Source organism: Nicotiana tabacum, chromosome 8 (assembly GCF_000715075.1).
Source record: "Nicotiana tabacum cultivar K326 chromosome 8, ASM71507v2, whole genome shotgun sequence".
In the NCBI taxonomy this organism is placed as follows: domain Eukaryota; kingdom Viridiplantae; phylum Streptophyta; class Magnoliopsida; order Solanales; family Solanaceae; genus Nicotiana; species Nicotiana tabacum.
Window position 1 is genome coordinate 114244055 of NC_134087.1, and position 72089 is coordinate 114316143.

At 39.3% G+C, this 72089-nt stretch overlaps 4 protein-coding genes across 7 annotated transcripts in view; 2 read left to right on the top strand and 2 right to left on the bottom strand.

The window, feature by feature from the left end:
• Nucleotides 1-2014, bottom strand: part of LOC107781790 (gibberellin 2-beta-dioxygenase 8) — a 15682-nt gene extending 13668 nt beyond the window's left edge. The window contains exon 1 of the mRNA XM_016602560.2: nucleotides 1472-2014. Coding sequence (XP_016458046.1) covers nucleotides 1472-1935 — 464 coding nt within the window. The 5' untranslated portion in view covers nucleotides 1936-2014. The remainder of the gene's footprint in view (nucleotides 1-1471) is intronic.
• Nucleotides 2015-10793: 8779 nt separating this feature from the next.
• LOC142163254 (uncharacterized) lies at nucleotides 10794-37642 on the top strand. Its single transcript, XM_075220523.1, has 10 exons — nucleotides 10794-10884; nucleotides 12050-12213; nucleotides 33826-34223; nucleotides 34352-34529; nucleotides 34631-34834; nucleotides 34923-35054; nucleotides 35761-36140; nucleotides 36238-36364; nucleotides 36772-37310; nucleotides 37396-37642. Exons 1-10 carry the CDS (start codon nucleotides 10794-10796, stop codon nucleotides 37640-37642), a joined length of 2460 nt encoding a protein of 819 aa, XP_075076624.1.
• Nucleotides 37643-43358: 5716 nt separating this feature from the next.
• On the top strand, nucleotides 43359-43778 carry LOC142163255 (uncharacterized). The gene has a single exon (XM_075220524.1). The coding sequence runs from the start codon at nucleotides 43359-43361 to the stop codon at nucleotides 43776-43778; it is 420 nt and encodes a 139-aa protein (XP_075076625.1).
• A 19741-nt stretch (nucleotides 43779-63519) lies between these two features.
• The window catches only part of LOC142162787 (uncharacterized), a 9592-nt gene continuing 1022 nt past the window's right edge, over nucleotides 63520-72089 (bottom strand). Inside the window, exon 2 of one of the 4 annotated variants that reach the window (XR_012694190.1) lies at nucleotides 63520-64141. Coding sequence is in view for 1 of the 4 variants with exons in the window: in XM_075219552.1 (XP_075075653.1) it covers nucleotides 67731-69169 (1439 nt within the window). In the remaining 3 variants the exon portion in view is untranslated. Of the gene's footprint in view, nucleotides 64142-67026; nucleotides 69170-70272; nucleotides 70567-72089 lie in introns of those variants that run through there. The other 3 variants (XM_075219552.1, XR_012694188.1, XR_012694189.1) reach the window with 3 other exon arrangements.

Sequence of the window (72089 nt, forward strand, 5' to 3'; positions counted from 1 at the left end):
ACATTTCAGACTCGGCGAAGAAAAAGATAAAGTGGGCGCGAGCATGAATTTTGGTTGCGTTCACGGTTGTCGTTATCTCTGTCTTTTCCTCTAGTCGAAAATGGACGGTAACTGTGACCAGGGAGTGTCAATGGTTCGATTCGGTCGATTATTTTATAAAATTTGTATCATATCAATTTTTCGGTTATTCTGTTATGTATAACCTAAATTAGACTTTTTAAAACCGTCAGGTTTCTCTTCGGTATCGGTACGGTTCGATAAATTTTTTATAATTTTTTTTAATGTCATGTAAAAGTTACTAATAAAAGTAGAATGCAATAACAACGTACTTTTATAGGACTTGACAAAGCACTTATGACATTTTTACTGATAAAAAGGTGACAGAATTAAAAAAATATGAAAGATGGTTAGAGTATAGATCCACCAATTATTCTACATCAGCATTAAAAAAACTAAGCAAATACAAAACCAATATAAATCACACGCGAGTGGAAAAAATATTAACTAAGCTGGGATTCAAGAATAACGTCTATAGAATATTAAATATTCAAAAAACAATCATACGAAAGGAAACATATTCAATACATTGTAGTTTGTTATTCATAATCACTACAATACCTCATTTCTTGCTAGTGAACATACTGGAAATAATTTAGTTTCAATAGGAGTAGCACAACAGGTTTGAGAATTATGATTTTGAGTTGATTTTCTTGTTGGCTTGTAACTGTTTCATAATTTCAAGGCCCGTGAAAAAATTTAACGCTTTTTTATTTTTAGACTTAATATATAAATATATTGTTCACATCATAAATTTATTCGGTACGGTTCGGTATTTTTTTGGTTTATATTCATAAAATAAAAAACCTACTCTAATTATCGGTACGGTTATAAATTTATATAAAAATCTACGATTTTATTAAAAAAAACCTAAAATTTGGTTCGATACGATTCGATCGGTTTAGTCGACTTTAAACATCCATTGACACGCGTGACCGTGACTAAACGAAGAGTAGTTATTCGCATTGCGGGTACAATTATTTGACACGTGAAAATGAAAAGATGGGAAAAAACATCAACACTACGGTGTGTTTGGTACGTAGGAAAAAATGTTTTCCTAGAAAATTTATTAATTAATCTCCGACCTACTCCTTTGAGTTTTGGTCTTCAGGACAGACTACAAATGGAAGTATTTATAACACATACTGATAGTGATAGGGTAGTAATTAAGCAGTTTTTATACACATTGATGGGAGTAAATCCTTTTTATGTTACTAGTGATCAGGTTATTTTTCCATATTTTTAGATTACTAATTTCAATTGATATGAACTGTTACCTGTTGTAAATTTTTTACATAAACTGGTCTATTCAATGGCGGCTGAACTTTTCCACAAGTCACAATCACATATTTGAAAGACCCAAAAATAACGAGGAAAACTTTGAAGCAAACACGTAAAGAAGAAGAAGAAGAACCTGAAAGTTTCGAGCAATACATCTTGATAATGAAGATGTGATAATTGAGATAAAGAAACATTGAATCCTTCCATCCATTGTAGGCTCTGCTGATTATTTGGTTTTTGTGGTATAGCAGATCCAGAAGGAGTTAGAGCAGGGGTACCCCAAAAGTAGGATATAGGGCTGCTTGAGAAGAAGGCTTTTTTAGTTTCATAGGGCAGAGAGAAGAGCTTTTTAGCATGTTCTTCAATTTGGTTCAACAGCGTAATTGGAATACCATGGTTCGCCAAACGAAATAATCCCCAATTTCTACACGCTTCGCTCATACAGCTTGTTGTGCATTGTAAGTCAATCGATATCACAGGGATATTAGCAGCCTCCACTGCTAACTTTGATAGTGTCTCTGCTTTATCTCTGTCCAACCTTGGGATGTTTGCTGGGCGAAACAATGGAGGGTACGATTCAAAGTTAGATTTGGACATGATGTTTCTTTAATTCAACTAACCTCTCATTTTTAGCTTACCATGAAATAGGTACTAGTAGTATTTTATAGGAAGATACGTTCGAACATGGGAAATGGTGAATTTGTTACGTCGTTTGTGCTTATCTCAGAGTGGTGGGTCGGGTCGGATATGGTTCGAGTCGAAAACGGGTAATGGAAAAATAGATAAATTATCCGACCCGACCCATTTTAATACGGATAAAAAACGGGTTATACCGATAAATTATCCATGACTTCTAGCATATGAGAACCCGTTTGGCCATAGATTTTGCCAAAATAAACTTAGATTTTATTTGGCAAATACATGTTTGACCATAGATTTTGCCTATATTTTGGCAAAATCTCAAATAAAGAGCTGGTTTTGGGCCAAAATCTTTATAAACACTAATAATATACATGTTTTTCCAAAAATAAATTTGGAAAATATGTTTTGAAAATGTATGTCCAAATACATTTTCATCTTCAAACCAAATTTTACCCAAATCAGATTTTTCAAAACAAATTTGGGAATCTATGGCCAAATGCTAGCTTAGTCTCCATAACTTGAGGAACCCTCAATTTGAGACTTTATAAATGTAAAAGTTACCATTAGTTATCCATTTTCTAAATGGATAATATGGTTCTTATCCATATTTAACCCATTTTTAAAAAATTCATTATCTAACCTACTTTTTAGTGGATAATATGGGTGGTTAACTATTTTCTTTTAACTATTTTGTCACCACTAGCTGTGACTGCAATATTTTGTATTGACAATTATGATTGTAATATTTTGTATTGGCAGCTGTGACTGTAATATTTTGAGTTAGCAACTGTGACTGGTGCAATTTGTGTTAAAAAAATTAATATACTCCTATAAAATAAAATAGGCTAAAACCGTTTTAAAATAGGCTAAATTCTAAATATAACTACGGAATACTAGAGGTCAAGCCTTGCACTATTATCTTGGAATGTATTAATACAATAATATTGAGCACTTATGGCACCATGAAAAAATAGGGGCTTTTACCTAGCTATACTATAATAGAAACCTATTCACCATATTTATTTTGGTTCCTTATTAATTACTTTGTATATCTATATTTACTAGTTATATACAAAATCATCAAGAAGAAGAAATTCAAGATCCCTTAAATCTAGTCTATCAGTTACATGACATCCAACCCCCATATCCAATAATTCCCCATACATTTAAGGTTCTTTCCTTTTCCAAAGGATTACAAAAACATCTTCTCTCTTTCTTAACAATTATTCAAAATTAATCTTGCTCGCGGTAAGAAATTTCGTTTACCTATTGTTATCCAAAATCTTGCTTACCCATCTTTATCCCCCCCCCCCCAAAAAAAAAAATTGCAAATTTTTTTGCTCTTCCAAAGCTTTTGAAATTCAATTTCTCTCTTTCTTACTAACCACCCAAAATCTATTTTTTATTGATATTGTGCAGACGAAATTCAAAATATTGCTCTAGAATCAAGTTGTGGGTAAGCGTTGAATCTTGTTTTCTTTCTTTCTAAAATCTTTATTATATGTGACTTATATATGATACATCGATAACCAAAATAATACTCGATACAACACTAATACAATTATAATACGATTATATTAAATTTTAGTGTATAGTTGTGATTGAAACTTGAAGAAGATGAAGATCATAATTCTTTCATAATTTTTCAGAAATGTATCGTGATTGTATTATAACTGTATATGTATCATAATTTTGCAAGAATTATATTACAAATGTATGATAGTTGTATATTCATTGTATATTGTTATGAGCAATTGTGCCTTCGTGACGAATTTCACAGTTTGTATCACAAGTATAATAATTGTATATTAATTTGTTAGTATTGTATCATGTATTATTTTGGTTATTAATATGCCAGATACAAGTTAAATACAATTGTGATACAAGTATGATACATTTATGTTTTAGGCATTGATGTATTTGATGCAATTCCAATATAATTATGATACAATTATCATAAAATTTCAGAATATGCGTTAATAATATAAAGCTATCTATGATGGTGGAAAGAGAGAAGATGGAGATTCGGGGATTAAATTAATGAATTTTGATGTAAAAAAAGGAGAGAGAAGAGGAGAAGGGGAAAAAAAAAGGAAATGATATAATTGAATCCCTTAATTGAAGGCATTAATAATGGGGTAGGATTCTTTTAAGAATCAATGTATACAATTTATAAGAAAAACCTAGATACTTATTAAAAACTTCAAAACATAGAGAATATAGGTAAATAAATTTCTAATATAATATAACTAGGTAAAAATTCCAGAAAATATCGAAACAGAACCATATGATTAGAATTTCATAATGCCGTTGGTTGAAATAAGATATCATTTTTAGTATCCTTTCGGTAATACAAAGGTTAGATCCACTTTTTCAGACGGTGCTTTGGTGACATTCTCCTACTTAACAGTTAATTACCACTATCTATCTCATCTTTATCAAATGAAATGTGTCTAGTCTGAAGTTCCTGATTCAACTCCCTATGAGAGTAAACACAAAATCATACAACCATATTCTGTTTAGTGAAAGAGATGATTTTATTAGGGTTTTATGGCAATTATTAGTTAGAAAAATGAGGTAAGAAATTGTTTCGGGTAAGGGGGCTCCGAGGGGTAGATTCTGGACAAAAGTGGACAGGCTTGTCTGGTCTGTCGACACGTTGGCATGGTCCCTATAATAAGCTTGATGTCCTTCTACAAAGGACTGACTATAATGTTACAGAAGATATCAATAAGCTAAGAGTTTTAATGAGATGAATATAGTTTCTCTATTCATAATATGAAAGTCTCGAAAATGAATCTTGAGAACAAAAAGGTTCTGCGAATTTCAATTAATCGACACACTAAAATGGATACAAATTACGAGATGAGAAATGATGTCGTGAGATAATTTCATATATTTTGACATTATTTACCTTTTTTGCTTGTTGTTTGGATGATAATTTGTGGGACGATTGCACTTAATAGAGCTTATTTCATGTGTAGGAATGCTTGGACATGAATTGAAGAAAAGTTGCATGAAATAGTACCTCAGAGTAACAAAATGGAGCAATAAAAGAAGACGTGCAAGGCTACGAAAATTCAGTACCATAGATAGAGCCTTGCACGGTAACAATAGTGCCATAGACAGTGCCTTGCGCCGAAAAAATAGTGCCACAGACAGTGCCTTGCACCGAAATGACAGTGCTACAGGCAGTGCAAGGCGCCATCAATGCCATTCGAAAAAAAATTAATTCCTCATTAGTATTGGACATGTAAATTCGACCCTTACCCTATAATTACCCCTAAAAGTTAGTTTTTGAAGGGTTAGACACCATTAGAGAGACAAGAGGCTACAAAATACTTTGGAATCACGAGTCGCTCGAGTTTTTCTCTCCACTTTCGTTTTATTTGTAGTTTAATGCTTCTAGATATTAATATGATTATTTACACAATTATGAGTGGCTAAACCCGTCACCTAGTGTTGATGGAACCAATAGTTGGATGAAGTCTTGATTGTGTTTTGATATAATTGAGTCGTTATTACTCTTTAATTGTTCAACTATATGTTTCTTGTGATTAATTGAAGGGTCCTTGATTAATCGTGTCTAGTTATCTTGTGTTGCTTGAGAAAGAACACGTGATTAGATTGTTGTTGACCAACACCACTTTCGAGTAAGTTAAGAGATTAATTACTTGAATTTAAAAGCGGAATTAGAGATAACGAAGCTTTGGCGCAATATTTATGAGTTGTACGAATTGTAAACTAGAGTAGTTTGAGAGAATACTTGTAGTAAATTATCGTAATTGATCGAGAGATAATTGCGGTAAACAAGAATTCATCATCTTTAGAGAGTGTTACGGCGAGATTGTAGCTAACGTGTCAGGAATTAATCCAACAATTGGGGAAATCGTAAACCCTAGATCCTTTTATCCTTGAATTCAACTTCATTCTTGCTCATTGATAGTTTTTATTGTCATTTTTCCTTAGTTAAATAATTTATGTTAATTCTCAAACCAAATTCTGAACTCTGAAAGTTGTCTGAGCTTATCATTAGCGATACTAAAAAGTTATAGCAAATAGGTTAGTTTCTTATGGGATTCGACTCTGGACTCTTGAACCAGATTATTTTTGCAGCGATCGCTTAATTTTTTTTATAAGGCATAATTGGACTTGATCAAGAAAAAAAAAAAGTACCGAAGATTTCTTCGATCACAAAAGAATACGTGCGAGGGAAGTTGGAGGTAAGCTATATTTGTGTGCGAGTGAATTAATAATTGAGACTTGTGACTTGTAATTATCAATCTACTTATTTCCTTTTTTCAGGACTCTTTATTATATATGCTGCTGACACCAGAAATAATGAAGGATTCTGATACTAACACTGAGGTCGACCCGTCCCTTTTGCGTTCCTCCACATGGGCTAAATGGAGTCTATGTTCAATGGATTCAAGTCAATCCAATAATTTGACACAAAACGTGTGCGTGAGAAAAAAAAAATATTAGACTACAATTTTAGTCTATTTTTTTGTCATTATTATTAAAAGGATGAATATCAGTAATTGAATACTATATGAAACTTTTGAATTTCCGTTATTTTAAAAACCAGAAATAATATGCCGCTGACTTAAAATATTGAACATCCAGTATATTCATATGTCTGTGTAACCAAACAAAGACTTCTGGTTTAGTCCCAGATTCTTGGGTTTCATATGTCTAAATGCAATTAACATGGATGCCAATTTGCTTAGTGGTCCAATATCTCCATGGCTTTCCCAACTCTTCATTGAACTTGTCAGGGAATCAGCTTTCTCTAAAAATTCCAACATCTTTCTCCACCTCTAAAGGCAAAAATATCCTTGATTTTTCAAGCAATTGGGGCCTATATATCAGATCTGTGTCCATGCTTACAAAGTGGCATTGCTGGAAATAATAGCATTTGTCATTCGTTGTCCAAAGGGTGTCAATTAACATCACTTTCCTGGAAAAATTTATACTAAATCATTTTAAATGTATATATATTATATATTGATCGATTTGGCTTTATCATGTATTTACTTTTTATACTCCGTATACCTTGATTCTTCTCAATAAAAATCCTGACTTTACAACTATTTGTTATTATACGGTGTTGAGGAATCTATCAAGTCCATTTGGTCTCATTTGGTCTCATTTGGTTTGTGTACAAAAAGTGCTCCTAAATTACATACTTACATTAAAAAAAATTATGTTAATTTTAGTATTTAACAAACAAGGTCATGCCAATGTTTAAATTTGAGGGACGCTTTAGATCATTCTCTTGAAATCTTTAAGTCTAGTGGATGTCAAAGTTGAAGTGCTTATCGGATTTGATACTATTCATGTGTGGCTATAATTCCATAATTTCGTATATTATTTGCCTTGCATTTTATATGCTTTAATAATAAATTATACTTTATGTGCGCGTAATGGAATCTATTTTATGTGTAGGTGAATTGAAGATGAAAGTAGAGCAAAAGGGATAGTTAAACGTTGAAAGCGTGCTTGAGAACAGTGAAAAGGAGAAAGCTGGCAACGCCAGGCCTTAAGCAGGTTTTATACCTGGCGAGGCCATGCAAAGGCCATCTTAACCAGGCGTTAGACCTAGCCAGCTCCACCAGGCGTAATGCCTGGCGACGCCAAGCCCGAGGCGAGATCCATTCCGAGTTTTGAAGATTTATTTCGTCTCTTGGTTTGAATAGGACTTGACCTACACGTTTAGGTCTTTTCCCACACATATAAAGAGACCTAAAAATGCCACTTCGAGAGAGAGATAGAGATCGGACAGAGAGACCGACATTAGACCGGGGATTCGACCTAAGGAGGCAAGAACACACTAGGAGCAAGGCGGAGAATTCTTCTACGAGTTTTTCACTTCCTTTTTCCTATTTTCATTATTGGTTATGAATTCTAGTATTATAGTTATGCATACTATTGTGAATAACTAATTTGTTATCTCGGATTTTGATGGAACCTATTAGAGGATGATTTTCTTGTTACGTTAACATAGATTTGTCATAACTTTTCGTTATTTGTTCAACTACGTTTATATTGTGGTTGGTTGAAGAGCTCTCAATCGACTGTGCCTATTTAGTGTGTACTACTCGGGAGAGAATGCATATTTAGGTAGTTGTTGATAAATTTCATTCCTAACGTATATGAGGGATCAATACCGAGGGTTTAAAGGTGGGATTAGGGATAACGAAATCTTGGTGCGACCCAAGTGAGCCCTACTTAATGCCAGCTAGCATAATTCGAAAGAATATGTCTAGTAAATTGTGGTAGTTACTCGGGAGAGAATTACGACACTCAGAGCGCTTATGATCGGTAGAAAAAACTTAGGTAAATTTATAGAAAACGTAGCGGAAAGGATTCTGACAATAGGGGAAATCATAACTCTAGACTTCCTTATCTTGTCTCCAATTCTTATCCTTGCTAATTGATAGTTTTACTGCTTTCTAATATTTGTAAGTTAATTAGATAAAAATAAACATTATAATCTTTTTTATTAGGAAATTGTTTGGACTTGTGTTTCTTAGCGATATTGAACAACTGTAGCTAAGTCTTAGTTCTCTGTGGGATTCGACTTCCGGACTTGTAAACCGGATTATATTTGCAACGATCGCTTAGTCCTTTTTATAAGGGATAGTTGGGCGTGATCACTCATCAAGTGCTAATTATATGTAATATATTGTTTTAGTAATATACCTGTATTAAATACCATATGTATAGTCACGTCAAAAGGAAATACAAAAGGAAAATTTAGTACGTGACACATAATATAGATTTGTCCTTTGTCCATATTTGAGTTAGTCTTCGAGTTGGCCCACTGATGAAACATTTGTAACTTGGGTTTTTTTCATGCAGACGCAATAATAACAAGTGTATTATCCGATTTAACATTGGTTTTACAGTTTTCAAAAAGTATTTTAATTTTTATTATAAAGTATTATACAATCTGGTCTTGCAGTGTGTTCTTCTTCCTTCTTCGATTTAGGACTGAAAATCTTACTAAACTCACTCGAGGTCTTCACCAAATTGCGCCAAAATTTAGATATAAATTCCTTCAAGTATTTCTAACTATCCGCTACAACATCCAATTAAAATCTAATCCAATTTTGAAAATTCAATTATGGAACTCAAAAGTTTTGTTTAATGGCAGTTGGCTCTTCAAGTTTTTTCACTCCAAATTAATAGGTAAACATGAAAATGACTTGGGAACAGCAGCAAACCAATGTGAATTACTTGATTTTCATTTTTTTTTCCTCAATAGATTTGCAGCTGTTCTAAGTCAAATCAGGAACCGGAGTTCGAAATTTTTCGATCCGACAAGGCTTGATTATGTTTGCAGTCATTGTTCCGTTACCCAAGTAGCTTCAATCTTAAAAGCTTATTTCGAAAATATTAGCAGTTATATGAGACATCAGCTAAAACATACAACTTGCATACAATTTAGATACAAAATTGTTATTGCGTACAACTTGCAAATAATTATATTATTGTATGTACTTTGTATATCTTTTGTATGTCATCTCTATGTTACTGTATGTCCAGCGATATATTGGGCATACATGTCACGCCCCAAATTTAGGGACGCGTGGTCGGCACCCGGTGCCATACTCGGTCCGAGCGTACCACTCTGTAACTGTGAACTCTAGAGAGGTAACTCTCAATATAGGCCGACGAGGCCTACCTGTAAGCTGACAATACCAATCAAGGTCGATGAAATCATATTCTGAGTCATCTAAACATAGCGTCTCTCTCATCCGAGGGGTAAACATACCTAAAAGCTCACATATATTACTGTGCAGGCCGATGAGGTTGCCATGAACGTCTACAACCAGTAATACGAAACTGAAGATGTACACAGGGATGACAAGGTCACAATACAGATATATAAAATATACAGGACTCGTCTACAAGTCTCTAGAGATAACTGAACTGTATCATGATCGGAACAGGGCCTAGACATACCCATCAAACTTGTATATATAAAATGGACTTCAAGGTCTAGACCCGGTAACTCCGGCAAAGTGGAGCTTACCAACCAAGCTAATGTTTGGCTCTGTCTATTGGGAAGGTCTATCCAACTGTCTCTCAGGACCTGCAGGCATGAAATGCAGCATCCCCAGCAGAAGGAACGTCAGTACGAAATAATGTACCGAGTATGTATGACAATAGAATAACTGAAAGGATAATATAATAACTAAAAGTAACTGGGAGTCAAAGATGATCTGAAGATATGCTTACCTGCTGATACCGACTCAACTCTCTCAATATAGTAAGCAAAATAGTTGTCCGATCCTATAAGGCTCGGTACATATAACTGCTCTGCTGTAGTAGGCTCGTTCATGGGCGATCGGCCATACAAGGCTCGATATCTCGGCCATTCTGGACTCACTCATATGCGCTCAGCCATAGTAGGCTCGGTATATGACTTACCATTTGATCGGAGATTTTTCAATAGGGGTCTGCCCACCAATTATAGCTCGATGGTGGTAAAAATACTATAATACTGCCCAATAGGGGCCTGCCCACTGATTATAGCTCGATGGTTGTGAAAAAAATGATAATTTTGCAAAAATCTAATTCTCGAATTCAAAGCTTTTAAGCTTTTTAATGGGTGTTAATGAAGCTTTTAATGAATTTTAATTTGGTTTATTATTTTGCATATAGGTAGTAATTCCACAAAGAAATAGTTGGTGTTAGTGCTATAAACAGTATTTCTGCAATTCAAAGTTTATGTATAATGATGATCATTTAATTTCTTGGTGTTCATCATTTAGGAATGAGATCGTAAGAGGAATTAGCAAGTCATGGAGCATCAGTTTATAGTTTATACATGTTCAAGGAATCAAAAGGAGCGTAATAAGTGCTTGACTCAATGGAAGGATTTTAAAATTGAAGGTTCTGCATGTGATTTATCATAAAAATCTGAACGAGAGGAGTTTATAAAGACTAATTGAGGTGGTTTTGTATATAATTGATAAATATAATTATACTAGGTAATTTCTCTCTAATAGTGGTAATTAACTTTATAATTAGATAGGTAAAATTCCTAGTAACTTTGCCATGTATTCCAGGTTTAAATTGAGCTTGAGATACATTGTGGGTTCATAGAGCAACAATTAAAACTTGTCGGTTTTGTATGGGGTAATCACAAGCACATTAGTCATTATGGTAAATTAAACAAGCACCATATCTATACAAAGGGCCATAGCTGTCTACTACAAGAGCTTTCTTCTCATAAATAACCTCTTCTTTGGCGTGTCGTAAAATCGTGAAGCAAACTTGTTTATTCAGTATATATCAATAAGGGGAAATAAGCAATGGTCATGATTAAGGAAGCTACTCTAGTTTAGTAATTATGATTTGAATGGATCAAATAATAGTTGTTTAATAAGGTTCCAAGGTTCATTTTGCAAAGCTTCAGAGTTTTGGACCTCTTGCTTGTTATTTTTTTTCCAGACATTTTTACATTCCTATGCCATATAGTAAACTATATTACCCTATATGCTTAACTTTTAATATAATTAACTTTTACATACCTAATTACCATTTATGTACCATTTTAGGATTTTAATGATATTAATTAGTCTCCTAATTTTACTCAACTGTATATTCCCACTCCCCCAAGTTTCTCTCTCCAAATCCCACCACCTCACTCACATATGAAACCACACCCCACGATTTCCTATTCAATCACCCACGATTTCCTCTTCTAAAACCAACGAAAATCTGGAAGACCTCCATTAACTCTTATTCTCAAGCTCTTTAATTTCTTCTAAAATCAGTCAAAATTTCAACTATTCTTCAAAGTTTATTCACCCATTAATGACCAGCTTCAAAGATTTTCAATAAAGAAGAACAAAGCTTCCAAAAAAGCCCTAAAAAGTTAAAGAAGCAGATGTTCCTTCTTTCGATTTCGGTGTTTTATCACCACATTCACCGAAAAAGGATGAAAAAACTGCTCATGCAAATGAAGAGAAGAAGCATAGGTTTTCCCCTCGTCAAGCTAACTAAACAAAACATGATTTTGATGCTGGTGAATCTTCGAGGCAAATCATTTCAGCGAAAAGGAAAGGCAAAGTGATAGATTTTGATGATGATTTTGTAGAAGATGAAGCTGTCATTAAACCTGCAAAGAAAGTTAAAGTATCTCCTACAGTAAAAGCTCCAAAAAAAGCTCCTACTGTAAAATCTCCTAAAAATGTTCAACAACATTCATTGGTGAAGGTAAGAATTTAGTAATTTCAACAATAGTTTTTTTGTTTGTTTTAATTCTTAAAAGGCTCCATAATCTGTGTTTTTTGTGGTTTGTAGATTATTTGTCTACATTGTGAAGATTAGTTGTAGTTTTCTAAATCTGTTTAAACTTATAGATATATTGTTAAAAAATTATAGTTATGTTCTTTTTGTTTTTAACTGTATTATGTAGTTGTATATAATATAGATATATTGTATGACAATTGTAGATATGTGTTGATACCCAATATTTTCCCTATATATTTTTTCAATATGCAAAATAACTTCAAAATGGCATATATATGAATATGTGATCATATCCAAGTGTTTTATCATTTTTCATAATTTTTAAAGGTTTTTAAATCAATTTATTTCCCTCTTTTATCCATAAAAATCCAATAATTATTTCCAAAATTATTATTTTGGTAATTCATTTATTGGACTTTCATATTTATGCTAGAATATAGTTAATTTAATTTTTACATATTTTTACAAATTTATTTAGTATTTTTAAACTAAATTGCACGTAATTGCAATATTAGCCTCTTTTAAGATTTAATTGTGTTTGTATTCATAAAATTAAGTCCTATATTTTTAAATTTTTAATTATATGTTATAAATTATTTTAGTGCTTTTAATTTATTTTCATAAATTAATTTACTATTTATTATAAAATAAATAGTGAAAAATGGCTATTTAAAATCTAGCCAGATTGGCTTTCAATTTCAGCCTAAATTGAGCCCCAAATCAGACCCAATTTCCCAGCCCAATTGCAACTCAAACCCGACCCCTAACCCAATTTAAGCGACCAACCCGGATTCCTCACTTAACCCCTTTAATCCTAGCCGTTGATCATTTAAATCAACGGCCACTATATGCCCTTCCATAATTAAACCCAAAAGACCCATTACCTTACCTCATTCTTCACCAAGCGCCGCCCTTGAATACTTCTTCTCTCTCAACTCTCTCTGAAACCTCTCAGGAACCCTAGCCGCCGCCATCTAACCCCACCCTAATCCACCTCAACCGCTGCCTAATCCATGGCCTCTCATGGTCATTCGAGACATGTATCAGCCTCCTATGGCTCCTGGGTGTTTGTTTCTGTGGTTTCATGGCAAGGCCTCTAAGGGATCAGGTCAAGTCCTTGCTTGACTTCAATTTAGGGCTTTTCTCCGGCCATCCATGACCTTTCTTCGGCCATTCATAGCCTTTTAAGGTAGATCCTTGAGTTTCCTGGTTAGATCGAAAACTTTCAAGGTCTTTCTCACCATTTTTGGTTTTTTCGAAACCCTAATATTTAAGATCTTTCAACTTTCTTTCAAATCTACTTAGATCTGTACTTGCTATGAATTTCTTAAGTGTTTTCTCGAAGGTTCTTCAACTTTTCTTTCAAAATGACTCTTCATTTTCTCCGATTAGGGTTTCTCTTAACCTCTCTTTTAAAAATCTTTTCTCTGATTCTTGATGTTGTTTTATTATTTTACTATATGTAAACTACTTTTTATGCTTTCTTTCTACTTGAGTCAGCATGTTAAAACCCTAGTTTCCTTTTTGTCTCATTCGAGTTCTGAAACTGCATGTTTAAATGGGTACTTGTTCAATTAAGTTCTTCGTTCTTTCTTGACTTATTTGATTCTGTGTTTTACCATATTTTAAACTCGATTATTGTGGAAAACCCTAGGTCTTTTGGTCTGAGACTGCTTGTTTGAATGTATACTTGGCTCGATTAAAGGTTCCTTGTTTCAGACTCTCTTTTCTTTTATGTGACTTATCTGATTCTGAGTTTCACTATCTTTTTAACTCGACTATTGTTGAAACCCTAACTTCTCAAAAGTTTTCCTCACTTGTTATTGTGAGACCTTTACTTGTTTTGACTCGCTTCTTCACTTTGGCTATACGTGTGAGCCCTGACTATCTAACTTTGTTCACTACTGAATCCTATGCTTATTTCTGCTACTATTGTATGTTGTTTCTTTTGCCAATGTGCTTGGCCTCGCATGTCTGATGCTTCTGTTCACTCTATTTATATACTGAAGTGCAGAATCATGTTTCTTCCTTGATTATCTTGGTCTTGTGACTGATTGCAAAGGCTTTTCTTTTATGACCCCTAATTTTACTAGCCTGTTTAAAATTAATTGATTCTTTTCCCTTTACTGTGATGTTTTACCTTGCTGAATTCTTTCCCAAAATAAGCATATTTTTGTACTTAGACTTGATTGTTTACTACATACTTTTATTGCCCCTTTTATGGCAATAATCAATCTGTTTCCAAACTGTTTTTCCTTCCTCAATTAGACCTGCTATTACCCGTTAAACAATGATTCCTTAATTAAAAGGAGTCACTTGTGGTAATTGATTCTGACTTGTGATTGTTTCCATGTTTGTGTTAAGAATTTACTTATTACCTTATTCTTCACCTGTTTTCAAAACTATAAATACCCACCCTCTTTTCTTTCAAATACACGAACAATTTGAGTTCAAGAACACACACTTCACTCAAAACTCTCTCTTTTCTCTTGCTACTTGTGCTACTGCTTTGTCTAGTCGGCTGAAAGCCAAGGCTAGGCCGTGGAAATTCTCTTACCTTTTCTTTCTGCACTTTGCCTCTTTACTGGTATGTCCTAGTTAATTTTCAAGCATCAACAACAACATGTTTCTGTAATTGTTCCAACTTCTCTCATGTTTGTCTACTTCTGCTTATGTTTCTGCAATCAAGTTACATTACTAGCATGTTGAAATGTGTTCCCTTTCCCTTTTAAATTAATGCTCTCCTATATGTGTGAATCCCCAAACCCCACATCCCCTCTTTGTGTTTGTGTTCTCTGGCTGGTTTGTGGGCATGCCAGCACAATCTATTGTTGTGCATGTCCAAAGGACTCTTTCTAGGGTCATATGCTTCATGCAATGTATTCCCAAAACCCCTGAACCCTTTGTACAACTGCTGATTCTATGTAGTTTAAGCTTTACTACTACTGTTTTCAAATCACCCTTACCCCTTACCATTCTCAACCTAGTTTTAAATAAATCTCTGTTTCTGCACTTCCACTACACTCTTAGGACCTAGGTTTTGCCCCTCTTGTGTGAGCCTTGCCTTGGGACCCTTGAGCTCCATCTGAACTTGGACACATAAGGGCTGGCCCTTCCACACTGCACTCATCTCTATCTGGTTATGAAAACCTAGGTGTAAGCCCTGCCCGGGGTCCCTTAAGGACCTTAGGGAACTTTGATACACCCAAGTCTGAGAAGGGCTTTGAAACAAGTGGTACTTGATGTGGTTTATTCCATAACTAAGAGAGGAAGTCAAAAATTAGGCTTCCTATGGTTGCAACTTCCTTTTTGCATTTTTCTGATGTAATTTAGTCATTTCGGTCTGTAATAATTTGTAATAAATATTGGGGTTGGTTAGTGAAAAAGGATGGGTAATTATGCATGTTTAGCTATTAGAAGAGTAGAGAACATGCCTATAGGATCTATTTTATTTTAATTCAAGTTCTGCATGCTCCACTTTCACGCAGATAGAGAACATGCCTATAAAATTTGTTTAATGAAGTCTGTATATTTTATTACCACACTTAGACACCATGCCTATAGGATCTAAATGGATATAATCATACGTCATGTCTACAAGGTTAAAATTAGCTTCAAAATTAGTTGTCATGTCTATAAGATTAAAATCAATATTTTTCATAGAAATCATGCCTATAGGAATTTCAAGTAAGTCCTGACTGCTTCATTTCACGTTCAACTAGATATCATGTCTATATGAATTAAAAATTAGCAATAATAGAGATCATGCCTATAAGATCTGAAACCAGTCTAGTTTAAAAATTAGTTTGACTCCTACTGTTCTGAATCGATTTTAAACAACCTACTCCTATTATTAATACGTTTAGATAGCATGCCTATAGGATCCAAATCGCTCGTTTAAAACTGTCACTGCTTTGCTACATTCTGAATCAGTAATAGATATCATGCTTATAGGATGTCACCAATACACACTTAGGCAAGCCTTAGGTGATAACAGCAAAACTGAATCTGCCTTTGTTAATTAGTAACCACTACAACCAGCAGGCAGGCCTGATTCGGAATTCTTATCTAAGTTATGCAATAAACTGGTCTGCTTCAACAACTAAAACTCCCTTGTCTTAGTACTTTAAATTCTTACCCTAAATGTGTTTAAGTCATGCTATTTATGTGCTTTACTTGAGGAGGTATATATGAGCCTCTTAGTTGCTTACATGTTTCCCCTAGTATGCAGTCCTACGTGTTTTGAATGTCGCCTTAGTCTTTTTACCTTTAAAAAACCTAAGAGTCAGCCTAAAATCCTCCCTCTTATAGGAATAACAGTCCTAAATTCCTCCGGGATTGATAGGAATGGGACAGGTAATAGCATGCAATAGAGGTCGAGACCAATCCGCGCTTTAATACCTTAACAGGGTGGGAAGGGTAGATATAGATATGATGACCGGTGCGCTAATACCACGTGTATCCCCTCTTCCGAGGAGTATCATACCGGGTATTGCATTGATGTGATCCATATTATAAATAAACCTAGGACCCCTCCCCCCTTTCCTTTTTATATTCTCAAGTATTTGTAGAACTGTGACTTCTTTTCAAAATTCACCTTTTAATAATTGTTCTTTCAAACTCTTATGTGTTTAAACCCAATTCCCCTACTATTTGAGCCTATACTTGTCTATATGCTAATTGTACAAAATTCACAAAACTATCTGGCCGGGAACCACACTAGTGGATCCTGAGGGGTGCCTAACACCTTCCCCTTAGGATAATTTCAAGCCCTTACCCTATCTCAGGTTATCAAACAAACTTGAATGAACCCTATAGGTGTCCTAATGCACCTTAAATCATTAGGTGGCGACTCTTCAAATGCAAAACCCAATTCCCAGAAGGAATGAGTTGTCCTATACCCAAAATGTCATAAACCCGATTTTTCGATGCAAAGACGGAAAAAGGGGGCGCGATAGCATGACGACTTTGCTGGGGATATTAGGCTTTTACCACTTCAGATTGTTCTTGTGAATTTGTACCCTCCCTTATGTGCAATTACTTGTTTAATTCCTTTAAGCATTTACTTTCTTTTCAAAAAGCAAAACGGACATATCTTCTTCGTTTCTTTCCTTTATTGCCGCTTTAAATTATGAAATTGTTGTATTTTATCGCTTCCTTAACGTGTAAATAAATTCCAACGTGCTTTTAATTGTTGCATAATCATGCTCAACATTATACTCCACTCGTGCCAAACAAATACCATCGCAACGCTTATAATGAGTGGTTGTGCTCTTCCTATATCATTACCCTCTAAATTCGAAAAGGCATATTTGCGGTAAAACCAGTCGATCAGCGGTGCAGTCGACAGTTCCGTGCCTTCCCCCTTGAGTTGTCCGCTCAAGGGTACCAGTCTAAAACCCCATAGAAACCTTACTCTGTTCAAATTGTGCATGCATCATGGTCAAACCTAGCCGGGTCAGTTATGTTGTCCATATAATGATCCTTTAATATAGCCTTGTCTAAAGTCCACTGGGTTTCCCTAAACCCAAACGGACATCACCACGTTCTGTGCACTTATTTGGAGAACTAAATGCTTCATGCTAATTGTTGGTATTAAAATAGTCGAGTCTGGTAGGGGTAAGGGCCTAACCTTATTTGTTTTGCAGAAATATGAGGCACGAAGTCCCCAGATTCGGCATAGTCACCAACATCCACCCAATACTGCTAAGCTGGTGGAAAGATATCTACTTTAGTGATCAAACTCTTGTCCGAAAATATTTGGGAAATCTACCATCTCTTCTGGAGATCCAACCTAACAACAAGATCATAGAAGCTGCCACACTGTTTTAGGATTCTGAAAAGGGCTGTATTCCACTTTGGGGACATTGAAATGACACCCTTGCTAGAGGAGATAGGACGATTGGCCGGTCTAGTGTGGTAAACTCTGGGTCTGCTGATGCCTGAGAACCATAAAGGTAGGGGTTTCCTCAAAATGATGGGTTTGAAGAAAAATCCAGAATTGACATGCCTGAAGGAATCCATACATCCCTTTTGACTATTTGTATGAAAGGTACGGTCACAGCAAATCCTACCGTACCTACCCTGATGAGTTTGCCATCACATCCTTGGGGAACATCCATCGTAGGGTTTTCGTCTTCATGTTTTGTTTCCTGGGCCTGATTACCCAATGAAGAAAGCAAGAATGCATACCAGGCTAGCTATGGTAACTAAGACCCTAATGGAGGGGATTGGTGGGCAACCATTCAGCATCGTGCCCATGATCATTGTAGACTTATATCGAGCCTTGGAAAAGTGTCAACGAGGAGCAAAGCACTTTGAAGGCTGCAATTTATTACTTCAACTCTGGCTCATGGAACATCTCCAAAGGGGCGAATACCAACAAGAGATTCAACGAAGGGACTGGGATGATTACATCGCTTTCCATCATCCAAAGTGAATGAATTACATCCCCAATATATTCGCTCAACTGGTGGATGCCAAAGGATGGGTTGAGCTATTTGATAATCTAACTGAGGAACGGGTCCAATGGATGTTCGAGTGGTTTCCGACCGAGGAATTCATCACCCGATCCAGATATGCACCTTTTCTGATACTAATCAGTCTGAGAGGAACATACCCTTACGTCCCTCTCTGAGTTATGAGGCAAGCAGGTAGGAAGCAGGTTATACCAAGGGTCGACAAGATGAGTCATTTCCGGGCTAACTTCCAGAATGATGATAGTCCTTACAAGTGCCAAGCTCAGCATATGTGGCACTGCAAGATCATAATGGGGAGAGATAACATCGAGCCAGATAGGTATCATGTTGGTTGCACTCCTTTTTACTCAGGTTGGTTGGAAGACAATCATGATGGTCTGGGCCAGCCAGGGTTTGCTCGAGGTTACAGGATTATAGATGAAAGGGCCGAGGCACAGGTCAAATACAACCAACTGCGCAAAAGGATCCGAGAATGAGAAAGCGAACACCGCGAGATACAAAAGTCCAACCAAAAGATGATTGAGGAATGGAAGGACATGGCTGTCAGTGCCAACAAGCGACTAAGATACTTGGAGTGAGGCATAGTGGAATTGGAGAGAAAGTTTCTCAAAAGGGTCGAAGACTGTCAAAATATTGAAGGAAGCGAAGGCGGACACCTAGCCAAAGCATACCAGTTGCTGGGACTTCGCGAGTTGGGGAAGTTGTTCGACGGAGCCAAGGATGCCGAATCTGGGGAAGGTCCTTCTGGGACCAAGTAGATAGGAGTTTATCTTTTCTCTTTATAAATGTAATAAGGCCAATGGCCATTAGTGACTTTTATTTCCTATTTATTTAGTATCAATTTGGGATTCGTCTTATTTTCTATCAATAAAATGAGGCATTTAGCATCCTAAGTTCTCCAAATCAACTTGTCGCTAGGCCTACCTCGGGCACAAAGAGGTCCCCAAATTAGGACATGTTTTACATTCACGCCCTATGTGTTTAAATATTGCAACACTTTTTATGATCCTCACTAACTTTGTTACCTTTTTATTTTTACTTTTTGTTTTATTATTCCCCTCCCCATGATTAGTTCGTGCACTCTGGAAACATCATCCTATTCCATGAGATCTAGGGGCCCTCCACCCACTCCTCATGTTAGTCCCATCAAAAACAAGAACAAAAGCAAGGTGGAAGATTTGAACAACGTCAGAAAGGAGAATCCAATTGAACGGGTAGAGGCCACTAATGGCCATAGTACTCAGGTTCCTAGGGAAAATGTGTCACAACTGGAATAGAAACTGTTGAAATTCCAAGAAGAGCTCGATCAGGTTCGGAATCTAGCAAGCCTGTCATTTTCCCTCAGCACCCCAGATTTCAACTTTTCCAACACTCAAAACCCTACACCTCCTCAAAATATCCCAAAGCAAAAGAATCATCCCGTTCCCCGCCATCATACTGTTCCACCAAAGACCCAATGCAACACCTGCCATACCCTAAACAATACTCCACTACTTATCCTAGAACCCTAAGACTCCACAAACGACCACTTTTACACCCACCATAACACCCCTATCTACGTGGAGACCATGCCACACTCCACCCAACCTATATCAAGCACACCTGAGTCTGATGAAAAGGATCTGCTTATTAGAAACCTGGCTGAGGAACTTAAGAAATTGACTAGTCGGATCTAGGGTGTTGAGGGAAGCAAGGGTATCGAAGGGCTGAACTATGAAGACCTCTGTATACAACCTGATGTCGAACTGCCAGAGGGTTACAAACCTCCTAAGTTCGAGATGTTTGATGGTACAGGTGATCTAAGGGTTCATTTGAGGACGTACTACGACAAGCTGGTTGGAGTAGGGAAAGACAAGAGAATTCACATGAAGCTGTTCATGAGGAGTCTGAAAGGAGATGTGTTGTCCTAGTACATTAGCCAAGATCTAAAGAAGTGGTCAAGCTGGGTAAGCATAGCGTCCGACTTTATGGACAGGTTCAGGTTTAACACAAAGAATGCACCGGATGTGTTCTATATTTAGAATCTAAAGAAAAAGCCTACAGAAACGTTTTGCGAGTATGCTACTCACTGGAGGTCCGAAGCTGCTAAGGTCAGACCTGCCTTAGAGGAGGAACAAATGAACAAATTCTTTGTCCGAGTCCAAGACCCACAATACTATGAACGACTAATGATGATTGGAAGCCACAAAATTTTCGACATTATCAAACTGGGTGAAAGAATTGAAGAGGGTATCAAAAGAGGTATGGTTACAAACTTTGAGGCCTTGCAAGCTACAAATAAGGCCTTACAGTCCGGTGGTGTGTCCAAGAAAAGGGACGTGGGGGCTGTAATGGTTGCACAAAGGACCAAATCCCCTATCAAATACCAAACTTACCCAACACCTCCACTCACATATCAGCCCACTCCGAACTACCAAGCACCCTCACCCTCCTATCAAGCTCCACCACACACTTATCAATCACCTCCACCTCCCACATATCAACCTACTTTACCTAGATATTCCCAACCTGCACTATGTTTACCAAACCTACAATGCTCAACCATCCCACTATCAATCACCTCCTGCATGCCAAAACTTCCCTAGACCCCGGCCTAATTTTGATCGCAGACCTCCAAAACAATATACGGCCATTGCTGAACCCATTGGCAGTTGTACGAGAGACTCAAATTTACTGGTTATGTCACCCACATCCCTACTGCGACCCTTGAGAACCCTTCTTAGTGGGTTAACCCAAACAAATCCTACGCATACCACTCCGGCATGAAAGGGCACACCATCAATGAATGTCGTTCCTTGAAAGACAAGATCCAAACTTTAATTGATAACAAGATTATTGTTGGCAAAGGAACCTACTCCAAATGTCTGCAACAACCCCCTGCCAGACCATAAGGGTGGAGGTATCCACATGATTGAAATAGAGGATGATTGGGATCCCGAGGGATCAATCGGGTTGATCACAGAAGGTGATGACCCAAAGAAGCCAATAGTTACTCTCAATCCAATCATAGTCCAGATTCAACCATCTGAGAATGCTGAGGTGTACTTGTCTGTACCACTTGAATTTGAAGCAACATCATCCGCTAAGACACCAGCACCAATTGAGGTCGAATTCGTGTCTCCGGCAAATGCACCCATACCGTTTGAAGTTGCAGTTTTACCACCCAAGGCACATGCTCCGTTCGGAGTAAGGATAGCCATGCCAATCTCGGTGGCAATGTCGACCATGACACCATTCCATACAAAGGTTGTACCTTGGGATTATACAGCCGAGGCGAGGAGGAAAGGCAAGATCATGTTCGAAGAGACTGTTGCAACACAGGGTATGACAAGAACTGGTAGAGTCTATACCCCTGAACATCTAGCTCAGTCGAGCAAGCAGACCTCCAACCTGCCACCCATCATCAAAATAGGTCCAGACAACCTTTGGAGAAAGATACAGGCCAAAGAATACTCGGTCATCGACCAGTTGAACAAAACACCAGCGCAAATCTCCATTCTTGCTTTGCTAAAAAATTCTGAGGCACACAAGAATGCTTTGCTAAAAGTGCTGAGTGAAGCATACGTACCAAGCAACATCACTGGCGGGGAAATGGATAACATGGTAGGACAAGTGCTGGAGAGCCATACGATCACCTTTCATGAGGACGAGCTGCCACCTGAAGGTTTGGGGAATAACAAGGCACTGCACATCACCGTGCAATACGAGGACTATTTTATTACCAGAATCCTGATCGATAGAGGTTCCAGTCTCAACATTTGTCCACTGGTAACACTCAAGAAGTTGGGTAAAGGACTGCACGAGACAAAGGATGGGGTAATCAATGTGAAAGCCTTCGATGGTTCTCAGAGGTCCACCATTGGCGAGATTGTTCTATGCTTGCAAATGGGACCGACATGGTTCGATATCGATTTCCAGGTGATAGACGTGCCAACATCTTACAACCTGCTGTTAGGATGGCCATGGATTCATGATACTGGGGCCGTAGCATCAACACTACATCAGGCAGTAAAATTCGAATGGAATCACCAATAGGTGATCATTCACAGCGACAATAGCAACCCTATATACAGTCTCTAAACCATTCCGGCAATCGAAGGAAGAAGGAAACTAGGTGGACAGACTTACCATCATATTGAACGGGTAAATGCTGTTGACAAGGACAAATGGTGGGATAACAAGATCGAGAGTATACTGAATTGGAGTGGGTACGAACCTGGCAAGGGGCTCGGCAAGAACCTCCAAGGAATCTCTAAGCCCATAAAACTCAAGAAGCATGGCTACTTTCGGTCTGGGATATGATTACACCTGGGAGGAGTTCAACAACTGGTCACCACCATGGCGTGGTCCTTACTATCCATTGGAGCAACCAATACCGCATTTGGAGCAGAGTTTCCAACAGGCCGACATTGTTTATGGGTCAGACGAAGAAGAAGCACTAGCAACGGTAAAGAACTTGTTCCTAGAAAATAATGACATGGACTGTTGTGTTGTTCTCGAGGAGGAGGGGAAGGAAGCCCTTCCATATAGGCTGTGAGTAGAGGGGCACGCCACAATAACTGGACTATCAGGACAACCAGAGCCCATCGAGCCTCGGGGTAGCACGGCTAAAACAAGCATCATGCACCGTTTTATTTACTAAATGATTTTCTTTTCGCATTTTTCAATTCCTGCAATAAGATCTCCAATGTTCAAAACAGTTATGCAATTTATCAAAGCATTATGACTTTTCTTATGAATCAACACTCATTGTTATTTTTCTCTCATTACTTTACTTATACAACATTACTATTACTTATCTTGATTAACCAACGTGCAATGAGACAACGCAACAAATGGACATTGATTAAGAGGAAGATGACATACCAGATGAGATTGTCAAAGAAGTTGAGAACTTTGAGAACAGACCTAAGTCCAACTTGGACGAGACATAAATTATTAACTTGGGAGATGCGAAAAATGTCAAGGAAACACGAATCAGCATTCACTTATCGTCATCAGAAAAGAAGGAATACACAAAATTTCTAAAGGAATATGAGGACATATTCGCCTGGTTGTATGATGACATGAATGGTCTAAGTACGTCTACTGTGGCTCATAAACTGCTAACCAGTCCAACGTGCCCATCGGTAAAGCAAAAGCTCAGAAAGTTCAAGCTTGATATGAGTTTGAAAATCAAGGAAGAAGTCACCAAGCAGGTCAAAGCTAAGGTTCTCAGGGTAGTAGAATACCCGGCATGGTTAGCCAATATTGTGCCAATACCAAAGAAGGATGGGAAGGTTAGAGTCTGCGTCAACTACCGGGACCTCAACGGGCCAGTCCGAAAGACGACTTCCCTTTGTCGAACATACACATCCTAATTGACAATTGTGCCAAGCATGAGCTACAGTAAGTTGTAGATTGTTTTGCGGGTTATCATCAGATCTGGATGGATGAAGAAGATGCTGAGAAAACGGCTTTCATTACACTGTGGGGAATGTATTGTTACAAGATGATGTTGTTCGGCCTGAAGAATGCAGGGGCCACCTACATGAAGGCCATGACTACCATTTTCCATGATATGATACACAAGGAGATTGAAGTATATGTAGATGATGTCATCATCAAGTCCAAGAAAGTCACTGATCACATGGAAGATTTGAGGAAGTTCTTCAATAGATTGCGAAGGTACAACCTGAAACTAAATCCCGCGAAATGCGCATTTGGGGTTCCTACTGGAAAATTGCTTGGGTTTATTGTGAGTCGCCGAGGAATAGAACTGGATCCATCAAAAGTCAAAGCTATTCAAGAATTGCCACCGCCAAAGAATAAGAAGGATGTGATGAGTTTCTTGGGAAGACTTAACTACATCAACCGGTTCATAGCACAGTCTACAGTTATCTGTGAACCAATCTTTAAGATGTTAAAGAGGGACGCTACTACCAAATGGACTGATGACTGCCAAAAAGCCTTCGACAGAATGAAGGAGTACTTGTCAGCACCACCAGTCTTGGTCCCGTCTGAGCCAGGTAGACCCTTATTACTCTACCTTGCAGTATTGGATGGAGCTTTTGGTTGCATTCCGGGGCAGCATGATGAAACAGGGAGGAAGGGGCAGGCCATCTATTATCTCAGTAAGAAGTTTACCCCGTACGAGGCCCGGTATTCTCTATTAGAGCGCACCTGATGTGCTTTAACTTGGGTATCTCAGAAGCTGAGGCACTACTTCTGTGCCTATACTACATATCTCATATAAAGGATAGATCCTTTTAAGTACATCTTTCAGAAGCCCATGCCCACTAGCAAGCTAGCCAAGTGGCAAATCCTGTTGAGTGAGTTCGACATTGTTTATGTAACTCAGAAAGCAGTCAAGGGACAAGCACTGGCAGACCACCTTGCTGATAATCTCGTGGATGGAGAATACGAACCCCTAAAAACGTACTTTCCTGATGAAAATGTATCATTCATAGGAGAAGACATTGCAGAACCCTATGACGGTTGGAGAATGTGTTTCGATGGAGCAACAAATTTCAAAGGAGTTGGCATAGGAGCAGTCCTAGTGTCAGAAACCGGTCAGCATTATCCGATGTCCGCCAAACTCAGGTTCCCATGCACCAACAACATGGCCGAGTATGAAACTTGCATCCTAGGGCTCAAAATGGCCATTGACATGAATGTTCAAGAGCTACTAGTAATTAGAGATTCAGATTTGCTTATACATCAGGTGCGAGAAGAATGGGCAACCAAAAACTCCAAGATACTCATGTATCTGCATCAGGTACAGGAATTGAGAAAGAGGTTCACGAAGACAGAGTTCCAACATGTTCCCAAAGTCTAGAATGAGTTCGCCGATGCATTGGCTACCCTATCATCTATGACAACATCCAGACAAAAATTTCATCGATCTCATTCCAATAAATATTCATGATCAGCCAGCTTACTGTGCCCATGTCAAAGAGGAAGCAGATGGAAAGCCTTGGTTTCATGATATCAAGGAATATTTGGCAAAAGAAGAGTACCCAGAGCCTGCAAATCCTACTAAAAAATGCACACTTCGGAGATTGTCTAACAATTTCTTTCACAGCGGAGGAATCCTGTATAGGAGGACTCCATATTTGGGATTACTAAGGTGTGTCGACGCAAAGGAAGCATCCAAGTTACTAGAGGAAATTCATGCTGGGACATGCGGTCCACATATAAACTGTTTTGTCTTAGCAAAGAAGATACTCCGGGCTGGTTACTTTTGGATGGCCATAGAAATGGACTGCATCCAGTATGTCCGGAAATGCCACCGTTGTCAGGTACATGCATACATGATAAAGGTACCTCCAAATGAGCTTAATGCAACAAGCTCACCATGGTCGTTCGCCTCCTGAGGAATGGATGTTATTGGACCGATCGAGCCTGTCGCTTCCAACGGGCACCAGTTTATCCTAGTAGCAATCGATTATTTCACCAAATGGGTCGAAGTAACATCTTATAGAGCAGTAACTAAGAAAGTCGTGGCAGAATTTGTCCGCGACCACATTGTTTGTCGATTCGGGATTCCAGAGTCGATCATTACTGATAATGGCTCCAACCTCAATAGTGACTTGATGAAAGCTATGTGTGAAACCTTCAAGATCAAACACAAGAATTCCACAGCCTACAAGCCTCAAATGAATGGGGCTATAGAAACCCCAAATAAGAATATTAAGAAGATATTGAGGAAAATGATAGAAAAACATAAACAGTGGCACGAGAAATTATCATTTGCTCTATTGGGGTATCGCACCATAGTCCGCACATCAACCGGGGCAACCCCTATATGCTGGTTTATGGTACAGAGGTTGTCATTCCCGCTGAAGTAGAAATTCTTTCCCTAAGGATCACACAAGAAGCTAAGCTCGATGACGCAGAGCGGGTAAAAAGTCGTTATGAGCAACTAGCCCTTATAGACGGAATGAGAATGAATGCAGTCTGCCATGGTCAACTCTACTAGAATAGAATGTCCAGAGCCTTAAACAAAAGAGTCAAGTCGAGACAGTTCACACCAGGGCAGCTGGTGTTACAGAAAATTTTTCCGCATCAAGAGGAAGTAAAAGGGAATTTCTTTCCCAACTGGTAGGGTCCATACATGGTTCACCAGGTTCTGACAGGAGGAGCCCTCATACTTGCAGAAATGAACGGAGAAGTCTGACCAAAGCTGATCAATTCAGATGCAGTCAAGCATTACTCTGTGTAATCTTTATTCTTTCATTATATGATGTAAATTGAACTACTCCTGACCTGATTACCGTTTAAGAGGGGATACGTAGGCAGCCCTATAGGTTCGGTCACAATTCAATAAAAATTTCATCTCCCCCCGCAATTGGAAACTGGGGCAGAATTTTGAGGAGGACCCTCAAAATTTCAAAGTAATTTCAGCCGATCGTCTCAAGCAACAGTCAGAAGCGTCAACCCATCAAACTGGGGTAGAATTTTGAGGAGGACCCTCAAAATTCCGTAGCAAGAAAGGTTGCAATGTCCCGAACCACGTCACAGTCGTCGGTTCATGAACTATTATGTCGTATTTTTACAAAATCATGCATATTACTGAAATTGCTTTGTTTAGAAACGCTACCCAAATGATACATACAGTATCACCAGATCAAAGTCGAACAGGTCAAGCAAAGCCAGCGGGGATACGAACTAACCTCCCCTTTTACAAAACTCACGATTTTTCTTTGGATGCAGGCACTTGGACTACGAAATCATCAAACATACCATACGCCCATGGGACAAACATTATTCCGGAATACAACTCTCAGAACCGTTGCACTTATCAACATTTGCTATCCGTACACACCAGTGATATTCCGTATGTCACAATGTCCCCAACAATCACAATGTTGCAATCTGCTATCAACTAAGAAAGCTCTACTACCATTTGCCATTTTATTTCTTGCATAAGGCTACCATTCTGCCTTCCGAGACTAAACGCTGTCTCCATATGCATTTTTTGCATTGCATAAGGCTACCATCTGCCTTCCGAGACTAAATGATGTCTCCATCTGCATTTTGCATTGCATAAGGCTACCATTCTAAGAAAGCATATTACCATTTTCCATTTTATTTCTTGCATAAGGCTACTATTCTACCTTCCAAGACTAAACGTTGTCTCCATCTGCATTTTCGCATTGCATAAGGCTACTATTCTGCCTTCCGAGACTAAACGATATCTCCATCTGCATTTCCGCATTGCATAAGGCTACTATTCCGCCTTTCGAGACTAAACGCTATCTCCATCTGCATTTTCGCATTACATAAGGCTACTATTCTGCCTTCCAAGATTAAGCTCTACCTCCACATGCATCTATATGGCTGAAAGATCGCCTCATACTGCATCTGCATGGGCTAAAAGATAGCCACATACTGCATCTGCATGGCTGAAAGATCGCCTCATACTACATCTGCATGGCTAAAATATCGCCTCATACTGCATCTCATGGGCTGAAAAATTGCCACATACTGCATCTCATGGGCTGAAAGGTCGCCAAATTATCCAAAGGCGTCATCGTTCGGAGGCATCATCTTCATAGCCCGAGAACACCATGTCATGGCCTGAGGACCCCTTTTAATCTTTTGCATATCATTATTCAAAGGCAACATGGTTCGGAGGCAACATCCTCATAGCCCGAGAGCATCATTTTATGGCTTGCGAATCCTTTATTGTACGCCTCATGGCCCAGGACGTTATGGTCTAAGGACGTCATCCTAACCGTCCGAAGACAACATCCATGGTCCGACAAGAATTTGCATCATGTTTAAATTTACGCGCGATATACGCTTGTATTGTTTCTAATTGCATGTAAACTGGCGAGCAACGGCCATCTCGGCAGGAGCGATCCCGCTACAGTTCCCACAGCCATGTCGAACCTAACCATTCCCACAAACCTGTCAATCACTCGGCCCTAGATATTGCGTTCGTTCTTGAAGAGTCTCTATCGGCATACTCCGCCGACGGATCCTGAACTACATGTGGCCTGATTCCTGTAAAACCAGGGACATGTAGGTAGCTTAGAAGCTAGGGTACAACCTGTCTTCTTCAAACCAGTTCGCTCGGTCAAAATTGGCCATCATATCTTTACTCCGACAACTCTTTCATCCTTGCCGGGTAAAGAGGAGCAGCTGTTGATACCCAATTTTTCTCTATATATTTTTTCAAAATGAAAAATAAATTCAAAATGGCATATATATATATATATATATATATATATATATATATATATATATGCATATGTGAGCATATCCAAGTGTTTTATCATTTTTCCATAATTTTTAAGGTTTTTAAATCAATTTATTTCCCTCTTTTATCCATAAAACCCCAATAATTATTTTCAAAATTATTATTTTGGTAATTCATTTATTAGACTTTCATATTTATGCTAGAATATAGTAAAGGTAATTTTTTCATATTTTTACAAATTTAGTTAGTATTTTTAAACTAAATTGTACATAATTGCAATATTAGCCTCTTTTAAGATTTAATTGCGTTTATATTCATAAAATCAAGTCCTATATTTTTAAATTTTTAATTATATGTTATGAATCATTTTATAGCTTTAAATTTATTTTCAGAAATTAATTTACTATTTTTTATAAAATGAATAGGGAAAATGGCTATTTAAAATCTAGCCAGATTGGCTTTCAATTTCAGCCTAAATTGAGCCCCAAATCAGACCCAATTTCCCAGACCAATTGCAACTCAAACCCGACCCCTAACCCAATTTAAACGACCCAACCCAGATTCCCCCCTTAATCCCTTTAATCCTAGCCGTTGATCATTTAGATTAACGGCCACTATTCGCCCTTCCATAATTAAACCCAAAAAACCCCTTACCCTACCTCATTCTTCACCAAACACCGCCCTTGAATACTTCTTCTCTCTCAACTCTCTCTGAAACCTCTCATGAACCCTAGCCACCGCCATCTAACCCCACCCTAATCCACCTCAACCCCTACTTAATCCATGGCCTCTCATGGTCATTCGAGACATGTATCAGCCTCCTATGGCTCCTGGGTGTTTGTTTCTGTGGTTTCATGGCCAGGCCTTGAAGGGATCAGGTCCAGTCCTTGCTTGACTTAAGTTCAGTGCCTTTCTCCAGCCATCCATGACCTTTCTCCGGCCATTCATGGCCTTTCAAGGCAGATCCTTGACTTTCCTGGTTAGATCGGAAACTTTCAAGGTCTTTCTCAACTTTTCTGTGTTTTTTGAAACCCTAATATTTAATATATTTCAACTTTCTTTCAGATCTACTTTAGATCTGTATTTGCTATGAATTTCTTAAGTGTTTTCTCGAAGGTTCTTCAACTTTTCTTTCAAAATGACTCTTCATTTTCTTCGATTAGGGTTTTTCTTAACCTCTCTTTTAAAAATCTCTTCTCTAATTCTTGATATTGTTTTATGATTTTACTATATGCAAACTACTTGTTATGCTTTCTTTCTACTTGAGTTGGCATGTTAAAACCCTAGTTCCCTTTTTGTCTCATCCGAGTCCTGAAACTGCATGTTTAAATGGGTACTTGTTCGATTAAGTTCTTCGTTCTTGCTTGACTTATTTGATTATGAGTTTTACCATCTTTTAAACTCGATTATTGTGGAAAATCCTAGGTCTTTTGGTCTGAGACTGCTAGTTTGAATATATACATGACTCGATTAAAGGTTCCTTGTTTCAGACTCTCTTTTCTTTTATGTGACTTATCTGATTCTGAGTTTCACTATCTTTTTAACTCGACTATTGTTGAAACCCTAACTTCTCAAAAGGTTTCCTCACTTGTTATTGTGAGACCTTTACTTGTTTTGACTCTCTTCTTCACTTTGGCTATACATGTGAGCCCTGACTATCTAACTTTGTTCACTACTGAATCCTATGCTTATTTCTGCTACTATTGTATGTTGTTTCTTCTGCCAATGTGCTTGGCCTCGCATGTCTGATGCTTCTGTTCACTCTATTTATATACTAAAGTGCAGAATCATATTTCTTCCTTGATTGATCTTGGTCTTGTGACTGATTTGAAAGGCTTTTCTTTTATGACCCCTAATTTCACTCGCCTGTTTAAAATTAATTGATTCCTTTCCCTTTACTGTGATGTTTTACCTTGCTGAATCCTTTCCCAAAATAAGCATATTTTTGTACTTAGACTTAATTGTTTACTGCATGCTTTTACTGCCCCTTTTATGGCAATAATCAATCTGTTTCCAATATGATTTTCCTTTCTTAATTAGACCTATTGTTACCCGTTAAATAGTGATTCCTTAATTAAAGGAAGTCACTTGTGGTAATTGATTCTGACTTGTGATTGTTTCCATGTTTGTGTTAAGACTTTACTTATTACCTTATTCTTCTTCTGTTTTTCAAAACTATAAACACCCACCCTCTTTTCTTTCAAAGGCACGCACAATTTGAGTTCAAGAACACACACTTCACTCAAAACTCTCTCTTTTCTCTTGCTACTTGTGCTACTGCTTTGTCTAGCCGATTGAAAGCCAAGGCTAGGCCGTGAAAATTCTCTTACCTTTTCTTTCTGCACTTTGCCTCTTTACTGGTATGTTCTAGTTAATTTTCAAGCATCAACAACAACATGTTTTTGTAATTGTTCCAACTTCTCTCATGTTTGTCTACTTCTGCTTATGTTTCTGCAATCAAGTTACATTACTAGCGTGTTGAAATGTGTTCCCTTTCCCTTTTAAATTAATGCTCTCTTATGTGTATGAATCCCCAAACCCCACATCCCCTCTTTGTGTTTGTGTTCTCTGGCTAGTTTGTGGGCATACCAGCATCATCTATTGTTGTGCATGTCCAAACCTGACTCTTCCTGGGGTCATATGCTTCATGCAATGTATTCCCAAAACCCCTGACCCCTTTATGCAACTGCTGATTCTGTGTAGTTTAAGCTTTACTACTATTGTTTTCAAATCACCATTACCCCTTACCATTCTCAACCCAGTTTTAAATAAATCTATATTTTTTCACTTCCACTATACTCTTAGGAACTAGGTTCTGCCCCTCTTGTGTGAGCCTTGCCTTAGGACCCTTGAGCTCCATCTGAACTTGGACACATAAGGGCTGGCCCTTCCATACTGCACTCATCTCTATCTGGTTATGCAAACCTGGGTGTAAGCACTGCCCGGGGTCTCTTGAGACCCTTAGGGAACTTTGATACACCCAGGTCTGAGAAACGCTTTGAAACAAGTGGTACTTGAGTTGGTTTATTCCATAACTCAGAGAGGAAGTCAGGAATCAGGCTTCCTATGGTTGTAACTTCTTTTTTGCATTTTTCTAATGTAATTCAGTCATTTCGGTCTGTAATAATTTGTAATAAATATTGGGGTTGGTTAGTGAAAAGGGATGGGTAATTATGCATGTTTAGCTATTAGAAGGGTAGAGAACATGCATATAGGATCTGTTATGTTTTAATTCAAGTTCTACATGCTCCACTTTCACGCAGATTGAGAACATGCCTATAGGATTTGTTTAATGAACTCTGCATGTTTTATTGCCACACTTAGACACCATTCCTATAGGATCTAAATGGCTATAATCAGACGTCATGTCTACAAGGTTAAAATCAGCTTCGAAATTAGTTGTCATGTCTATAAGATTAAAATCAGTATTTTTCATGGAAATCATGCCTATAGGAAGTTCAAGTAAGTCCTGACTGCTTCATTTCACGTTTAACTAGATATCATGTCTATATGAATTAAAAATTAGCAATAATAGAGATCATGCCTATAGAATCTGAAACCAGTCTAGTTTAAAAATCACTTTGACTCCTACTGTTCTGAATCAGTTTTAAACAACCTACTCCTTTTATTAATACGGTTTAGATAGCATGCCTATAGGATCCAAATCGCTCGTTTAAAACTGTCACTGCTTTGCTACATTCTGAATCAGTAATAGATATCATGCTTATAGGATGTCATCAATACACACTTAGGCAAGCCTTAGGTGATAACAACAAAACTGAATCTGCCTTTGTTAATTAGTAACCACTACAACCAGCAGGCAGGCCTGATTCGGAATTCTTATCTAAGTTATGTAATAAACTGGTCTGCTTCAACAACTAAAACTCCCATGTCTTAGTACTTTAAATTCTGACCCTAAATGTGTTTAAGTCATGCTATTTATGTGCTTTACTTGAGGAGGTATATATGAGCCTCTTAGTTGCTTACATGTTTCCCCTAGTATGCAGTCCTACGTGTTTTGAATGTCGTCTTAGTCTTTTTACCTTTAAAAAACCTAAGAGTCAGCCTAAAATCTTCCCTTTTATAGGAATAACAGTCCTAAATTCCTCCGGGACTGATAGGAATGAGACAGGTAATAGCATGCAATAGAGGTCGAGACCAATCCGCGCTTTAATACCTTAACAGGGTGGGAAGGGTAGATATAGATATGATGACCGGTGCGCTAATACCACGTGTATCCCCTCTTCTGAGGAGTATCATACTGGGTATTGCATTGATGTGATCCATATTATAAATAAACCTAGGACCCCTCCCCTCCTTTCCTTTTTATATTCTCAAGTATTTGTAGAACTGTGACTTCTTTTCAAAATTCACCTTTTAATAATTGTTCTTTCAAACTCTTATGTGTTTAAACCTAAATCCCCTACTATTTGAGCATGTACTTGTCTATATGCTAATTGTGCAAAATTCACAAAACTCTCTGGCCGAGAACTACACTAGTGGATCCTGAGGGGTGCCTAACACCTTCCCCTTAGGATAATTTCAAGTCCTTACCTTATCTCTAGTTATCAAACAAACTTAGAAATGAATCCTATAGGTGTCCTAATGCACCTTAAATCATTAGGCGGCGACTCTTCAAATGCAAAATCCAGTTCCCATAAGGAATGAGTTGTCCTATACCCAAAATTTCATAAACCTGATTTTTCGATGCAAAGAGGGAAAAAAGGGGCGCGACAATATGGTGTATTTTAGATTAGAGCAGTGTATTAATAAGACATTAATTATTTTTCTGGATAATCGACATTTTTTGCACCTCATAATGTTGATTATGGGGTCCTTAAGTTTCAGACATTATCCGACCCCAGTTTTCCTAGCTAAATTAAAGAGTTATTGTCTCCAAATGGTTTACAGCTTTTCAAGAAGACATGTTTTGGTTATTTGCTGTCAATTCCCAAAATATGTATGCAAAACCAAGCTATTCATCTTCTAATGAAGTATGGATTGAATGCATCTGGTTCTTCCTATTTTTCAACTGAGTTAAAGGGTCAGAGATTGAATTTTGGCTTGAGAGAGTTTGCGTTAATAACTGGTCTTAGATGTTTTACCCAAGTGACAGACTTTGGTTACACTCCGGATTATGACAGTAAGATAATGAGGAGTTATTTTCCAAACAAGGAAAAAGTGGAGAAGTCATACCTAAAACAGATTGTAACCAACAAAAGCTGGGTGAATGATGAGGACGCAGTCAAGTTATATATTCTATATCTCATAGAATTCTTCATCTGTCCTTCAGACAAAGACAATGTTGGGTTGGTAGACCATTTTAGGTTTTATTTGGTGGACTCCAGACAATATGCGACATACCCATGGGGTATTGAGTCTTACAGAAAGTTGATTGAATCAGTTAGGCATAGGCTCAATCCTTTTGTTCATTCAGTCGAGGATTCGCACTAGCTATGCAAGTATGGTTATATGAGTGTTTCTCTACCGTCAACACTGATATAGCTATAAGAGTTGCTAATTCAATCCCTCGCATACTTAACTGGTCAACTAGTAAGGACAAGATATGGTTAGCTGCAATTGAAGATAGAATGATCAAACCTGAATGGATTAAGGTAAATGGTTTTTATTTATGAATATACAATTTAATACAAATTATCTACAATTTGTATACACATTCTGTTTAGTCAAGCTAATTTATTTTTTTTGCATTCAGTTCACCAACATAACTGAAGCAACTGAAGAACTTTCTATGATATCTTTGCCTGATAAAGTTGAGTACATACTTGAAAAAGTTGAACACATTTCTGAGGATCCGAAAGTTGATGCTCCTCCATTGGAACCCAAAGAGTCAATTGGAAAAGAGGACAAGAAGTTTATTCTTAAACAAATTAGAAAATTAAAAGAAGGTCTTGAGAAGGTAACATGTATACATAAAATTGCATCTGTTTTTTAATGTATGTTAAAGCCATATTTTGAAGCTAACTCTCTATATTTTTAATATGTAGGTTGATTCAGATCTTGCATCTTTCAGGAAAGATGTCTTTGAAGAACTAGGTAGCCTTCGAGCGCTACTAAATGACTCTATCAAGTCTGTTTTGCAGGTGATAAACAGTCGAAATGATAACATTGATGCCAAGGTAATATTTTTCAGTTTATTCATTTAACAAAACTATTTCTGTCACCTCTAAGTTATATTGTTATTCATAAAATAGATATCCTAACTAATATAAAACTTTTAATTTGCTGGGAGTTCTACAAAAAATGCTTACCACCCAAAAGAAAAGAACAATCAATAATTTCAGTGCACTAGTGGAGAACCATTGCATGCCAGCAGCAACAAAACAGGTATATACAAAAATACATACATTTTATCTACAAATTAACTACAAGTTATCTACATCATACATACAACATATCTTCAAAATATCTTCAAATTATTTAGAATATATTTACAACATATCTACAATATACATACAATTAAATACAGTATATTTACACAGATCTACAGATTTATGTAGATCTCTATAATATACGTACATATCTCCTAAAAATGTCAAGCAACTACTATCCATTATAATTCAAATACTTTAATGAATAAATAGGGTATGTGAATGACATGGAAAATAATGAGAATCTTCCAGCACATGTTGATTTATATTCCCATTTTGAAGGTGCAGTTGATGAAAAAAATGCAGGCATGAAATTGTATTCAGAAATTTTTGCTTTCTGTTTCAATTTTTTTACTATTCTATTAAGCTAGATATACTAAATGTAACAGTGAGGGAATATATGCACGCACAATCTCCAATTCACGGAGTCACAATAACAATTCAAGGAGAATAGAAGAATGAGGAAGATGCGAATGTAGGTGAAGAAGCCGAGTATGTAAATGTAGGTGATTCGGACGATTCCAGAGGTGAGAAGAAGGAGGTTACACTTGATGATTTTGAGCTGCCAGATAACTTCTCCCAGTTGGTTAAGTTCGACGAGCCTAACCAAGATGAAACAACACCTGTGCATCAAGGTAGAACAAGGCAGCCTGGAAAGCATGCCCGATCACCATTTCTCCTTTTATACAGTTCTGGTGGCAGCACTTCGGTTGGACCTCTAATTTTTCATCTGAAGCACCCATTTACTACTGTTATTGGTCAAGATGCTAATCCTGAGTTGTTGGAAGAATTCAGCAAGTGGTTATACTTTGGTACCGACAAAGCTTTAAAGAGGTTTGTTTTCACAATTTGACCCTTTGATTCCAGTATTCATCTTTTAGATATCTACTTTATTCAACAAATTTATTTTAATTTCTATTTGTTTAAATAGGAGGAAGGCTCTATATTCTATAAAGGATAACCAAATTAAGCCATGGTTTGATCTTGGAGTGGAAAAGCTTGATAAGAAGGAGTGGTTATATAATATAGCACACCCCGACCAAGTCCTCAATCACACGGTAAACTCATACTCAAAATATGTAGTTATTTTGTTGAATTGTTTCTTTATTTGTAACTATAACACTGTTATAGTGCCATCTCCAGTATATGTAGTTATTGTGTAGATATATTGGAGATATTCTGTATAAATGCTTAACATCAAACTGAATTGTAGGTATATTGTAGATGTTTTGTAGATATTTTGTATTAATACCTAATATCAAATGGAATTGTACTTAGTTTGTATATATATTGTAGAAACTTTGTAATAATGATTAAAATAAATAAAATTGTAGTTTTTCTGTGGATATTCTGTAGATAATTTATAATACCGATTTAAAACAAAACGTGATTGCAGTTATTTTGTAGATTTTTTATAGATAATTACCAAAAGTAATAAATTAAATGCAATCTGTTTTTGTTGCAGCACATTGATGTTATAATGTACTACTTGAGGAAAAGAGGAAAGTATGGACCCCACAACAAGATAAGGTTTACCACCACTGATTGTATGTTCAAGACTAGAATTGAACAAATTTATAATAAGTTAATCAATTCTCCTCAAGAAAAGAAGTTTGTTGTTGTCAAACCCCAGGACGTCGTAGCAGAATACATATTGGGGTACAGATTACTCGCAAATATTGCATGGGATCAAGTTGATTATGTGATCATGCCCGTCAACATTGTAGAAAAATTGCACTGGGTGTTGGTTGTTTTTGACATTGCTGATAGGGTTCTTTATGTGTATGATTCTATGGTCTCTTCACATAATCACTCTATTGTTGAATCTGTAGTCACCAAGTTTTATGTTATGATCCCCCTTTACTTGTCATGCACCGGTTTTTATGGCAAGCGTTCAGACATCAACTTCAAGAACACAAAGGCATACATTGAAAAATCTGTTACCGACCCTATAGACATTCAATGGATAGTCGGAGAGATACCACAGCAAAAAGAAGGATCACTGTATGAAAAATCTTATTTCTTTCTATTTATTTAACATTTTTTTGTTCATTGTTTGCTAAATATTGACACTTTTTTATTTTTGCAGCGACTATGGTGTATATGTTGCTGCCTTTGCAGAGTATGTCAGCATTGGATACCTAGCAGTTCCTGCGGATGACCTTTCTGATATTGATCAACATCGTAGATGCTATGGCGTGCTACTGTGGGACTACGCTATGAAGAAACAAGAGAATGGTGTAATTAGTGAAAGTAAGGTGACTGGCAGATTAGAAAGGAAAAAAGGCGCACCAGTTGTGAACGAAAAAACACAAGTCTTGAGGAAGAAGAATTAGTTGCAATTTTTTGTATGGAACTTGTAGTTAAATTGTGTAGTTGCAACTAGATTTGTAGAAAAATAGTAGACAAGTTTATGAACAAGATTGTTGAAGTTTAATTGTAGCATATTTGTGCTACAATTATTTTGCCCTTTGTTTTTCTTATTTTATCTAGTATACTAGTTCAATCAATGGTGAAACATTCTGTTATTTTAATATTCACTTGTTGAAAGTAAACAGTACTTGATCTAATTATTGTTACTGGTTAACTCCTTTTCAACTTAATTATTATGTAGTTACTCTGTCAACTCCAGATTATGTAATTATTTTGTAGTTTTTTTATAGATAACTTGTAGAAGGACAAGAACAACTATCGATGGGCGCTGGAGATAATAAAACAACAGTGTACTACATATATACAAATCATTCACAAACCAATCAAGCTATGAAAGTATTAAATCAATACAAAATACTAATTAAACAAAACAATTTCAAACTAACTACATTAAGAGTCGAAGATGCCTCAACAATTACACATCAAATATAATTCTCCTTAACTCATCAACAATTTTTATGGAAAATTCAGTTTACTACATAAAATTTTATTTCTTTTTGGGAGCATTCTTGCAAGATCTTTTGTTATGCCCTTCTACTCCACAGTTGCCACATGAAACCTTGTACTTCTTTGAATTTACTTCATCATATGTTTTGTATCTTTGTTTTTTGAGGTCTTCCTGGCTGTGTTTTCCCACCTGAAGGAGGATTTACAACTTCTTCAGTTATATGTTGTGGCACATTCCATTTGGTTTCATCAGGTTGGGGATTTACTGGTATTTTATAAGTACGCAAGAGGTTCTCCCTTGTGTAATAAGAAGAACAATATTGTTCAAAAGACTCATCCCTGTGTCTTAAAGCAGCCAAAGCATGTGGACAAGGAAATTCATCAAGCTGAAATTGCCCAAAACTACATCTCTTGTTTTCAAGACAAACAATATAGGCCCAGGTCCCAGCAGTAAAGCAACAGGCCATAGGGAACCAGTCTGAGGTTCCCGAGCACAGTGAGGACCCAGGGACCACTCAGGAGCCCATCCAAGAAGACGGGCCATAGGGATCTCTATATCCTTTTCCCTTTTTCTTTTTGGTGCATATTTAGTTTAGTTGGCATTGGGGACAATGCCAGCTTTCATTTGAGGGGGTAGGCCCTACTTTTATGGATTTGGATTATTGTACATATTTGATAGTTTTTAGGCTTTCTTTAATTTTCATCTTTGGTTTGTATATAATTTTAACATTTTGTTACATTTTGCATACTTTTATTTTACTTTGGGTTTGTATATAAAGTTATGTTACATTGTACATATTCATCCCTTCTATTGTATATTCGACAAATCCCCTCTTGTATATATTCATTTTACTTTCCGCAATTTTTCGTTCTTAGCTTCTTATTTATATTCATAGCTTCTTGTTTTGAAAGTTTGCAATAAGCCTTTGGTTTTCTTAATGCCACGGTTCTTTCCAAAGGTGGATTTGGTGTGAACCGGGTGGCTCTTCCCAATGATGGATGGCGTAACAAGTTGGTGTGAACCGGGTGACTCTTCCCAATGATGGATGGCGTGACAACCTTCTTAAGGGTTTGAGTCCGTTTTTCTTTTTGTTTTTAGTAGTTAGTGGTTAAGGGTGCCTCAAGCAAAGCTTCACTTGGGCCTAGCACATTTGCCTTTGATCTTATGGTAAAAACAAATTGTTGTGTTTAGGATGGTGAAAGTCGTGACTTTGAGACTCTTGTGTTGACCGATAATCATCAAGTAGTTTTTCGGGACCATTATATCCTCAAATCTTATCTAAGGTCATTGTGGGCCCCCGACTCTTTGTCTTTAGCAATCCCATAGCTTGTGTGGTGAGAAATTGCATTGCAAGTCCAAGTCCCGAGCCATTGGTCTAGAACTTGCCCTGAATGTTTGTTGAGGCGAATCCTAAGTGAATTTTGACTTGAGACATGATTATAGGCTCTCCTTGGTCCAAATTATAGCTTGACCACTTCCATAACCTACCAATAATAAGATCCCTAGTCAACCCTTTTGAGCCTTAGACCTTCTTTTCTTCAACGAACCATGATACAAGCCTTTACCCGTTCTAAAAGATACCCCCTCTTGGCACCTGATCTTTCCTTTAGCACATGGCAAAAGTATAAGTTTGGGGGGAGAGACGAGGATGGCAAAAAAGTGGTAAAAAGGTACAAAATGAAGAAAAAGAAAGGCAATGAAAAAGAAAGAAAAGCAAAAAGACAAAAAGAATGCTCAAAGTAGAATTGAATAAAAAGGGATTCAAGAAAAGCAAAGAATGAAAGGTGTGGAAAGTTGAGAAAGGAGAAAAGATTTGAAATGTATAAGAAAGAGTGACAGTGTGTCTCTCTATCCCCTTAGAAAGAAGTGAAAAGACTCAAAAAGTCAAATGAATTTGAGCCAAAATGAAACAAAAGAAGTGCTTAAGGGAATATGGAACCTACTTAGACCAAACATTACCTACCCTAAACCAAAAGCCTTCACCATGTCTCCATAAAAGCCCTATATGATCTTGAGTTGAATGAAACTTACATTAGTGGTGACTCACATAAGGGGCAAGCATATGGTACTTAGAGCCAGACTTGTGACTTTTCCTTGAGAGAGATGAGTGATTTTCCATTAATCTCGTTCTGAGTGCCACTATTCTAAAGGTGAGGTTTGCTTAAGGAGAGTTGAGGATGTATGAGTTTGGGTTCCACAATGACCAAAGTAATAGAAAGAGTTCTTTGATGTGTTGAGTCAACTCTTGATGCTTTTGTGTCGCACTTAATCCATAGTGTTTCAAAGAGTAAATGTTGTTAATGATTTATTTGTATTGAAGGAAATTGTTAGTCCCAATTGATACTAGATGAGGTTACTTTAGGACATCTGCATTTTCTGGGATTTTCACTTGAGGGGTGAGTCTTATTTTGTTTGCTTGAGAATAAGCAAAAGCTTAAGTTTGGGGGAGTTGATAACTAGGGATTTTGCTACATTTTATACTCCTTCTTGCTTATGTTTTGATTACAAATGTATACAAAATAGTCCCAAAGGCTCACAAGTTGTGCTTGATTGCAGGTTTGATCAACAAGGTGACAAGATGTCAAAGATCAGCTCAAAAGGAGTGAAACTTGCACAAGTATCAAGACAAGACATAGCTCAGACAAAACAAGGCCAGTGCGGCCGCACACCATTCTGTGCGGTCCGCACAAGTGAGGTTCAGAGAGTATGATATTCCGGAAAAAAGGGCAATGTGGCCGCACTAGCACTGGGATCAATGTGGCCACACTCGATTTAGTGCGGTCTGCAGTAAGAAGGATCAGAGAGTTGCTAGTTTCGAGTTTCAAGCCAATGCGGTCCGCGCTCCATTTCATGCGGACTGCACTAGAAGCCTCTGCGGTCTCACTCCATTCTGTGTGATCCGCATTGCCTGAGTTCAGAGAGATGGATTTTTATGTCAAGAGCTTTAGTGCGGCCGCACGTGATTTTGTGCGGTCCGCACTAGCCCCTCAGGGGTATTTTTGTCCAGATTTTTCAACTTAGTATAAATAGTTTTTTCCCCCATTTTTAGGTTATCAAATAGTTTTAGTTAGGAGCTGCGCTCGTGGGTTTGAATATTTTGGTCAATTTTATCTACATTTCAACATTGAATCTTCTTGTTTATCTTAGTAATTAATTAATATGAGTTGTTCTTCATCTATTTCTTGCTTTTCTTCTTTAATTATGAGTAGCTAAACCCATAAGCTAGGGTTGTGGCTCAACCCTAGTGTGGGTAATTGATGGGTCTTGTGTTTTAGGGCTAGATTGACTATGGGTGTTTGATATTTGGGCTAATTTCATGTTTAATTGCTGAATTAGTAGTAGCAAGCGCTAGTTTGTGTTTAGTTGACTTGATCTCTTCTTGAGAAAGAGAACTTGAGTCTCTGAAATTGGTCCAACAAGGAATTGGGCGTACTCAAGAGATTGATAGCCCCAATTAAAGGGTTAAACCTCGAGAGAGTAATACCCGACTTGAACCTTGATTGTTTGTGCAAATTTGCATACCCAATTGGTCTTGAGAAAGTCAATTCGGGCAAAATCACTTGAACCACCGAGAGGTATAGAGTGGGTAAAATCGTGCAACGGTTATATCTTACTCCCCAAATATGTCTATCATGCCTTAGACTCAAGTATCTGTCAATTGACCACCTAGGCGAAAGTCACTACTCTAGTACCTTTTAAACCATTTGAACAACCCACAACATTTTACTCTTAGCTTATTCTAGTTTAATTTACCATTGTAGTTTGGTAAAAGTAGAAGTAAAACAAAAACCCAAAAATGTTTAGAAGTGTAATTTGGAACACATACCCAACTCTAAATTAGATAGATACCCGACTCCAACATCTATCTCTCTGTGAAAATCGATCCTGAACCTAAATCGGGTAAAAGCTGCTTCGACCCTCTCTCGCTACTCAATAGTAGTGCAGGGTAGGCTTCTATCAACGACCAACAATGGAAGAAAAAACCCCAAAATTGCGGACAAGATGAGTATTTAAACATTCTGCCCAGGCTTTAGATCCTTCTTCGTGAATGCTGTCAACGCCTTGCATTCGCGAAGCACAAAATGAATTTGACCAAAAATCCTCTTACGAGAACGCGACATGCCCATCGCGAATGCAATGGTTCCTCAGACTTACTCTTTGCGAACGCACTCCCTCTCTCGCGAACGCGATGAACAACTCAACTTCAAACCCAGCTGACCAATTTCTTCTACGCGAACACATAGCCTTCCTCATGAATGCGAAGGCTTAAATTCCACCTTCCTCAACTGACCCTTCACGAACACGATGGTCCACTCGTGAATGCGAAGAGTAAAATACCTGCAACAGCTGAAACTAAAAGCTGCAATTTTCTTCAACTTAAACTGATCTGTTCAACCCTCCGAAACTCACCCGAGGCCCTCAGGACCTCAATCAAAGGCACCAACATATCCCAAACCTTATTCAAACTTGTACCAATATTCAAAACACCTCAAACAACATCAAATCAACCAAAATACATCAGATTCAAACCTAAGTTTCCAAAATCTTATAAATTCCGCTTTGATAAAAAACCCAACCAAACCACGTCTGAATGACCTAAAATTTTGTACACACATCCCAAATGACACAACGGAGCTACTGCAACTCTCGAAATTCCATTCCAACCCCTATATCAAAATCTCTCCTACCAACCAGAAATCGCCAAAATATCAACTTCGTCAATTCAAGCCTAAATCTACTTTGAACCTCCAAAATTCATTCTGATTGCGCTCCAAAGTCCCAAATCACCTCCCGAAGCTATCCGAACCATCGGAACTCATATTCGAGCCCTCTAACACATAAGTCAACATCCGATTGACTTTTCCAACTTAAGCTTCCTCAAAAGAGAGTAAGTGTCTCAAACCTTACCAAAATCATTCCGGATTCGATCCGGCCAACCCGATACAACATAATACGGATAAACAAAGTATAAAGAAGCAAAAGTAGGGAAAACGGAGTGATAACTCATGGGAGGACTGACCGGGTCATCACAATGTGTTGGTGAAAATTGTACATGGCACTTCAAGGCAACTAGCATAAATGATTTTGCAATATTCAGGGTTAGAAAATTCAACAACTTGCACACATACTCTTTGATGGATAGTACATTCATACAACGCAAACCTACTGCCATGGTAGTTGGTAGCATGGTTATTCCAAAATATGCTGATCCTAAGACAATTTACACACCAAAAGACATACAAACTGATATGTTGTCTGAACACGGCGTGAACTTAACATACATACAAGCTTGGAGAGCAAAGGAAAATGCTTTGGAGTTTTTGAGAGGTCATCCTGCTGAATCCTACAGCAAATTGCCTAGTTATTTGTATATTCTGGAGAAGACTTATTCGAGGCCTGTAGTTAAATTGAAGAAGACGGATGATGACTGCTTCTTGTATGCATTTGTTGCGATTTGTACATCAATCAGTGGTTGGGAATATTGTAGGCCAGTTGTAGTAGTTGATGGGACCTTCTTAAAGTCAGCATACAGGGGAATAATGCTTACAGCTAGTACAATGGATGCATTAGATATTATAGTTTTATTGTAGAAATATTATAGCTTGTCTGTTTTTTAGAGTACTTCTAGATTTATTGTAGATATATTGTTGAAAAGTTGTAGTTTGTATGTATATGTCTTCCTCTGCATTTTTCATGCAACCAATTAATTGCTTTTTACCACATAATGTAGGTACCATATTACCATTGGCATATGCTATTGTTGATTCAGAGAATGATGCATCATGGAAGTGGTTTTTTAGCAATTCAAACATGCATATGGTGAAAGACCAAATATGTGTGTTGTTTTGGATCGGAATGAGAGTATCTTGAAGGCAACATCTATTGTTTATCCCGGCATGCCACATTATTCTTGCATGTGGTATATTTGGACAAATATAAGGGCAAAGTTCAAGAAGGGTAATCTAAAGTTAAGCGAATTGTACTTTGCCGTGGCACGATCATACACGCTTGATGAATTTAATGAAAGGATGTCAAAGATTAAAGAGATTGACCCGCGTGTTAAAGCATACTTATACGATATTGGCTATCATAGATGGTCTCGAGTACATGCTACGGTAAATAGAACTTGGACTATGACATCAAATATTGCTGAGTCGTTGAATGCTGTAACAAAAGATGCAAGAGAGCTGCCGATAGTAGAACTATTAGAGTATATGCAGACTCTTCTTGAACGTTGGACTAATGAAAAGTTATTTAAAGCAAATGGTACATTCACATACCTTGGGTTTAAATTCAACAAAGAGTTGGACAACAGAATATTGTCGCACAAGCTTAGAGTAAGATCTGATCATTTATTGCATCCTAGACAAGCTCCTGAGGTGCATCTTGTGACTGACTAGAGGAGGCCTCCAGTAGGTCTGCCAACTGGATGACTACATCATCCGCTCTGGGAATCATCCTCTTCCTCTTGGGAGGCCTCTGGGACTGCTCGGGATAGGGACGAGCTGATGGTACTGGGTCCTATAGCAATAAGTCCAAAGGCAGATGATCTGCCTTCATCCTGTCAACATCAACCCTCAGCGTCTTTACGGACTCCTTGGAAGCCCGCGTCTTCCTCAACTTCTTGTGCTCCTTAGCAAGCTCCTTGAGAGCCTTGCTGTGTGAATCAACTACATATGTGAGCACCTTCTGAGTGTCGAAGATTTTCTTTTGGTTGGGTAGAATCTCTTTGAGGGCATCCTCTATGGACTGTGGGACCTGTGGAGGCGGAGGTGCCGACTGAGCCTCAACTGTAGTAGTGAGGATAGACAACTTGGATGACGTTGTCTGCATCCAGTTGTTGAAACTGAGAAGAGCCTAGCTCAGTCGATGTGCAGTCACTAAATAAGCTCGGGAAGAGGGTATCTCTGGGTCAGCTGAAGTGGATGGGCCAAGAGGAATGTCTGTATAGGTGGAGGCAGGCTGAGCAGGAGCCACTACCACAACTGGCTCTTCAGACTGGGCAGTTGGAGCAGTAGCTGTTCCCTTAAAGTTCTTGCTCTTTGGGTTGTCATCCTCCTACATGTTGTACCAAGAGAATGGGGCCCTCGTTTTGACCTTGATATCAAATGGCCTCTTTTCAACTTTGAGGTCTCTGAAGTACATAGTCAAGAAGCTGGGGAAAGGGTAGTTTCTGTCATGCTCATTGCCTACAAGTGTGATTACCCTAGACATTACATTTCCCACATTGATCGGGTACCCCGCCATGATTGAAGCCACCAAAACAGCCTGGTGAAGAGGGAGGGAGTTGTCATGAGTAGTGGGGTCCAGTCTTCTACACACAAAAGTTTCCCACCCCTTTGCCTCGAAGTTCAAACTTCTTCTCAGAATCTTGATGCATGCATTCAACCAATCGGGGGTGGTACCTGGGATTGCCAAATACTGTGCCAACCATGGGTGGACCTCCTCGCCCATTTCCATCTTCGCCATAAATAGTGCATCCTCCTCCTCATCAAAGCCAAGGTAGTCATTTATTGTTTTCCCATCAAACATCACCTTCAGATTTCGCACCTTGGTCACTTTTGTGCCCTTTTTGATGTGGGAAACGTTGGTGCGGAATTCATTGACCAAGTGCTCATTAGCATCTATACATTCACCTAAAAAGTACTCCCAGTTAACTCTCTTTCTAAACTGCCTCCTCACATTGGGGTTGTGAGGCAGTAAGTCCCTATCCACAAAGCTCCTCTCCGGGATTAATTTCCTCACCGACCACCATTCCCTAAACTTGTGATAAGCTACATCACTGACAAATCGGTCTCGCCACACTTCCGGTTTCCTAGTTCTCGCAACCCCACCAACCTGAGGTTCACCACCTTCTCCTACTTGTCCTTCTCTTCCTACCTCCTCATCGTCTCCTACTGCACCCTCTCCGGATAATGAAGCTGTGGGAGAGGTGGAGTATTCATCCCCACCACCTTCAGTTGAGCCCTCAGACGACCCAGAAGATACATTTACTGATGCTTGGGCAGCGGGGGAAGTGGGAGGAGTGTCTCTTAGTCTATTTCTCTCCAGCCAGTTAGGGTTGTACTCTGGGATTGAGTTTGAAGATATCTCCCTGGAGGGCTCATACTCACTCCCAAACATGTCAATGGCCCTATCAGTAGCTTTAATCACCTTCCTCATGTTTTTAATGTATTACTGGGCTTGAACAGTCAATCTTACCATTTTTGTTTCCCTCCCCGGGAGGATTCTCCTTTACCTGGTTGTTTAGAGCCCTTCCCCTTTGTTTCACCATTGTCTGCAAACAAGTTCAGGTATGCTCTGTTAGTATCAGTAGATTCAATTAAGTTCACAGTTGCAGAAGAATAAAAGTTGTAGACAGTTGCAGAAATCACACAGTACGGACCGCAAAAAATGGTGTGCGGCCGCACAGAGGCCAATGCGATCTGCACAAAGGTGGGGTTCAGACTACCCACTCTCTGAACAATTGCTCTGCGGACCGTACAAAAAGGCAATGCGGTCCACATTGAGGCACCGCGGACCGCACTAAATGCAATGCGGCCGCGGTCCTCGAAGATCAGGCTTCAGGACTTTCAGCAATGCAGTCCGCACAAAATGTTATTGCGGACCGCACAAGAGCATTGCGGACCGCACAAAAACCACTACGGTCTATACTGAGTGCCCAGTTGCGGCACTAACTTAGGATTCAAAATAATTTGCTTTTAAGTCCAATATTTCACCTTAGTAAGGTTCTTAAGTGATTGCCCATTGTTTTAAACCACCTAATTCTACTTTAATCAAAGAATTAATTACCTTAACCTAACCAATTGAAGAAAATACAGGAATACTAGAATAAAAGACAAGAAAAACAAAAAGTTGAGGAGAATAACAAAATTAAAGCAATTAAAAAGAAGTTAAGTTACCAGTTGTGAGATGAAATGAAGATTAATGAATCCAAGCAATTGATTACGAGCAACAGGGGTGACAAACAGTGCTTTAAGAGTTCTGAGAGTTCAAACATCGAAAAGTGTAAAAGGAGGGCCTCAGGCCCTGTTTATAGAAAAGGACCTGGGGCCCAGCTTACCAACCCAATGCGGACCACCCAAAATGGACTGCGGACCGCACAAAATGGACTGTGGTCCGCATTACACAGCATGCTTCAAGTTTGAGAAGGCAACTCACTGTCATCCCCACAAAATGTCATGCGGCCGCAGTGGTCCACCGCGGACCACACAAAATGTAATGCGGCCGCGGTTGAAAACTTCAGAGAGTTGTACATTTCATCCTTCATCAATACGGTCCGCACTAAATGTAGTACGTCCGCATTGAAAACTTCAGAGACCTGACACTTTTTCCACTATATCCTGCACTGCATCAACACAATCCTGTAGCATCTCACAACCAGTTAGGCCAAAAATAAATCCTATACTACCATGAAAATCAAAGAAAAACAAGAAGAAAAATACATGGGTTGCCTCCCAAGAAGCGCCAGATTTAACGTCGCGGCACGACGCAGGTTCCATCAAATCATTTGAGATGAAGAAGTGCCACTACATGGCTGTCATCAATTTTTCCCAAGTAATGCTTGACCCTATGCCCATTCACTCTAAAAACTTCCCCATTTTTGTTCTTTAAATCAAGAGCACCAAACGGGGTCACACACACCACTTCAAAAGGTCCACTCCATTTTGATTTAAGCTTTCCTGGAAACAGACGTAACCGAGAGTTGAACAAGAGAACAAAATCACCAACTTTGAACTCCTTGCTACGAGCATATTTATCATGAAGGTACTTCATCTTGTCCTTGTACAAGGACGAACTGGAGTAGGCATGGAATCAGAATTCATCAAGTTCATTAAGCTAATCCACACGAAGATTAGCTACAACATCCCATTCAAGATTTAGCTTCCTCAAAGCCCACATGGCCTTGTGCTCTAACTCGATCGGTAGATGGCAAGCTTTCCCACACACCAACCGATACGAAGACATTCCAATCGGAGTCTTGTAAGCAGTCCTATAAGCCCATAGAGCGTCATCCAACTTCTTTGACCAATCAGTCCTATTTGCATTGACCATCTTTGACAATATGTTTTTGATTTCCCTGTTAGAGACTTCAACTTGACCACTTGCTTGAGGATGATAGGGAGTAGAAACTTTGTGATTGACACCATACTTTGAAAGCAAAGTGTCAAAAGCTCTATTGCAAAAATGAGACCCCCCATCACTTATGATTGCACAAAGAGTACCAAACCTTGTAAAGATGCTCTTCTTGAGAAATGCAACAACACTCTGGTCCTCATTGTTGGGTAAAGCCACGGCTTCGACCCACTTTGAAACATAGTCCACCGCCACAAGAATGTATGTTTTCCCATACAAGCCAACAAACGGGCCCATAAAGTCAATGCCCCATACGTCAAAAATATCAACTTCAAGGATGGTATTGAGAGGCATCTCACCTTTCTTCGAAATTCCACCCGCTCTTTGATATTCATCACACCTCTTTACAAGTTCACTTGCATCTTTGTACAAAGTTGGCCAATAAAACCCACAACTAAGAACTTTGGAGGCCGTCCTCGCCCCGCCATGATTGCCACCATAGAGAGAGGAATGAGAAGCCTCCAAGATACTCAATTGCTCTTCCTCCAGGACACACCTTCGGATCACACCATCCGTGCAAATCTTGAACAAGTATGGCTCATCCTAATAGAAATCTAAACTATCCCGCTTGAGCTTCTTCCTTTGGTTAGAAGAGAGCTCACACGGGATTATACCAGTCACAAGGAAATTAGCAATATCGACAAACCATGGCATATCATTCATCGACACCGAAAGGAGTTGTTTGTCAGGAAATGAATCATTGATCTCTAGGCTGTCACGAGGCCTCCCCTCCTCCTCTAAGCGGGACAAGTGGTCCTCCACTTGGTTCTTACTACCCTTCCGGTCCACAATCTCCAAATCAAACTCTTGAAGTAACAAGACCCATCGCATCAGTCTAGCTTTGGAATCCTTCTTCGTCATCAAGAACCGGAGTGTGGCATGGTCGGTATGAATAATAACCTTAGCACCCATAAGATACGGTCGGAATTTTTCCATTGCGAACACAATAGCCAAAAGTTCTTTCTCGGACACCGTGTAGTTCACTTTAGCATCATTCATTGTCTTGCTCGCATAGTACACCGGATGAAATATTTTGTTGACTCTTTGACCCAAAACTGCCCCAACCGCAACATCGCTCGCATCACACATGAGATCAAAGGGCAAGCTCCAATTAGGTACGGTAATGATAGGAGTGGTAGTCAACTTATGCTTGAGAAGTTCAAAGGCTTGCATACATTTTTCATCAAACACGAACTTAGCATCTTTTTCCAACAACTTGCACAAGGGATTCACTACCTTCGAAAAGTCTTTGATAAATCTCCGGTAGAACCCCGCATGCCCAAGAAAACTTCGGACTCCCTTGACAGATGAAGGGGGAGGGAGCCTAGAAATCATATCAATTTTTGCTTAGTCTACCTCAATGCCATGCTTTGAAATTTTATGCCCAAGAACTATGCCCTCTTCCACCATAAAGTGGCATTTCTCCCAATTGATAACAAGATTGGTTTCTTCACAACGGGCCAAGACCCTATCAAGATTTTTCAAGCACTCATCAAATGAATCCACCAAAATACTAAAGTCATCCATGAATACCTCCAAAATGTCTTTCACCATATCGGTGAAAATGGCCATCATACACCGCTGAAATGTAGTCGGTGCATTACACAACCCAAAAGGCATCCTAGAAAAAGTAAAGGTGTCATATGGACAAGTGAATGTGGTCTTCTCCTGATCTTTTGGAGCAATCAAGAATTGGTTGTACCTAGAATACCCATCCAAGAAACAGTAGAAGGCACGCCCAACAAGTCAATCTAACATCTGATCAAGAAAAGGCAAAGGAAAGCGATCCTTGAGGGTCACTTTATTCAACTTGCGGTAGTCCATGCATACCCTCCAACCTGTGACGATTCTTATAGGAATCAACTTATTTTGTGAATTTGTAACCATGGTCATGCCACCCTTCTTTCGTACACATTGCACCGGTGAAGTCCAAGAGCTATCAGAGATGGGGTACACAATCCCGGCATCCAACCACTTGATCACCTCCTTTTTCACAACTTCTTGCATTTCCTTGTTCAACCTCCTTTGATGCTCCAAGGAAGGCTTTGCATCATCTTCCAGAATAATCTTGTGTATACAGAATGTGGGGCTTATCCCACGAATATCAGCTAAAGTCCATCCAATTGCCTTTTTCTGCTTTTGAAGTACCGCTAATATGGCATCAACCTGCATGTTAGTAAGACAAGAGGAAAGAATAATTGGCAAAGTAGAATTTGAGCCTAAGAACTCATACCTGAGGTGTGGAGGCAGTGGTTTCAACTCCAACACTGGAGGCTCCTCAATTGAAGGTTTTGTTGTTGGAGTCTTTCTATTCTCGAGGTCCAAAGATAATTTCCTAGGCTCATAAGAGTAAAGCATTCAAGCACTCCACTTGGCTTGCATCCTCATTGACATCAAGATTCAATAATACGGCCTTCAATGGGTCCTCCACATTGATCATTGCACTGGTGTCATCAATTATCACTGTTGTAATGAGGTCCACAAAAGAGCACACCTCGGTAGTGTTGGGCTGCTTCATTGATTTGCACACATGAAAGACCACTTTCTCGTCACCCACCCGGAAGGTGAGTTCCCCTGCTTCCACATCAACTAAGTCCTTCCCCGTAGTAAGGAAAGGTCTCCCTAAAATGATAGTAACTTCATAATCTACCTCACAATCCAAGATCACAAAGTCAGTCGGCAAGATAAATTTGTCCACCCGGACAAGCACATCATCAATAATACCCAATGGTCTCTTCATCGTTCTATCTGCCATTTGTAATCTCATAGAAGTCGGCCTCGGTTGCTCAATACCCAAAGTCTTGAAAACGGAATAGGGCATCAAATTGATACTAGCCCCTAAATCATATAGAGCTTTAGCAAAATCCGCATTCCCAATGGTGCAAGGAATGGTGAAAGCACCGGGATATTCAAGCTTCGGTGCTATTGAATGCACTATTGCACTAACTTGGTAAGTCATCTTTATAGTTTCACAATCCATATACCGCTTCTTTGTTACCAAGTCCTTCATGAATTTAGCATAGCCCGGAATTTGTTCAAGAGCCTCCACCAAAGGCACATTGATGGATAAGATCTTCATCATGTCAATGAACTTTTTAGACTGATTTTCATTTTTCTGCTTCACGAGACTTTGAGGATAAGGCGGAGGTGTCCTTGGCAAAGAAGCCTTGGCTTTAGGCACAACCGGCTCCGACATGTCTAATATGTGTTCCCTAGACGGGTTCACATCATTTTGAGTTTCCACCTCGACATCTTGAATATCAATCCTCACTTCTTCATTCACATTTTCATCAATCACATTTTCAACCACCAAAGGAACTTCATCTTCTTGCAACTCAACATCATCATCCACAACTTGCTTTTGTTTGGAGGCATGCATATCACTGCCTCTCTCACTTCTTGTTGTTACTGCCATAACATGATTGTTCCCACCCTTCGGGTTCACTACCATATCACTTGGTAGCGCACCTTTAGGGCAAGTATTTAAAGACTGTGAGATTTGGCCTAACTGTACCTCCAAGTTTCTGATAGAGGTATTGTGGGAAGCCAACTGAGCATTCGAGTCTGCATTCTTCTTCTTCATCTGCTCGAACATCATTTCAATTCTACCCATATCATTGCTAGAAGAACTAGGACCTTGAGATAGAAATGGGGGCGGATTGTTCGGTTGTTGGTACATTGGGGGCCTTTGAAAGCCTTGCCCCCGGGTTTCCTTGGTTTTCATTGTTCCATCCACCTTGATTGTTATTACCACCCCAATTGTTGTTATTACCATTCCAATTTCCTTGGTTGCTTTGATTGTTGTTCTGATTTACCCAGTTGTTGTTTTGGTTGTTGTTCCCCAATTACCATTGCCTTGTTGTTGATTGACCCAATTGCCTTGGGGTCTCCATTGCTGTTGGTTGGAAGAATTGTCTCTTTGGCCTTGATAATTATTCATGTATTGCACCTTTTCACTTTGTTCAGCATAACCATCATTTTGAAATCCACCACAATCATTATCAAATTGCTCTGAATTCCCTTGGTTCTGTTGCCCTCTTTGTCTTCTTTTGTTGACAAGCATGTTAATACCCTCCATGGAATTCACTTGGCGTAGATTTTGAACTTGTTGCAACTATGTCTTTGCTAGTTGGTTCATTGTAGTTGTCAACTCAGCTATAGCCTGCCCATGATCATGTATTTCCTTGTGCAAATGGATAACCGTGGGGTCACCCTGGGGCACATTGGCTCTACTTTGCCAAGCGGAAAAAGTGTCAGCCATCTCGTCAAAAATGTCACAAGCCTCATCATACGACAGCTTCATGAAGTTGCCCCCAGCAAGTTGGTTCACTATGCATTGGTTTGTTGTATTAATGCCCCGGTAGAAGGTTTGTTGGATCATCGCCTCAGTCATATCATTGTTGGGGCATTCCTTCACCATTGTTCTATAACGCTCCCAAATCTCATGCAAAGGTTCTGTGGGCTCTTGCTTGAACGCCAAGATCTCATCTCTCAATGCAGCCATATGCCCCAGTGAGAAAATTTTTGCAATGAACTTGTCCGCCAACTCATCCTAAGTAGTGATGGAATGGTTGGGAAGTCGCTCGAGCCAATCCAATGCCTTCCCTCAAAGTGAGAATGGGAGGAGTCTCAACCTAAGAGCATCCTCGGACACATTAGTATGCTTGCTCCCCCAACATGTATCCACGAACCCCTTGAGATGTTTGTAAGCATTTTGATTTGCAGCGCCCGTGAAATACCCATGTTGCTCTAGTAAGGTCAACATCACATTGGTTATTTGAAAATTGCCCGCCTGAATTCGGGGTGGGACAATAGCACTTGCATAGCCTTGGTTCGGAAGTACTCTAGGAGCCACTCTTGGAGGTGACGGAGGAGGCTCTAGGATATTGTCATTAATATTAGCATTAGCCTGGCGGCCTCTACATTGTCCTTGAGGTACAAGAGGTACCTCATCATCTCCGATATCATCTACCTCCTCCTCCGCAATCACATTTCCAAGAGGGTCATTGGCGTTGTTCGCTGCCATTTGGTACCTGAGTTGTGACACAAACAAATTAGTAACAAAGAAGGAAAGAACGATACACAAAACTATTTAAATAGATAGCCAAAACCATTAGCTCCCCTGCAACGGCGCCAAAAAGTGATCGAAGCCTACCCTGCACTACTATTGAGTAGCGAGAGAGGGTCGAAGCAGCTTTTACCCGATTTAGGGTCGGGATCGATTTCCACATAGAGCTAGATGTTGGAGTCGGGTATCTATCTAATTTAGAGTTGGGTATGTGTTCCAAATTACACTTCTAAACATTTTTGGGTTTTTGTTTTACTTCTATTTTTATCAAACTACAATAGTAAATTAAACTAGAATAAGCTAAGAGTAAAATGTTGCGGGTTGTTCAAATGGTTTAAAAGACACTAGGGTAGTGACTTTTGCCTAGGTGGTCAATTGACAGATACTTGAGTCTAAGGCATGATTGACATATTTGGGGAGTATGATATAATGTTGCACAATTTTACCCACTCTACACCTCTCGGTGGTTCAAGTGATTTTGCCCGAATTGATTTTCTCAAGACCAATTGGGTATGCAAATTTGCACAAGCAATCAAGGCTCAAGTCGGGTATTACTCTCTCGAGGTTTAACCCTTTAATTGGGGCTATTAATCTCTTGAGTATGCTCCAATTCCTTGTTGGACCAATTTTAGAGACTCAAGCTCTATTTCTCAAGAAGAAATCAAGTCAACTAAACACAAACTAGTGTTCGCAACCACTAATTCAGCAATAAAACATGAAATTAGCCCAAATATCAAACACCCATAGTCAATCTAGCCCTAAAACACAAGACCCATCAATTACCCACACTAGGGTTGAGCCACAACCCTAGCTTATGGGTTGAGCAATCAAGCACAACTTGTGAGCCTTTGGGACTATTTTGTACACATTTCTAATCAAAACTTAAGCAAGAAGAAGTATAAAATGTAGCAAAATCCCTAGTTATCAGTCGTTTTTGGAGCTTTTTGAAGGGGATTGAAGAGGGATTCAAGGGGAATCACTTGGAGGTAAGATTCTTGGACTTAAAACTCAATTCTAATGTGAATTTCACCTAAATAATCATGCAAATTAAGCCAAAAATTGAAGAACTAGGGCTTAGAAACTTAGACCTTTGATTGAGGATTTGAAGGACCATTTGAGGTCGGATTTCAGAACTTCTGATATGTATGAACTCGTGGGGAGATAAGAAATCTATTGATTTAAAAATTATCGAATTCCGAGATGTGGGCTCGGGGGTCGAATTTTGGTAATTTCGGGATTTGTGTTGTAAATTGATTATTTTCGCTTGGGCTTCATTCCCTTAGTCTATTTTGACGTCCTCGTTCTAATTTTGGATAGATTCGACGCGAGTGGAGGTCGATTCGAGGGGCAAAAGGCATCACGAGATAGAGATTTGACCGGTTCGAGATGAGTAATGATTGTAAATGATGTTCTGAGGGTATGAAACCCCAGACTTGCACATCATTGTGCTATATTGAGGTGACGCACATGCTTGATGACGAGCGTGAGGTTGTGAACTATTGGAGATTGTGACTTGATCCATCCTGAATGACTATTTTACCGCGTATTTGACTAAAATCTATTTGCTTTCATCATGATTTGGGCTGAATGCCATATTTGGGCCTTATACCAACTATTTGAACCCTTCGAGGATTTTTATTGATATTTTCTCACTGTTTTAACTTTATAATTGAACTCAATCATGATATATTTCACTGTTTTCGTACTCAGCCATATTTACTACATTTTAAATACTTAAATGATCTTTTCAATGATAATTGGACTGAGAATCACTGTTTTACTGTTTCCCGAGGGGCTTGTGAGGATTTTGATTGAGTTAGGCCGAGGGCCTATATTGTGAGGAAACATTTGATACTGATTATGAGGCCTAGAGCCTGAGATATGTATGCCACGAGGTGGCTTGATTGATATGAGGCCGAGAACCTAGTGATGATGCCACGAGTTGGCTTGATATTGCGTTTGGGCGGTAAGGGGCCCCTCCAGGAGTCTACAGACCCCCAGTGAGCGCGGGTACCCATTGTGATATGACATTGAGCCCGAGGGGCTGGTATTGTTCTGAGATGTTGCCCGAGGGGCTGGTATTGTTCTGAGATGTTGCCCGAGGGGCAGATTTGTTGATACGGTGCCTGAGGGGCGAACCTTTATGTGTTTATCTTTTCTTAATTGCCTTTCAATTACCATGCTTAATTGTTGAAAAACCCTTTTCATGAAGTTAAATTTGAGTTAAAGGATTTTTACCTATCTTTCACTGGTTTACTGTTTTAAATATTTTTTACTGCTTCATTAAAGCATGCTTTTGTGCCTTACATGATTTCATGCTTTCAATATTTATTTATGATTATTACTCACTGAGTTAGACTACTCACTTTACTCCATGCACCCTGTGTGCAGATTCAGGCGTATCTGGTCCCACTCCCGTGTGCTGATCATTTCCGGCTCAGGCGAATCCAAGGAATCTCTAGGTAGCTGTTGGCATTTGCAGCCCGGAGCTCTTCCCTATCTTACTTCTTCATGTTCTTGGTTTTTTGTATTAAACTTTGTAGTTTGATTCGGAGTATTCCGGATTGTTTAGATGCTCATGACTAGTGAACCCCAGTATCGGGCTGTGTTGGGTTGTATTCCGCAAATTATGCTATTATCTGTTAACTTTGGGTTATCTTATCATGATTTAGATTTATTTCTTATGGTTTAACTGTTAATAATTGGAAATGGGTAGTGTCGGTTGGCCTTGTCTTCACGAGAGGCACCATTACGACCGGGTCCGGGTTTAGGGTCGTGACAAGTTGGTATCAGAGCCTAGGTTACATAGTTCTCACGAGTCATAAGCAGATTTAGTAGAGTCTTGCGGATCGGTACAGAGACGTCTATATTTATCCTCGAGAGGCTGCAGAACCTTTAGGAAAAACTTCACATTCTTGAAATTCTTGTCGTACGAGTTTGTTGATTCGAGGACTAAACTTCTGTTATTCTATTCTCTCACAGATGGTGAGGACACGCATTGCTGGTCAGGATGGACGACCACTAGTACTACCAGTTATGGCCACTAAAGGCCGAGGATGTGGTCGTGGTCGCGGTAGGGGCAGAGGTGTGGCCCGTACATCAGCTAGGGCAGCACCTGCAGATCTACCAGTAGCCCTAGTTCAGGATCATGTCCCAGTTATGGATGCTCCAGCAGCACTAGCTCAGGCACCAGCTGTGCTCATTGTGATTTCGGTTCTTCAGGAGGCCTTGGCTCAGATCTTATCAGTTTGCACTAGCCTAGCTCTGGTAGTTTCAGCCACTACAGCCGCAGCTACTTCTCAGGCCGGGGGAGGTAATCAGACTCCCACCGCTCGCACACCTAAGTAGGTCGTGCAGGGACTTTAGATGCCAGGGGCACCTCCAGCCCAGCCGGTTGTACCAGCTTAGGAGTTTGTGGTACCAATTATGCCGGACAACGAACAACGTCGACTAGAGAGGTTTGGCAGACTCCAGCCTCCAACTTTTAGCGGTATAGAAGGTGAGGATGCCCAGGGTTTCTTGGATAAGTGTTAGAGGATGCTTCGTACAGTGGGTATTCTGGAGACCAGCGAGGTCGTTTTCACTACTTATCAGTTTTCTGGAGCTGCCTTCACTTGGTGGGAGGCTTTTGAGAGGCGTAGGCTTGTTGGTGCAGCACCCCTTACCTGACAGCAGTTCTTCGTTCTCTTTCTAGAGAAGTATGTGCTGCAGTCTCGTAAAGAGAAGCTACGCGGGCAGTTTGAGTGGTTGCATCAGGGGGAGATAACCTTGATGCAGTATGAGATGAGGTTCTCCGAATTAGCTCGTCATGTTATTTGGTTGGTTCCGACATATAGAGAGAGGATTAGGAGGTTTGTTGATGGCCACACTTATCAGCTTCGTATTCTCATGATCAGGGAGAGGGTGATTGGTGATACTTTCGAGGAGGTTGTGGATATTGCCTGTGAGATTGAGTTTGTTCATCGCCATGAGCAAGAGGAGAGGGAGGCCAAGATGCCTCGAAGATCTGGTAGTTACAGTGGTACTCCTTCGAGAGGTCAGTTTCAGCACGGCAGAGGTCGTCCCTTCAAGCATGCTCAGCTAGCTCACCCAGGTTATCGTGGGGCGTCATCGGGTCAGGGTTCTCACAGTTCTCATCAGGGCCAGTCATCCCTTAGTGCCCTTCCGGCTCAAAGTTCATCTCGTGCTCCATTAGTTCAGGGCTTTTCTATGCCGAGTGCATCTGCTAGTCATACCGGTGCTAGGGGTTCCCTTCAGTCCCCTTCTCCAGCACCAGGGAGTTATTATGAGTGTGGAGAGATGGGTCATATATAGAGGCAGTGCCTTCATCGTCTTGCAAGTTCATCTCAACAGAGGGGTCAGTCATCGGCTTAAGCTCCAGTTACTTCACCACCACCCACCCAGCCAGCTAAGGGTGGAGGTCAGTTAATTAGGGGTCGCCTAGAGGGGGAGGTCAATCAGGTGGCGGTCAGTCCTATTTCTATGCACTTCCAGGCAGACCCGATGTTATTACTTCAAATGTTGTTATTATAGGTATTGTTTCAGTCTGCCACAGAGATGACTCTGTAATATTTGATCCCAGTTCCACCTTTTCCTATGTGTCATCATACTTTGCTCGTTATTTAGGTACGCCCCATGAGTTTCTTGCTTTACCTGTTCATGTATCTACCCCAGTGGGAAATACTGTTGTTGTAGACCATGTGTACCGGTCATGTGTGGTGACTATTGGGTGGATTGGAGACCCACATGGATCTTTTATTATTGTGTATGGTGGATTTCGATGTCACTTTGGGCATGGATTGGCTATTTCCATGTCGTGCTATTTTGGGTTGTCATGCTAAGATAGTGACATTGGCTATATCGAGTGTTCCACGGATTGAGTGGTGGGGTGTGACTGATTATGTTCCCAGTAGAGTGATATCATTCATGAAAGCCCAGCGTATGGTTGGGAAAGGTTATCTTTCGTATCTAGCCTTTGTGAGGGAGGTCGGTGGTGAGACTCCCAGTATTGATTCTGTTCCAGTTGTGAGGGATTTTCCTAATGTGTTTCCTGGAGACCTGTCGGGCCTGCCACCGGATAGGGATATTGATTTTGGTATTGACCTGATGTCGGGCACTCAGCCCATTTCTATTCTGTCGTATCATATGGCACCAGCAGAGTTGAAGGAATTAAATGAGCAGCTTCAGGAACTCCGTGATAAAGGGTTGATTCGGCCTAGTGTGCCACCTTGGGGTGAGCCGGTTCTATTTGTGAAGAAAAAGGATGGCACTATGAGGATGTGCATTGATTATAGGCAATTGAACAAGGTAACAATCAAGAACAAGTATCCTTTGCCTTGCATTGATGATTTATTCGACCAGCTTTAGAGAGCGAGAGTGTTCTCCAAGATTGAACTTCGTTCAAGTTATCACCAGTTGAAGATCAGGCACTCGGATATTCTTAAGACGGCTTTCAGGACCCAATATGGTCATTATGAGTTCTTGGTGATGTCTTTTGGGCTGACCAACACCCCAGTAGCGTTCATGCATTTGATGAACAGTGTGTTTCGGCCTTATCTTGACTCGTTTGTCATAGTCTTCATTGATAATATTCTGGTGTATTCGCATAGTCAGGAGGAGCACGTGGAGCATTTGAGAGTTGTGTTGCAGAGATTGAGGGAAGAGAAGCTTTATGCAAAATTCTCCAAGTGTGAGTTTTGGTTCAGTTCAGTGGCTTTCTTGGGGTACGTGGTGACCAGCAGGGTATTCAGGTTGATCCGAAGAAGATAGAGGCAGTTCAAAGTTGGCCCAGACCATCCTCAACCACAGTGATTCGCAGCTTTCTTTGTTTGGCGGGTTATTATCGCCGGTTTGTTCAGGTATTCTCATCTATCGCATCACCCTTGACCAAGTTGACTCAGAAGGGTGCTTCATTTGTATGGTCAGACGAGTGTGAGGAGAGCTTTCAGAAGCTCAAGCCAACTTTGACCACAGCTCCGGTGTTAGTTTTGCCATCAGCTTCAGGTTCATATACCATGTATGTGATGTTTCGAGAGTTGGTATTGGTTATGTATTGATGCATGAGGGTAAAGTTATTGCTTATGCTTCTCGTCAATTGAAGCCTCATGAGAAGAACTACCTCGTTCATGATTTGGAGTTGGCTGCCATAGTTCACGCATTGAAGATTTGGAGACATTACTTGTATGGTGTGTCTTGTGAGGTGTTTACTGATCATCGTAGCCTCCAACACTTATTCAAGTAGAAGGATCTTAATTTGAGGCAGTGGAGATGGTTAGAGTTGCTAAAGGATTATGATATCACTATATTGTACCATCCGGGGAAGGCCAATGTGATAGAAGATGCTTTGAGCCGAAAGGCAGTGAGTATGGGGAGTTTGGCATATATTTCATTTGGGGAGAGACATCTTGCAGTTGATGTTCAGGTCTTGGCCAATCGGTTCGTGAGGTTGGATATTTCGGAGCCCAGTCGGGTATGAGTTGTCACACTTCCTATTTTTGCCTAAACCCCGATAAAAGGGTATAAAGGAGTTTTTCCAATTAAAAGACAATCGAAACGGGATTATTGCAATTAAAGATTCAGAGTCGCCACTTGGGGGATTTATGGTGTCCCAAGTCACCGGTTTAAAATCCTGAATCGAGGAAAGGTTGACTCTGTATTACAGTCCGCGAATAAGAAATCAAAGTAAGGAATTCTGTTAACCCGGGAGAAGGTGTTAGGCATTCCCGAGTTCCGTGGTTCTAGCACGGTCGCTCAACTGTTATATTCGGCTTAATTATCTGATTTTAAACAATTATGAACCTATGTGCAAATTTTAACTTTAAAACCGCTTTTAATATTTCAGGAAAACTCAAGGTCATTTAAAGCATATTGCGAGCCACGCCACATGAAATGCACCCATGGTTCACGACACGCTCTATTTAACCTTGTTGGAAATTAGAATCAGGTCACATGAAATACACTCCCGGATTTATAACATGCAAATCACAACTACGTCGTGGGAACCATACCTTTAGCCATGATAATTATTATAACGCCCCAGAAGCACACTATGATGTTCATGATTCTTCCTAATCTTCGAGATTATCGAAGAAATGAAATTAAATTGCTTTCACATTACTAATCAAAAGGCAAGCATTAGTTTGTTGCTACGAGTATCACAACTTCAACAGACAACTCCACCCTAAAGGAAAGAACACAGCACATGATCCCTAACATAACATTGATTCTGTAGTGCATATAAAATAAAACAAGACAATTAAGAAATATAAGAGCAAATTCGATAGGTCGTCCAAATTAGAACATATTCAATGATTAACAGCGTAAACTGTATCATCCCAATTCATTCAATTACTTATCGCGTTGGATCATAAACAAAAGCAACAATCATTCACTGCAAGCTTTTCTTATGGAAGATATTTTAAGAAAATGTTTATACCTTTCACGACATCGATGATGAACTCTCTTGAAATTGCATTACAAACAAATACCAAAATCTTCGTCTACCTGCTGCGAACTCAAATCCGACGACCTCCGGACGGAACTCGAACTAGAAACCAACGATAGTACCTCGACGAATGGCTGAAACGGAAACTCGGACAACGACCTCCGCCGAACTCAAAGCTCGCTGAAAAGAGATGCTAAACGAGCTTGAGTTGATAAAACTTACTAGCTATTCTGTTTCATGGGTGGCTATGGAGGGTGGTCGTTTGGCGTGATGTTTCTGTTACTGGCGACGGACAACGACTGGTGAAAGGCTAGGCGCTGGATTTTGGGTCTGTCCGGCGGGTCAAAGCTGATGAGATGGGTGGTGGGGAGCTGGGTGTTGGGTCGTTCTAGGTTGAAGCAAGCGAAAATGAAGGGCGTTGTTTGGTTCGCCGGCGATGGGGTCAGAGGTGGTCGGCGTTGTGGAAAAGAAAAGGCTGGTTTTGGGTTAAGCAGCCATGGGAGATGGTATTCTCCTCTGAATGAGGAGCTCTGTCCGTAGGGGGGGTCTCTCTGGTGTTCATTTTGAAGAAGAAAACGAACGGGGGGTCCCTTTTTTTGAAAGGCTGCGCAGCTTTTTGTCCTCCGTTTTTCAGCCTTCCTTTTCAGCGATTTTCCCTAGACCCTTAGTCTTAGGCGTTACTTCTTTTTTTATAGAGTCTAGGTTTTTGGTAGGGTTTTTAGGTTATGGAGTATGGACCTAGGAATTATGGGCTTGGAAATTATGGGCTAGGTCCAAAATTAGGCCTAAAAATGGGTTGCTCGAGCCCAAGCTTTATTCTTTTCCCGCGAACAAGACTAAAAATACGATCTCAATTATTAATTAGTCCTACTATTCAAATAATTATTAAAATAAAACTAACCATTAAAACAAATCTATTTTTGTTATTTTCAAATATCATATTAAAATAAAAATACGATACTATTTTTTTGTATTATTATATATATATTTTAGTTAAAAATGACTACAAAACATTAATGAACGTATTTTTGTAATTTTGTTTTCTTGTAATAAAATAGAGTAAAAGAGTCAAAATTACTTAAAATATCTATATTATGCCTAAATTTAATATTTATGCGCTAAAATATGAAAACTCTTGGGGAGGGTCAAAAATCACATGTCTACAGCTGCCCCTCTTTGACTGGAAAGACGTTGTATTTTCAGACAAAGAATGACTAGACAGATTTTTGACCCGACCCTTATTTGGAGAGACTAAAACTAAGAGAAAAGGGGAATGTGACTGAGCCCTGGTATCTGAGCTGCCTACATATCCTTGGCTATAAAGGAATCAGGTCACGTGTAGTTCAGAAGTGAATGAGGTGATGGAGTATACCGAGGTGGAGAGCCAGTCAAGGTGCCGTTCCGCCGAGGTTCCGATCCGCAGTCCTGTTATTACATCAAAAATCAAAACATGAAAAAGACTAGCTAAGCCTTATCAACTATGAGTTACAAGATTCCTATCTATAAGTCTTCTGAAGCTTGATCTTGAGTCTTGAGTGGTTCTTCATGCAGACTTTAGATTTGAACCTTAACGCTTGCTAGTTACAGGTGCTAGCTCGTTCTTCTTCAGATTTTCGAACCAAGACCGGACATGTAGTGCTTGTGACCTCATCCATGTTTTGAGCAGCTCACATCCTTCATCAACTTCTGCATTTGGGTGAACTTGTTGCCTTTCTCTCTTTTTCCTTTATTATGACTAACTTCTGTTGATCATCTAGGACTGCTGACTCGCATTCTTGACGTGACCTTTTTGTTACTGACCTGAATTGCATTCTGAATTGAATTCCCTTTTTTCCAGGTGGGCGCCTGATTGCTGAACCTGAACCGTCTTCTCTTGTTACTTGACACGGTTTTCCCTTGCACCTTGAACCATTTTCCCCTTAAACTTGAACTGTCTTCCTTCGAAACTGCTTTCCCTTGAAACTCAAGTTGTCTTCCTTTGACACTGCTTTCCCTAGAAACTTGAGTTGTCTCCCCTTGTTCTCCAGGTGGGCGTCTGATTACAACAAAACAGACAAAACTAAGAAATTTTTCTGCCCCAGTTTGCACGAGGAAGATTTGTGAGTTGTTAGCAAAATTGTAAACCACTTGTACTATTGATGCAATGATGAAAGTAAACTAAATAATAGACTAGGAAAACTATAAACTAATCTTGACCAAAGTAAAAATTGACCCTATTCTCCAGGCGGGGCCCCTGACTGCTAACTTGAAATGTATTCCCTGCTCTCCAGGCGGGCTCCTGACTGCTGAACTTGAAATGTATTCTCTGCTCTCCAGGCGGGCTCCTGACTGCTAACATGAAATGTATTCCCTGCTCTCCAAGCTGACTCCTGATTGCTGACTTGAAATGTATTCCCTGCTCTCCAGACGGGCTCCTGATTGCTGACTTGAAATATATTCCCTGCTCTCCAGGCGGGCTCCTGATGGCTGACTTGAAATGTATTCCCTTGTTCTTCAGGCGGGGACCCTGACTGCTGACTTGAAATGTATTCCCTGCTCTCCAGGAGGGCTCCTGATTGCTGACTTGAAATGTATTCCCTGCTCTCCAGGCGGGCTCCTGATTGCTAACCTGAAATGTATTCCCTGCTCTCCAGACTTGAAAGCTAAAACTTGAATTGTACTCCCTTGTTCTCCAGGTGGGCTCCTGATTGCTGACTTGAAATGTATTCCCTGCTCTCCAGGCGGGCTCCTGATTGCTGACTTGAAATGTATTCCCTGCTCTCCAGGCGGGCTCCTGACTGCTGATTTGAAATGTATTCCCTGCTCTCCAGGCGGGCTCCTGACTTCTAACTTGATTGTATTCCCTGCTCTTTAGGCGGGATCCTGACTGCTAAACTTGAATGTATTCCCTGCTCTCCAGGCGGGCTCCTAATTGCTGACTTGAAATGTATTCCCTGCTCTCCAGGCGGGCTCCTGATTGCTGACTTGAAATGTATTCCCTGCTCTCCAGGCAGGCTCCTGATTACTGACTTGAAATATATTCCCTGCTCTCCAGACGGGCTCCTGATTGCTGACTTGAAATGTATTCCTTGCTCTCCAGGCGGGCTCCTGACTTCTAACTTGATTGTATTCCTTGCTCTCCAGGCGGGCTCATGACTGCTAAACTTGAATGTATTCCCTGCTCTCCAGGCGGGCTCCTTTGCTGACTTGAAATGTATTCCTTGCTCTCCAGGCGGGCTCCTGATTGCTGAACTTGAACTACTTCTCCCTATTCTCCAAGCGGGCACCTGATTTCAACAAAAATAGACAAAACAAAGAAAATTTTCCTGCCCCAGTTTGGCAGTTGGGCACATATGTGAGTGTTAAACTGAATCATATTCCCAAATATTACTAAGAATTTGAAAGCTAGGTCCCCTTATCCTGGGGGGGGGGGGTCCTGACAATTCTTAATTAAATGACAATTTTAAATCTAAGTTATATCTTCTAAAGGTGTGACTTCTTCTAAATCTTGTTATCTAAGAGGGTCTTAAACTACTCCCCATTATCCAGGAGGGTCCTGAAACTCAAAATCAAGTCTTGTCCTAAAATAATGACACTTTTACGACTGAATTATACTACCCTACGACAGAATTTATGATACATCTTGTGATCTAATGGAAATCTTAAAACTAAGTCCCATTATTCAAGAGGGTCCTGAAAACTCCTAATTGAATCCTATCTCGAACATGCAAACTTCTAAGTCAACTTATATTCCTTTGGGATACATTTATGCTAGATTATGTTATTTCTGAACTTTAAACTTGGTCCCATTTTTCAGGAGGGTCCTGAAAATCAAAAATCAAACCTGTTTGGTGACTGCCTTTCTCCACGGAGGGTTTCTCTGAAACAACCGAAATTTTCTGCCCCTATTTTAATCAAAGAAAAATCTTGTCAGTTTAAAATGTGGTGGTTGGTTTGTGTCCTTGACTTTGAGGGCGATTGCTTCTTCACTTCCCATGATAACTGATTTCCACTCGAGGACCTTGCTTGTTTATGGACTAACCACTTTCTCTGTCGTCCTTATCATAGAAAATATCCCTCCTCCGTTCAGACCCAATTCCCTTTATCTGTTGCATTGCTCATGAACTGACATTTACCAACCTTTGTGTTTTACCGAAAATACCTTTGATCCGTCCACCTAACACCCTACATCTGTTGCACCGTGCTCTTGTGTTGACATGCACTGCACCTTTGTGTTTCTCATGAATTCCAAAGCACGTTAATTGCCATCCACTTAGTGCGCATGCTGTTTTTTCCTGACTTAAATCACTGGCCTTGGCCTTGGCCTTGGCCTTGAAGTCTACTGTTCCCTCACTTGTCACGATAACTTTGATTTCTGCTTGGAAGACCTCGCTTGTCATTGGTTAACCACTTTCTTTGTTGATCTCATCATAGGGAATACCTTTGACCCATTCACCCAACATCCTTTATCTGTTGCACTGTTCACGAATTGAAATATACCAAACCTTTGTATTTCTGATGGACCCCAAAGCATGTTGATTGCTACCAACTCAGTGCGCTTGTCGTTCTTTCCTAACTTATGCCATTTTGATGTGCTGGCCAGATCTCGTTTTCTGTAATTGGAAAGCTGGTGGCAAATTTTGAAGTCATTTCTCACTTATTTTGACCAACAGACTCAGGAAGAGGAAGTAAACAAGACAAAAGAAACAGAGTAAAGGACAAAGGAAATAGATGATTCCTTACTAGAAAACTACCAAGTAGAAACCTATAAGATGAGGATACCAACTCTAATGACCATGACATGCACCTATAGCCTATTTTGTTGAGCAAGTCTGATGTTCAACTCCTGTTATACCTCTAAACCATGAAACTGGGCTTTAATGCTCCGATTATCCAATCTGATTCATAATCTTTATTCGACTTGTAGTGCCTGAAGGGTTTTCACCATCAAGCCTCTCTCATTTGTTCTTTCTCTCAACTTACCGTCACCTCAAGGTGCCCGTGAAGGTTTTCACCAATAAGACTCTCTCATTTTTATTTCTCTCAACTCCCGTTGCCTTACGGTGCCTTTGAGGGTTTTCACCGATAAGACTCTCTCATTTTCATTATTTTTCCTGCTTGGACCACAGTGTTGCCCCTAATATGAATCACCTCTATTTGCTCGACTTGGCATCTCTCGAAGACTGATCGGAAGGTCTTTCTTCGGATCGTAATGTGGGCTTTTGGATGGGGTTAGAAAGAAAGGGTATCAAAGGCTCAAAACCTATCAAAAATGGGTTTAAAATTACAACTTTTGGAACCAGATTTCTTACAACAACCACAACTTCTGCCCCAGTTTCTTGCCTGGGGACTTTTGGATTTTTATTTTTATGAGACCGAACAGTGAGGCTGCCTACGTATCCTTAAAAGGAATCAGGTCGAACGTAGTTCATATCATAGAAATTACTTTGTTGTTGTGATTTTCTCTTTTCTCTTTCTTTTCTTTCTCTTTTTCTTTCTTTTCTCTTTTGTTGTTTTTCTTCTTCTTTCTCTTTTCTTCTTCTTTTTTTTCTTTTTCTTTTTTTCATTCTTTTCTTTCTCTTTCCTTTTCTTTCTCTTTTTCTTTTCTTCCTTTTCTTATCTTTCACGCTTGTGTTTCTAATATTCGCTACTGATTCCGAAAGAGGGGTATGAAAGAAAATAAATAAGGCTCAAAGGGGGTGACAAGGGATAAAGTGTTTAGATAGCAGAACAAAATGCATTCGTCATTCCAATCTCCAAAACATGCCAAGTACCAACAACACAATTAAAATAAACCAAGGAAAATATTTATAACATCTTTTGATAACCATATCCACACATTCGCCTTCTGCATCTGTTGAATACAAAGCACCATTGGACAACACTCTCACTCTCCTTACCACGAACGGCCCTTGTCAATTTGGAAAACTTGCCTTTAGCTTCCACCCGATGCGGCATGATCCATTTCAATAGGGTTTCTTTATGTTCTATCTGCCCCAATTTCACATGGTTCGGGCTTCCAGTGATCTCAAAATGCCTCTACTTACTTCCCTCAAATGTCCCTATCATCTTCAAAATTGTTCCATTGCTTCATAACTAAACTGATTTTTAAAACCAGTTTGAGAATTACGCGTGCATGTCATGTCACTAGAGTCAACTAGGAAAAGAACTAAAAAAAAAGTAAAGAGAACTAAATGAAAATGACTAGAAATTACAGAAAACAGAAAATTGCATTAGACATATAGTGAAAGGGTTTGGACAACAAAACAAACAAACTAAACTGGGGTCACAAACCTAGAACAAACCTAGACAACACTAGACGGGCTACTATGACTAAACAAACTAGGCAAAATAAAAGGATAGAAGGGTTTGAGTCACAAGACAATATCCGGATTACAACCCTGAAATAACCCGGACAACAGAAATGACAACAAAATAAACCACCAAAACTCCTCCCTGGATAACCAAGAAAGGAGCGTCTTTCCAATTGTCAAGCTCGACATTTTAGCCACTGAATTCCGCATCAAAATTACTAGGACCCTCACAAACCTCCATCACATTGTTCTTAATAAATTGCTTTTGGGTTCCCTTTGTTGGCTCGTTCTTAAGATCAACCTCTGATAGCACTGAAAACTTTGCGGCGCGTGGACCTTCGAGGATCTCAGAAGAATTCTTATATTCCTTTTCAAAACAAATCATACTCACCATATGTGTCTCATTATACACAGGCGATGGACTTTGGCTAGTGTCTGCTGCATCTGGATTTTGCACGACAATGTCGCCTGCATCAATAAGCTTCTGAATCGCATTCTTCAGATTCCAACACTTCTCTATGTCATGCCCCAGGGCGTCTGAGCAATAGGCGCACCTTTGAGAAAAATCAAACTTCTTTGGAAGAGGGTTTGGCATTTTTATCTAGGTAGGCTTCAACTTGTCCAAATTCCTTAGCCTCTGGAACAGACTGGCATATGACACTCCCAATGGAGTGAATGTTTTCTTCTTTTGTAACCTCTCGTTCCTAAAGGCTTGACTGGGCCAGAAGACTGATCTAGGGGGTTTTCGATAGGCTCGTGGGGGTAGATAGGCATTTTGTGGAGCTGGGTACTGGGAGAGTGATGTACGACTTTGGGAGTTCTGTGGAGAGAAGTGGCATTGGGGAGGATCATCTGGTGCATAAGGATATCCACGGGGACGATGTCGAGGCTGGAAGTGTTGATCGGGAAAGCCCATTGGATCATCTTTTCTGTTTCTCTTTCTTCCACCCAAGCTTACTGGGATGTTCTGAATGTTTTTCGAACAACTCATGATTTTGCCTGACTTGATTCCCTCTTCTACTAGCTCCCCCATTTTTAACACATCATTGAAAGGCTTCCCCAGGGCCGGGATCAAATGACTGAAGTAGGTGGGCCCCTGAGCTTGTAGGAAAAGCTCAACCATTTCTTCTTCACCAATCGGGGTATTGACTCGAGCAGCCTTCTCCCTCCATCTGAGCCCAAACTCTCTAAAGCTTTCCTCCGGCTTCTTTTCTATTTTAGATAGGGAGAAGCGGTCTGGGGTAACACCCGATCTGTATTGAAAGTATCGAACAAAATCTTGAACCATGTCACCCAATGTAGGCCACTTACCAATATCTTGGCGATTATGCCACTCCAACGCTGCCCCAGTCAGGCTCTTACTGAAGTACACCATCAACAAATCATCTTTCTCGCCAACACTTCTCATTTTATTGCAATAATCCCTCAAATGGGATACCGGATGCCCACACCCATCATACAAGTTAAACTTTGGCCCTTTAAACCCCGTAGGCAGACGAACGTCGGGGGACATAGACAATTCTTTGTAAGACATGCTACCCTGGTCTCCCGTTCCTTGCTTGTTCTTTAAGGACTGTTCTATGCCTTTCAACCTCCTGGGTATCCCATCTTGCCCTTTTCTTCCTGTGAACCTTTCATTTTCAACATGAGGCTCATCCCTTGGGCCCTGTTTGTATGAGTAGGGAACCTTGTGGGCGACCTCTGAGGGGTAATATTGGGCATCATGAGCTTGGGGATAAGCGGGTGGATTTGGAGAGTATGGAGAATCATCTGGCATTGTGTCCGAAGTTTGGGTAAGGGCAGCATCTAGGAAGCTAGGTGGTGGCGGGGGTAGCGCCTTCCTAGTTATCCAAGCCTGATACATGCCAGTCATGTGTTGTTTTAACATCTTTACCTCTTTAACCAACCCAATGTCCTGTTCAACCAACTGCTTTCGAGCGCCGGTATCAACCAACTCAGTTCTGTTATTGTCTGCCATTGCCTTTGACTTTATGTTGTAGAGAAGAGTTACCCCTTTAAAACCACAAACCAACCACCCTTCTGCTATGAATATAACAAAAAATGAAGCCATCACGTTAGCATTAGGGAATTTAACATAAGATAATCTCACTTTATATGCAATGCATCTAGCCACAGTTATCGGTTCTAAAATGACTTCGAGGTACAAAGGTCAGTTGGCATCATCCCAATTTGTTCATTGCAACCTCTCTTTTCTTTGCTTTCTAGCACTTGCTGGCTTGCCTATTTTTCTTCATTTCTCCTTTCTTTTTTTTTCATCATCACTCTATTCTTTCTCTCATATCTCACATCCCACATTTTCACCTCTTTTTTTCGGTTTTTCCCTTTTTTCATATTCTTTTAATAATAAAAAAATAATTTGATCGAACCCAATGTAGGTTGCCTACGTATCATGACCCCGCATGAATCAGATCTTTGCGTAGTTTTGGAAGATCGGGAATAAAGTAAACAAACTAACGTTCTCATTTTTTTCTTTTTTTCTTTTTTTTATCTTAATGACTACTCTGATGAGCAAAGAGAAATAAAGGAGGCAAATCTTTTTTTTTTCTAGACTTAATGTTCTATAACCTATTCTAAACTCAAGCTTAACGAGCATATATTTTCCTTTTTGAAACAAATACACTATGGGAAATTATTAAGGAAAATCCCTACAAGAGAAAAAATATTTTTGATTTTGATTTTTTTTTTCTTTTTTTAAGAAAGAAATCTAAAGGCTAGACCAAAGAAAAATATTTTGAATTTTCACTTGATATCCTGAAGAAAAGACTTCGAAACAAGAAATGAAAAAGATAAAAAAACTGTTTTTGGATTTGAATTTTTGATTACCTAAGGAAGAAACTCTGAAAATAAACCAAAGAAAAAGTATTGTTTTTTTTTTCTTATATGTACAATGTCCTAAAGTTCTAATAAAAATAAAAGAATTTTTTTTCTTCAAGTCATTTTTCATCAATTTCCCAAAGAAAAACCTCAACAAAAATCTTTTTGGATTTTTGGATTTAATATCTTAAAAGAAAACTTTTAAAGAGGCACTAAAGAAAATTCTCTTCTTTTTTTTTTGAATTTTTGGTCTTAATATACTAAAAGAAATATAAAAGTAATTTTTATTTTGATATTAATTGCCTAAAGGAAAAACAACCTCAAAAATTTTTCCATTTGTATAATTAGTATTCTAAAGAAAATTTATAACGGATATATAAAGTGCAACATCTCTTTTCTTTTACTTTTTGATTTATAACACACTTTTTCAGATGCAAAATAGAAAATACAATGGTAATAAAAAAACTCGACATTACTATACAAAACTAGAAAGTAAAAGACGACATAGAAAGAATCTCCTCAAGCAACTTCTGAATGCAGTGATCCTAGGGTATCTATCATGCTCAAACTCCGGTAAGTAGATCCACACCTGTATGAGAAAACTTAAACCAACACTATGTGAGACAATAACATTCCCTAAGACACATGCAAGACATGATTGAGGCTATTTTTGCAAAATGGCTTATTTGGCCAAAAGGTAGCTAGAAGTGCAAAATTTGGCTAAGACCCCGCAAAGCCAAGAACCTAAGATTTACTAGGAAGACCGGACCCTATGTGGATTTCCTACGTATCATGCCCCGGAAGACGAGAATCAAGTTCGCGTAGTTCGGGCAGATTGGATACGGGCGAGAATTAAAACAAAAACAACTAATTTAGAGAAAAAATATATTTTTTGCCTTTTCCCTGAAAATGATGAAACATGCAACATCTTCTTTTTTTGATTTTTTGATTTTCGGAAAATGATGAAAAAGTGCAAAATCTTTTTTTAAAAAAAATTTCAAGCTTTTTTTTAACAAAAATGTGACAGAAAACATAATTGGTTCGCTTTATCTTCACATTTCACCCTCTCTTTTTTTTCTCTCTTCTTTCTTTTTCATTATTTTTTTCATTTTCTTCATTTACCCTCAGCTATCATTGGTTCGCCAAATGACCCTTTTACCCTTGAATAAATGCAACATGTAGCACATAAGATGCATCAGGATGGTCTTTTATTTTTTGGGGTATACCTGTCCTAGACGGACCCAACCCCTGTGTTGAGTCCCCTAAGTCAAGTGCACATGATGCAAACAAGCGTTCCTACTAGGGATCTGACATGAGGCTAAGTTATTCTAGGTTCAAAACCTGGGTTTATTGTTCTAGACCTGGCTTACCCGAGCGGACAACTCGAAATGGGGGGCAGCATACCGGGAATATAGAAGCTTCACCGGCTTTGCAACTTGTCCGAACCTCGTTCTAAATTTGGAATATGACTCTAACAGAAAAGAACTCACATGAAATGCACACTTCTTCATGATTTAGAAGACTCAGAGAGAAGAGGGATTTCAAAACAGTTTATATACAGTTCACGGAATATCAAAGAGGTAAAAGCGATCAATTAGCACATAGGGCCCAAATCATGTAACAAAAACAGATAATGGATAAAGCCAACTATAACAAATATTCTAAGCTCGAATTGTTGAACCCTGAACCAGAGATTCTGGGTTCGTTCCCCAGCAGAGTCGCCAGAGCTGTCACACCTCCTTTTTTTGCCTACAACCCGATAAAAGGGTATAAAGGAGTTTTTTCAATTAAAGTACAATCGAAACGGGATTATTGCAATTAAAGATTCAGAGTCGCCACTTGGGAGATTTATAGTGTCCCACGTCACCGGTTTAAAATCCCGAATCGAGGAAAGGTTGACTCTGTATTACAGTCCGCGAACCAGAAATCCGAGTAAGGAATTTTGTTAACCCAGGAGAAGGTGTTAGGCATTCCCGAGTTCCGTGGTTCTAGCATGGTCGCTCAACTATTATATTCGGCTTAATTATCTGATTTTAAACAATTATGAACCTATGTGCAAATTTTAACTTTAAAACCGCTTTTAATATTTCAGGAAAAGTCAAGGTCATTTAAAGCATATTGCGAG

Bases quoted from the DNA above. Each gene is read 5' to 3' on its own strand.
- LOC142163254 (XM_075220523.1), top strand. From the start codon at position 10,794: ATGGAGCATCAGTTTATAGTTTATACATGTTCAAGGAATCAAAAGGAG. The intron at 34,530-34,630 runs GTAAATGGTTTT...TTTTGCATTCAG, and splicing joins TCAAACCTGAATGGATTAAG to TTCACCAACATAACTGAAGC. The intron at 36,141-36,237 runs GTTTGTTTTCAC...TTGTTTAAATAG, and splicing joins ACCGACAAAGCTTTAAAGAG to GAGGAAGGCTCTATATTCTA.
- LOC142163255 (XM_075220524.1), top strand. From the start codon at position 43,359: ATGGTAGTTGGTAGCATGGTTATTCCAAAATATGCTGATCCTAAGACA.